General features: G+C 40.6%; 1 protein-coding gene and 1 long non-coding RNA gene across 2 annotated transcripts; both read left to right on the top strand.

Annotated features, from left to right (window-relative positions):
- The first annotated feature begins 17,156 nt into the window (after nt 1–17,156).
- LOC121811659 (E3 ubiquitin-protein ligase RNFT1-like) lies at nt 17,157–22,400 on the top strand. The gene is made up of 8 exons (XM_042212547.1): nt 17,157–17,945; nt 19,522–19,598; nt 19,719–19,887; nt 20,269–20,357; nt 20,450–20,614; nt 20,697–20,774; nt 21,601–21,704; nt 22,001–22,400. The coding sequence occupies exons 1-8, from the start codon at nt 17,414–17,416 to the stop codon at nt 22,104–22,106; spliced, it is 1,320 nt and encodes a 439-aa protein (XP_042068481.1). The 5' UTR covers nt 17,157–17,413; the 3' UTR covers nt 22,107–22,400.
- Nucleotides 22,401–57,223: 34,823 nt separating this feature from the next.
- On the top strand, nt 57,224–59,256 carry LOC121811583. Its single transcript, XR_006052723.1, has 2 exons — nt 57,224–58,404; nt 59,053–59,256. It is a non-coding gene; the product is annotated as an uncharacterized LOC121811583 (long non-coding RNA).
- Nucleotides 59,257–72,089: the final 12,833 nt, after the last annotated feature.

Genomic DNA, 72,089 nt, shown 5'->3' with positions numbered 1-72,089 from the left:
ATTTCGCTTTCGTAGTTAAATTGCTTGTTTTTCCTTACGTTGGATCTTTGTTGCTTTTGGATATTTTCTGCTTTTGAAGTACTTGTTGAAGATCCGAACGTGTTTATGCTATGAAGTTGTTTTCTGTTCAGTTTACTTCGCCGAACTCTTTTCCTTCTGCCTAGTTAGTTTAGATCTAGAGTTTCTGGTCATTTTGAGTGTCGAATCATGTGTTTCCAGTTAGTAGTTTATTTCTTCGAGTTAGCATAATCTGTTTACTTTTATTTCATAGAGGTTTGTGTCATGCAAGGTGCAGTTATGTGTTTCTTGTCTTCTTCCATGCTGATCAGTAGGCGGGATTTCAGTTTCGATGTTTGATTTTCGATTTGGAATTTTTGATTGTAGATCTGTGTTCGTGAGTTATTAATCTGTGTTTTTATGGTGCTGAATCTGGTTTGTCTTTCTGATTTTAGTTTGTGTTTGTTGAAGAAGATGATGTCCATATCCAAGTTTGGGACCACTTTTGCTTTTTACATGTCTTTTGCTTTTTGTCCTTCACCTTTAGTACACCCTGCAGATCTGTCAGCCTAGTCACCACAACTACCACTTATTCTCTGCTTTTCTGTATAGCCTTTTATAGAAACCTAGTACTTTCCGCATATTTTCTGTTACACCGCATCCACCATAATTCCACGTACACCACTACATGTCGACCACCATTCAACCTTCCTAGTCAGTAGGACACCATCTAAATTTCCCGTCTAGGTAGAGACTCAACCCAAGCGTGGTAGCTAACCAAACCATCCAGAATATCACCACAATAGTTTTAACGCACCATCTCTGTGGGATTCGACCCCTACCTTCACTATACTACCCAGTAGAAGAGGGTTGAGGAATCTTTGAAACCTGGGTCTAGGCTTAGTTAGGATCTCTATCCTGACCAGTAGGATATATCCTTGCTTAAACGACATCTACGCACCCTGCTGCATATATTGTGTATAATTTCCCTTTTTCTTTTCATTTCAGTTTATGAGCAGTAGCTCGTCTCCTGATCAGTGGAGGCCGAAAATACTCAAGCGAGGAATTATACTCGTAACCACTCGTTCTGGCCTGTCGACCACCCTGTCTGACCTAAGCACGAGTAGTGACGAAGAGAAGGGCACCATAGAGGGACCAATACCAGAAGAGAAACCACTGTTGGAAGCCAACCCAAGGGAAATGGCCAACCAGGGAGATGAAGACCCGGAGATCAGGACGCTGAACGCACATACTGAAGGAGAGCCCCCGCAAGCCATAGTCGTTACTCCAGGGCAAACCGCCTGCGATGTGAAGCCTCATGTGATCGCGATCCTACCTACATACTGTGGGAAGAGCTATGAAGGGCCGTATGAGTTTCTTCATGAGTTTGTAAAATTTGTAGGGCGCAGAGGAGACCAGCAGGAGCGACTGAGGATGATTATAGGCTGAAGGCTTTGCCATTTGTGCTCAAGGGGGAAGCTAACACCTGGTTCATGTGCGTGCCCCCCAACTCTATTGAGACTTGGGCCGATTTCAAGTCAGCATTCCTGGGCGAGTTTTTTCCGTCATCCAAGACAAGCGCGCTGAAGAGGGAAATAACTAATGTGAAGCAAGGGTATGATGAACCCTTGAGTGATTATTGGGCAAGATACATGGGTCTTTTGGAATCATGTCCCAACCATCGCATGGCGGACATTGAAGTACATCATACTTTCTACGAAGGTATGAACGCGGTAACCAAGGACCTGGCAAATTCATCGTCAGGAGGAAGCTTCACGCAATTACGGGTCAGCGAAGCGAAGAGAGTCCTAAGGAAGCTACTGAATGCAAAGAAAGAGTATGACCATTCAAGGGAAGGATACAACCGAGAGCGGGCTGCTGTTGCCTCGCATACTGATCAGGAAAATAAGCTGGAGCAGAAAATAGATTTGAAAATGGATGAGCTGAAGAAGTCACTTCTGAGTGCGATCGAGAAGAGCACTCCACCACCTTCCCCAGATGGGAATTACAAGGGTGCAGAGCAGGGAAATCAAGGACCGAACTATGATCAGCCTAATGACTTAGGGAATATGGAGCAAGTTAATGCTGCGGGATACTTCAATTCTAGTGGGCATTGGATTCAAGGTAGACAACGGGATGCACCATGGAGGGATCATCCAAACTTCCGATGGGGTGACGGAAGCCAAAATCAGAACCAAGGTCAGAACCAGTATAACCCCCATCCGAACCAAAACCCTAACCGTGGACCAGCAAACCCAGACTACCAGCCTAACTGGTCAGGAAGAAACCAACAATCCCAAAACCAAAACCCACAAAACCAGAACCCGAACCCTGTCTATGTGCCGCCCCACTAGAGAAACTTCCAAAATTTCCAAAATCAACCGAACCCAGGACCCCAACACCATCAGAACCAAAATCAATTCCAAGGCCAGCACCAGAATCAATATCCTCAAGATCAGTACACCCCTCCTGCCTAGTATAACCAATACCCGCCTAATCAAGGCCAGCAAAACTCTCAGAACTATCAACACCAAGGGTCGAGTCATTTCCAAAATTCAAACAGGCCAAGGAGATCCGTTGAGGACATGATGGGTGAAATGCTAGCGTCACAACAGAGCATCAAAGGAGAATTGCAATCCCATAATGAGGTCGTGCAGGGGATGCAAAATGCCCAGAAGGAACATAAGGCGAACATGGATATGATGAATAGACAGTTAGCTCAACTGGCCAGTTCGGTGGGTGATTTGAAGGGAAATGCGGGGAAACTCCCATCTACAGTCCAAATGCCCGAAAAGGCAAATGTGAGTAAGGTTACGTTGAGGTCAGGAACTACTTATGACGCGCCTCAACCGAAACGACCTAGTGGAGGACCCAATGGAACGAAGATAGGAGGCGATACCATTTCAGCGGAAGAATTAGGGAGACCTATGCCTCGGATGCAGGATCCATTCTTCTTGGATGATACACCAAGTGTAAGAGGTGAACCCGACACTCTACTGACCAGGAAGGAACCTCCAGAATGGAGGCCCAGACCCAGGAACTACCCAAGAAAGACCCATTCCGATTTGTTACAAAGAGGAAGAAAGAGAACCCGGTTGACTACTTGTCGATTTTTGGGAAATTGGATGTCACCATACCATTCCTCCAAGCCGTGAAGCTACCCCCTCTCGGGAAATTCATAAAGGACTTCATAGCCGGGAGAGCCCAGAAGGATGGCAAGATTATGGTAGAAGGGATAGCGTCAGCAATAGTGCAAGAGAAGTTACCACCCAAGAGAGCCGACCCAGGTATGTTCACCCTACCCATAACTGTAGGAGATGTGAAGGTCGAACACGCAATGTGTGATTTGGGGGCATCGATAAATGTCATGCCACTGTCTATCTATAACCGGTTGAAAGGAGTGAGGCTGTCAAATACTAGGGTGTTGATCCAACTGGCTGATAGGTCGTGCATAAGTCCTGAGGGAGTTTTAGAAAATGTGTTAGTAAGAGTGCATGATTTTACATACCCTGCTGATTTTTATGTGATCAAAATGAGTGAGCATGAAGCGAGGGAGTCTAGTGGAGTCTTGTTAGGAAGACCTTTTCTAAGAACGGCTAAGACAATAGTGGATATGGCTGAGGGGACTATTTGCATTGATTTTCATGGGGAGAAGTTTACCTTCGATATAAATGATGCCATGAAGAAACCCATCGATTCTGAAAATCTATGCTATGTTGATGTGATTGACCCCCTAGTCCAAGATTTTCTTGAGACCGAACTATTGCAGGAGAAACTCCAGGCTTTAGATGTTTATGAACAGCCTGACATATAAGCTGCTGCATGGTGTGATCTGATCAGTTGCCAAGGGTTGACTGATGAAGAAATAGAAGTAGCGATCAAGGAATTCTGTCAGAAATCGGAGTTCATTGGAGCCGCAGGGGCTCAGCTACCAGTCAGTATAGAAGAACCATCAGAGGGAGATTTAGAAAAAGAATGAGAGACTGAGAAAAACCCTCTACCCGAAGACACACTTCCACCCCAACTTGAGCTGAAGAAGTTGCCACCGAATTTGAAGTATGCCTTCCTCGGAGGTGAGGACTCATATCCAGTGATCATCAGTAGCAGTCTTACAAGGGAACAGGAGGCTAGGCTGCTGACTGTGCTGAGTAAGAACAAGAAGGCGATTGGATGGAGTCTTACAGATTTAGTGGGGATAAGCCCCGACGTCTGCATGCACCATATTAGGCTGGAAGAAGGAGCGAAAGCACATAGAGATGCTCAAAGGAAGGTAAACCCGAACATGCGAGAGGAAATATTGAAGGAAATCTTGAAGTTGTTGTCGCTAGGAATTATCTATTCAGTGCCGGACAGTGAGTGGGTCAGTCCGATTCACATGGTCCCAAAGAAGTCGGGCATCCAAGTAGTTCAGAATGAGAGGAATGAGTTGATCCCAACGAGGCTAGTCACGGGTTGGCGAATGTGCATCGATTATCATAAGCTGAACAATGCGACCAGGAAGTACCATTTTCCCCTGCCGTTCATCGACCAAATGTTGGAGAGATTAGGTGGGAAGAAGTTTTTCTGCTTTCTAGATGGGTACAGCGGGTATTTCCAAATTTACGTAGATCCTGAGGACCAGGACAAGACCACTTTCACTTGCCCGTTTGGAACCTATGCATACCGTCGCATGCCTTTCGGCCTATGCAACGCTCCAAGTACGTTTCAACGATGTATGATGAGCATATTTTCCTATTTGATTGAGGATTGCATAGAGATATTCATGGATGACTTCACGGTTTACGGAGACTCGTTCGACTCTTGCCTTCACCATTTGGATATAGTTTTGAAAAGGTGTCAAGCAAAGAGTTTGGTTTTGAACTTTGAGAAGTGTCATTTTATGGTCACCGAAGGGATAGTTTTAGGACACGTGGTCTCAGAAAGAAAGTATCCAAGTGGATCGAGCCAAGGTAGATGTTATATCCAAATTACCATTCCCTACTGATCAGAAGGGAATAAGGGGTTTTCTGGGGCACGCCGGATTTTATCGAAGATTTATCAAGGATTTCTCCAAGATCGCCCAGCCCCTTACCAGATTACTTCAGAATGACGTGGAGTTCATTTTTTATGAGTAATGCAAGGCTGCTTTCAACCTTCTCAAGGAAAAGCTGATATCTGCACCTATCATAAGGGCTCCTGACTGGAACCATCCTTTCGAAGTAATGTGCGACGCCAGCGATTTTGCGGTAGGAGCCGTGCTGGGTCAGAAGATCGATGGGAAGAGGTACGTAATTTTTTATGCGTCCAAGACTCTGAATCAAGCCCAGCGGAATAACGATACCACTGAAAAAGAGATGCTGGCAGTGGTGTATTCTTTCGAGAAGTTCCGGCCATATTTGCTGGGATCCAAAGTCATAGTGTATACTGACCATGCAGCGATTAAGTATCTGATTGCCAAGAAGGAATCCAAACCACGCTTGATCCGATGGGTACTCTTGTTACAAGAATTTGATTGGGAGGTGGAAGATAAGAGAGGAGTCGAGAACAAGGTGGCAGACCATTTGAGCAGAATAATGCAAGATGGAAACGGTGAAGAAGTGCATGACAAGTTTCCGGATGAACATTTGTGTGAGGTGATTTTTACCCCCAGAAAAATTGATTGGGAAGAAGTGTTTAAACTTACTGGTCAGAATGACACAACAAAAGGGAAAGAGAAGGTAGGGCAAGAGCCATGGTATGCGGACCTGGCCAACTACCTAGTGACTGGAGAGCTTCCAGAAGTACCGAGTGTTACCAAAGCACAAAGAATGAAGATCAGGAGTGAAGCAAAATACTACTTTTGGGACGACCCCTATCTGTGGAGGGTAGGGTCCGATCAAGTGATACGGAGGTGCATTCCTGACTGGGAGCAGCGGGATGTTTTAACCCACTGCCATTCGTTAGCATGTGGAGGGCACTTCGGGTCCAAGAAGACGGCAAGGAAGATTCTGGATAGCGGCTTTTACTGGCCAACTCTCAACAAAGATGCGTACGAGTTCTGCAGGAGCTGTGAGCGTTGCCAACTGACCGGTGGAATATTTGCCCGGGATGAAATGCTGCAGGTACCTATAATAGTTTGCGAGCTATTCGACATATGGGGAATGGACTTCATGGGGCCATTTCCTTCATCCTATGGGAATCTCTATATCCTAGTTGCTGTAGACTACGTCTCCAAATGGGTAGAAGCCAAGGCCACAAGCACGTGTGAAGCCAATGAGGTGGCCAAGTTCTTAAAGAGTCATATTTTCAGCCGATTCGGTGTGCCCAGGGCGATCATATCCGATCAAGGTACGCACTTCTATAACCGTACAATTGAATCCTTGATGAAAAAGTACGGTGTGCACCATAGACTATCCAGCCCTTACCATCCGCAAGCAAATGGTCAAGCGGAGATCTCTAACCGCGAGATAAAGAAAATTTTGGAGAAGACTGTGAACACTTCTAGGAAGGATTGGAGTGTAAGGTTAGAGGATGCTCTCTGGGCGTATCGAACAGCCTACAAAACCCCTATAGGCATGTCCCCTTACCGGATTGTTTTTGGGAAAATGTGCCACTTACCGGTTGGGATCGAGCATCGAGCATACTGGGCAGTACAGAAAGTGAATATGGATGCTACAGCCTGTGAAGAGGAAAGGAAGCTGCAACTGCAGGAGCTTGAGGAACTTAGATTGGAGTCATTCGACTCAGCCATGTGGTACAAAGAGCGAACTAAATTGTGGCATGATCGAAATCTGAGAACTAAGGAACTCCATGTTGGCCAGAAAGTACTACTCTTCCAGTCAAGATTGAAGCTTATGCCAGGGAAACTCAAGTCCAAATGGACAGGACCTTACATCATAACTGCACTACGATCTAATGGGGCAGTGGAAATTTCAGGGAGTTTTTCTAACTCTGAACCTTTCATAGTAAATGGACATAGGTTGAAAATATTCAGGGATAATAGCGAGGTGGGTGTAGTGGATGAAGTTCCACTACAACCACTTACTACGGTTGTCTACTGATCAGTAAGATAGGAATTTGGAGTTCCACGTGGCTAGTTTCTTTTTGAAAATAGTTTGCATATACTGGCCAAGTAGAATTCCAAATTGCCTAAGGAAGATGTAAATATTGTAAATACGTAGTTAATCTCTGCATGCAAGATAATTTCTAAAAATCCAAAAAATATTTTCTGGCCTTAATTTTAATTTGGAGTACACATTGACCAAGGGATTACTTATCTGGTGCTATTTCAAATTTTATTTAGGTGCCCGTTTGAATTACTTTCTTTTTTAGGTAAGTATAAGGGAAATTATGGAGGGGAGGAAAATTTGAATTAAAGTTGGTGCAGCTTTTGCAGGGTGGCAGCGGCTGGGAGTGGCGTGTGAGCAGAGAGAAGGGACACGCGGACCAATCAGAGGCCAGCAATCTCAACCGCCTCTCTTCTGAAGCATCGCGACCGGCAACCCCTGATAACCGGTTACAACCACCTGCAACTGCTCTCTCTCACCCAAATTAAACTCACCGTCCCAACCCTTTTCCCTCACAAACCCTCATTTTCAAATTCGCTTTCAAGAAATTCTTGTCCATCTCTCTCACGGAAACATCATTCTCAACCCTAACTCTCTCCAAGATATCAAACCCTACTTTCCACCACTAAATCGCAGATTTCCGATCATGGGGAAGAAAGCGTTCGCCAAGAAAATCAAACCGCGCCGCCAAGAACCCCAGGAGGCACAACCACAGCAAAATCCACCACCGCCAGCACCGACCGCTCAGCCACCACCTATGACTTCCATGGATGCCATGATGGCATTTCTTCGTCAACAGGACCCTACTCGGGACTGGACGGCGGCATTGGCTGGTTTCGGTCAAATGGGGAGCGTAGGAACCTCACCCAGTGAAATTCCACCTGCACCGGTCAGTCACGCAGAAGTACAATCGGAGGCGAGATCTCCCTCAGCGACCGCGCCATCGGAGACCTCGGTACCAGATTCGGTGGAGCTCGATGCTGTCGCCGCCCATTACGACTCCGACCCTGAGGAGCGTAAGAAAAGGGCAAGCCAAGAAGAGACAACCCATGAGGGGAGTGGCAAAACGGAGAGGACGCCCGAGGAGGAGCCGGTGTCTCATGAAGTGGAAAGGGAGGACATAGATCTGAACGAATCAGCCCAGAAGCGGTCGTTGATGACAGATGAGGAGTTTGATTCCATCTTGAACCAAGTAGGCCAAGCAGCGGAAGTTACTGCCTCGGAGGCTGGGGGTCTAGACCTCGCTTCGAAGGCAGTAGGCATGAGCACGGCAGAACCAGAGGTAGAAGCATCCACCCTAGTGGCACCTAAGGTAGTAAAGCCGATTCCCATCAGACGGAAACTGGTAGTGAAGACAGACTCCAAGGCAGAGCCGGCCAAACCGCAAAGGGTATCGCAGCGATGCCTGGGCAGGTGGGCAGCTAGTAAGGCGAAGCCGAACACAGAGGCAGATCCCGTGGAGATCTCGAGTGAAGAAGAAAGGACCACTCCCACAAAATCTGGGAAGGAGCCTTTACCTGTTACCAACCCAGAGGATACTGCAATGGAAACAGGAGCGGTATCTCCAACACTGAGTGGCCAAGGTGAAGAGGCTGACGGGATGGCTGAGGGTCTGGACCTCGCATCCAGGTCAGTAGGCCACAAGGAGACCAGTCCTACTATCCAGGATCCACTTTCAACACAAACCCGAAGAAGAGAAAGACATAGATGACGGAGAGGAAGTTAGATACCGTGAAGAGAGAAAACGAAAGGGGAAGGCCCCTATGAAGAAGAAGCCCAGCAACAAGAAGCCACGTACAGTAAACACTGGCATAGTCATTACTGAGTCAGTTCAGCGAGTCCAGGAACACCGGAGGGAGCGAAGTGATAGCGAATACGCTGCCAGCGAGGAATCAGCCTCCGACAGCGATATCTCTTTTGAGGATGAGGAGTACGCAGAACAACAGCTTCAGAATGATCATCGAGTGTTAGTCCACCCACCGGTGGAGAGACTGAGGTACCGGCGCTGGACAGTAGACCTTACTGATGATCAGGTGGAGGAGATGAAGCTTTTCGACTCGAAGGAGCTATAGAAAGCTTTCGATAGCAAGGATGAAGGGAGTAAGCAGGTGAAGAGCGGAAAGGTACTTCACATTCCTTCTTTAGATGAGTTAGGTGCCCGCGAGCAGTTTCTATCTTATTTGCACGCGTTAGGATTCGAATGGTTGTTGGAGAATGGGGATCCGAGTGTCCCGGTTAGATTAGCGAAGGAGTTTTTCACGACCTTTAGGTTTAAGGTCACCACTGATCTAGATGAGGAATGTATCAGTTTTAGGCTGTTTGGCGGAGAGATACGGATGAGCTTGATTGAGTGGACCGTGCGTCTGGGAATGTGCAGTTTAGAGGAGGCCATAGGGCCTGAGTGGAGAAGTAGGGAGCGGGGAATTCCCCGCAGACATGTGGAATTTGAGCCCCAGGAAGCCTGGGAGGAGCTTACTCACCCTGATGCAGGGCAATTCCAGTCCACTATTTCCCGCTCCGTTCATTTCAACAACCCAATTCTGCGTCTTGTACAACTTTACCTGGATTTCAATTTATTGGGGCAGTCGAACTCCGCGGTTAGGACATCGATGACAGAGTTATATCTTCTCTGGTGCGCCAAGCAGGGAAGGAAGTTGCATCTGGGTTTTTGGACCGCCTACCAATGCCATCTAATTGCCACCCACCCAGCAAGGAACCTCACTCTCTGCCATGTCTTGGGAGTGTTCGTCAGAAACAACATCATCATCACAGAGGCCGAAGATTTATCCGATCAGATCATGGTGGATCCTCCTGGTCTTTTTGATACACCTTTGTTCGTCCGAACGAACACCGTTTACATGAGGCAGGGCGCACCCCAATTCTACGCAATGGGAGAAGAAGATATACCGACTGGGAGATCAGCAGCAGCCAGGGAGGAATCAATGCAAGAGCAGCGTCAAGAAAGGATAGAGAAGGTTGTGGACGAGATAGCGGGGGAAAATAGACAGTTGAGATCAGAAATGACACGGTTAGCATCAGTAATGGAAGGGATCCTGAAGGAGTCTGCAGGACAGACGAGGCAGAGTCAGAAGCAAGAAGCTTTGGAGACGATTGTTACCAGGCTAGGAGAGGAAAACCAACGGTTGATAACAGAAATGGCCAGGATGGCGTCCGTGATAGACGAGATATTGATGGAGTTAACACAACGAGGCCAAGAGGAAGCTGTTGAACCAAGTGGTCATGGAGGCCGAGCTAATGAACCACGAGTATCAGAAGAGGTATTAACCGAGACAAAAGAAGCCGAGCAGAAACTAGAGGCGGAACAAGAGGAAGGAGATGCCGAAGAGTCGGCAGAATCTGGGAACAAGCAATCCGAGAATGAGGAGGAGAAACCGGTAGAACCACCTGCACCACAACCTGCCCCGCGAAGGAGCAGGAGGAACAAGTGACCACCACACCTACTGACCAGTTAGTTTTCTTTTTATTTTCAGTTTTTAGTTTTTCGTATTTTAATTGTGTTTTGTTTTTTTTTAGGTAGTATAATTTCTGTTTGTGCGCAAACCCCATTCATAACACTTAGCCTATTTTATAGTCTAAGTGTGAGAAGTTAAGGGTTTGTCTTTTTGTCGCATGTGTTTGTGTTTTCTGTTTTCTTTTTTTCGTAAGCATGTTGGCTCACACTTAGCCCATTGCATGGCCTAAGTGTGAGGAGTTTTGTATATATGTGTGTTTTGTTTGTTGGTTTCTGTTTAGGTTTTCAAACTCTCCCACTTATCCCATTCCATAGTCTAAGTGTGAGAAGTTTTAGTTTTAATATGTTGTTTTTGTCTGTTTGTCTATGTGTCCATCATACTGGCCATTACCTTTTCCACTTCACAGCCCTATCTGAGGGCAGACACTTGTGAAGTGGGAGGGGGGATGCAATGACCAGTATGATGAATGTGTATATGTGTAGTCTGTGTTTGTGCTTGTGTTAGTGTCTTGTAAGGTCTAGTTTTTTTTTCTTTTGTGTGTTGATTGGGCTTAAAACTCAACTGTCTTGAGCTGACGGTGAGGGGAATTGAGGGAAATAAGACATGCTGGAAAACAGAAACCACCCCCCTTAGTACCTCCTAGCCAGGATAGATGATGCGAGTATGAAAGAAAAGCTCATACTTAGAGCCAAACACGAAAGCCCTCTTAAAATGTGAGTTATAAGCTTTAAGTGGAACCACTTTCCACATGTTTAGAAAAGAAAAGAGCGGCTGCCACAAATTGCCTAGGGTGAAGTGACTGCGTGTAGCAACACTGAAGACAGTAGAAACCCCCCTCCCCAAAAAAAAAAACCACCTTTAGAACCTCTTTTCTAACTCTTTATACCCAGATAAATACCCCTAGCCACTGGGACTCTGTGTGTGCAAGGCATGAAGCGAATGATGCTTACTGGCTAGAAGGGTGTACAAGAAATCAGAATCCAGCTGGACAAGAAAGTTTGGAAGAAAATTGGCCAGGGAGTCATCCCAGGCCCAAAAAGAAGGTATAAGGGTGGCGAAGCCACAAAGAAAAAAGGAAGGAAAGAAAAAGAAAAAGAAAAAAAAAGAGAAAAGATGAAGGAAAATGGTCAGAAAAAAACTTGGCCACAAAAAAATTAAGAAGGCATAAGGGTGGCGAAGCCACAAGAAGCTACTGACCAGTTGGAGATCAAAACCAGAAGCGCCAGCCAAGAAAAGCAACTAACCAGAGGCCCAAATGCACACAGTTCCCCCACATCAAATAAAATAGAAGTTTTTTGAACCTTAGAGCCTTAGGAACATCCACCCAAAACACCACAAACCAATAGCCCCGTTACAAGCCTTTAAGCCCTTCAGTAGCTGCACGTGAAATCTAAGTCCGAAGCAATTGTGGTTGAGCATAATGAGAGAATGCAGTCCTAACATTCCTGGTGAGGTATGAGTGACTGAGTGAACCTAGTGTTTGGCCGAAAGTTTGGGCGATCTTGACGAGCGGATATACTGACTGGGAGAGAAAGGGGGGGCGGCAGAAGTTCAAGGCTGTCTAAGGCCGGATTGCACCTGATCCCGAGGGGAGGGATGGTTGAAAATATAGCCCAATCTTTGTGTTTAGTCTTTCTGTGTTCGTTTATGTGTTTTTCTTTTATGTGCTTGTTTTTTGTTTATTTTTCTCTTTCCGTTGTAGTCTAGGGTCTAGTTTAGGATTGATTCGGTCAGGGGAGTAACCAGGCTAGAATTCGACTTATTTCTTTTTGTTTGTTCTTCACGCTTGAGGATAAGCATGTGGTAAGTGTGAGCAGTTTGATAAGTCGTATTCTAGGCCTTGGTTACTGGTCAGTATGATGTGCAAAATTGATTATATCTGCAAAACAGTTGCTCAAAGTGTGCAGGTTAAGTGTTCTAGCCAGTAGGGAAGTTTCGGAATGTTCAGGTGAAAAAGGGCGCCAGCATGATCTTATACTGATCAGTATTCGTGCTGAAACGGCTTGAGATGGAGAAGACGGATAGCTGGGACGGATTACCCACAATTGAGGGCAAAGAAGTCAACTTGCAATGAGGAGTTACCCTAAAATCAAGGGTAAGCCTCCCTATAAAAGGAAGCCAAGAAGGAGAGAGAAAACATACACGGAGACACATTCACTCATTCACCACCATCTTTAGGTAGAGAGTTCTCTCGGTAATACCAGTCTTTCAGCCGTGTCCCGCTTCTTGCCTCGCCGCAGCCATGATCACCTGACGCCCAGATGTTCCCGGAGTACCAGTCATCCTTATTCCAGCCAGCAAGATCATAGTTTAGGAGTTCCATCGCCCGGAGTGGCAAAACACTTTTATTTCGCTTTCGTAGTTAAATTGCTTGTTTTTCCTTACGTTGGATCTTTGTTGCTTTTGGATATTTTCTGCTTTGTTGGATCTTTGTTGCTTTTGGATATTTTCTGCTTTTGAAGTACTTGTTGAAGATCCGAACGTGTTTATGCTATGAAGTTGTTTTCTGTTCAGTTTACTTCGCCGAACTCTTTTCCTTCTGCCTAGTTAGCTTAGATCTAGAGTTTTTGGTCATTTTGAGTGTCGAATCGTGTGTTTCCAGTTAGTAGTTTATTTCTTCGAGTTAGCATAATCTGTTTACTTTTATTTCATAGAGGTTTGTGTCATGCAAGGTGCAGTTATGTGTTTCTTGTCTTCTTCCATGCTGATCAGTAGGCGAGATTTCAGTTTCGATGTTTGATTTTCGATTTGGAATTTTTGATTGTAGATCTGTGTTCGTGAGTTATTAATCTGTGTTTTTATGGTGCTGAATCTGGTTTGTCTTTCTGATTTTAGTTTGTGTTTGTTGAAGAAGATGATGTCCATATCCAAGTTTGGGACCACTTTTGCTTTTTAGATGTCTTTTGCTTTTTGTCCTTCACCTTTAGTACACCCTGCAGATCTGTCAGCCTAGTCACCACAACTACCACTTATTCTCTGCTTTTCTGTTTAGCCTTTTATAGAAACCTAGTACTTTCCGCATATTTTCTGTTACACCGCATCCACCATAATTCCACGTACACCACTACATGTCGACCACCATTCACCCTTCCTAGTCAGTAGGACACCATCTAAATTTCTCGTCTAGGTAGAGACTCAACCCAAGCGTGGTAGCTAACCAAACCATCCAGAATATCACCACAATAGTTTTAACGCACCATCTCTGTGGGATTCGACCCCTACCTTCACTATACTACCCAGTAGAAGAGGGTTGAGGAATCTTTGAAACCAGGGTCTAGGCTTAGTTAGGATCTCTATCCTGACCAGTAGGATATATCCTTGCTTAAACGACACCTACGCACCCTGCTGCATCTTTCAGGCGGCTAGGCTGAGAAAGGCGAGGAACGGCGGCTGGGCAAGCTATGCAGTGCTGCGGGTGTGGAGGAAGCAAGTGGGTGGCGAATCATGGCGGTGGACGGCGACGCAAGCGAGCCGTCGAGGCAAGCGGAAGGAGGTGGTGCTGGGGTTTGTATACTAAAAGATGCTTTGAGCGTACATGCCTTTGTACAGTCAGCTTGTGCATGTATACAAGAAACGCCACATCCACTTGTTTACCTAATTATGAGAATAAATAATATAATATAATGGTTTATTATTGAAATATAATAAACAAGTCTAAGGCTTCTTACTAAGAAGGTTAAAGTAGGGGAATACGATGACTTTCTTGTATTCACCAATAGGGGACATGACCAGATGTATTCACCAGTAGGGGACTTGACCAGATCTAGGAAGAAGAAAAACGAGTTCACAACCTAGATAGGCATTGGCTACCTATTGGTATGGTTGGTTGCAGTGTTTGTGATAATTCTTTCTTACCTAAGAAGAGATTAGTAACACTGGTGTGGTAAAGAATTGAAATGATCTAATACGAAAGGTATTCTTTATTGCTATCTACTGAAAGAATATATTTTAGAAAGTTAAGTATTTTCTAGTCTATGATATTAATATCAATATTGTTTATTCAGTCAGACGCCACTTTGACTTGTCAATATGGGAGAGTTTGTACGTGACTCAAACATGATATCTTGGGTGATAGTAATTGAATAACATGAAGGTATTGGAATATTATTTCATAAAATTCGTGTGCCCAGTGTGGTATGATTAAATCCCCAAGAGGTGTTTGAAAAATGAATTTATTATTCAGAAATATGCACAGTTGGAATTTTATTCCACGAATAATAAATAAAGTTTCAAACTAGAAAAACTCTTTGGAGAATTAATTTAATTCAAGTCACATAGCAGACAAAGAGAAATATTGTAAAATAAAATAGAACCCAACTTATTCGTAATTTGGTGATTTAGATGGGAGTGCAATATTATTCTTTAGTGGAACAAAATAATATTCCATTGATAATATATTAAATCATGGGTTAGCTGATTTAATTAGATATTTATCTAATTGGTGAGCCCAACATCTAATTCACTCCATGGATCCTCACTCTAGCCCAAACCTAGTCCAAGCTTATAAATAGTGATGAGATGTGAAAACCCTAGCACACAAGACATAACACAATTCTCATACTCTAAACCCTAGCCGCCACTCACGTGGTCTCTCTCTCTCCCTCATCTCGATTTTCGAGTCTCACCAAAGGGAGGGCTAGGTTTTTATTTTTGTCTTATCTTTTTCATTTTAATCCATAGAATTGAATCGAGGTAGATTGTTTTGTGTAGTGTTCTTCCTAGATCTCGTCAAACTATTATTGATTCTTCAAGATCCGCCCACACGGATGAATAATCAAGGACTTGGGAATAGAGTGAAAGATTCGTGGTCGATAAATCAAGGATCACATGGAGGTTTAGCAAGCAACATCAATCCTTCAATGGATCGAGAGGTAACAATCAGATCTACATCAAATAACATGTTTATGTGTTTTTCTGATGTGTTTTCTATAGATCTAGATTAATTGCATGAAAATTGGATTTAATCACATAGTCACCTAAATAGATCTGTAAGGACATGTTTGATTTCCGTGTGTTCCGCTGCGGTATCCCCAACAATTGGTATCAGAGCCAATTGGTATCCCCAACAATTGATATATCTTGTTCTAATTGTTGACATTGAGAGATGCGTGATTAGAATGGTTAGGTAATCAACCACTCCGTGCATTACATGTGATCGAGAGATGCATGAGCTAGAGAGAGGGCTTGGGTCCGTTGTTTTAGGGACTCAAATCTCGAATTGTATGGAGGAGACTCCTACTCTAGAGATTGATCCACGTGTTAGATGCATCCGATAGGGGGTCTAACCAATTATCCCAACTTTCCTATCCACACATGAGACCCAATAGATGAGCATGATCCCTAGGTGACACCCGTGATCCATACTAACGGATCCATATCCCTACCTTTCTCAATTTGGGTGAAAACCATCTTTTATTTGCTTACTTAGTTAATTTACCTTTATTGTTTACTTGTTCTTAGCTCTTAGTTTAAGAAAACCAAAACCCTTTTTATTAGTCTAAATAGTGTTCAAAGTTGCTTCATAGTACTCAAACCGACTTTTAGTCTTCGTGGATCGATAATTTTAGCTTATCACGTGCTACTTACCCCACACACTTGTGGGTGACATTTTGATTGCAAAATTAGCATGAGTCACACTCATCCACAACATTTTCGAAATGTCAACTGCAAGTAGATTATGTCAACTTGGGGGTATTATCGTCAATAGTCTGCACATCAAATGTCAACAACTTATAGTTGCCATTATATGTGTATAGTTGACATGAATTGTATATGTAGTTGACATAGATTGTACACATAGTTGACATTATGTGTGTAGTTGACATGAATTGTATATGTAGTTGACATAGATTGTACACATAGTTGACATTATGTGTGTAGTTGACATGAATTGTATATGTAGTTGACATTATATGTGTGTGGTTGACATGAATTGTATATTTAGTTGACAAAAAAATTTAAAAATTTAAAAAAAAATTAAATTTTTTTTAAAAAATTAAAAATTAAAATTTAAAAAATATTTATTGAATAAAATGTACCATGAAATTACCATTCTGCCTTTTCATAATTAATTAATCTAAAAATATTTTCCATGTGGCAAATTCTGGACCACTCATTTAATAAAAATGAGTGGCTCATAATGTATCTCAATTCTCAATTAGGCTAAAAAATCTCAATTCACAACCCTATGTATATATATGGTTTTGATATATGCAAAACTATATATATATTTAAATTAGAACCTAGCTTTAATTTTGTTTCATTATGCATATTTTTATCCTACATGAATATATATATTTTTATGTTAATATTCTTTTCATAGACGTAAGAGAGCGACCCAATTAATTATGGTAGTGTATTGTTTGAGACGATACGCAGCCACACTAAACCTCATATGATATCAATGCACTGAAACAATACTATAGAATACCGTAGCATCAACTTCAATTAATTTCAATTTTTTCTAGCTCTGACAAACTCAATTTAATTCTGTTGACAAAATGGCCAAAAATCACAAACGCCAATTAAACTTTTTAGGTAACACGTTATCTCAATTCTTAATCAAAAAATAAAATAAATATCATCAATATATTTATAATAAATAAAAATATTTAGCTCAGCCATTTTAGGACCTCTTCTCCCCCAGATAATTCTTACTCCATCTTCGCCACTATTTTTAATTAATTTATTAAACTGCATATTGATTAATTTATTAAACTGCATATTGATTAATATGGTTTATATAATTGGATTTGGATGTTTGTTTGTTTCCATATACTGATTTTCTCTAAATTATTATTGCACACAGTTCTCACTCTTCTGACTTTTCTTCAATTTATTCCTCTTCTTCCTCTACAAGAATCGATCAATTCTGTTTGCTTTAAATTCAGATTTGTGCGTTTCTTTTAATTTTTCGGAATGGAAATATCAAGTTCTGAAGCTACGAATATTGATTCGGCGTCGCCAAGCAATGGAGGGGGCCAAATCCTGCAGTTCCCCTCAATCCGGTTCCTACGCTCCCCGATTTCATCCCTAATTGAATACTCCGGTTTGCTCCGGGTCCGACCCGAATACCGCTACTCTCAAGCCCTACCTCTAATACCGGACAGAATTGCTCAAAATCCGGAGCCCGTTGACGGCGGCGATGAAGCTAGTGGCAGTGGCAGTGGGAATTCTGGCAATAGCAGTAACAGTGGGGAGGTTTCGATTCGGATCATCGGGGAGCAGGATAGAGCTGCGAGTAATGGGGAGAATGTGGCGGGATTGGGTGCGGAGGAGTCCGCGGTTGGGGGTGATGATGTTAATCGGAGTGCGGCGGGTGATGTTAATAGTAATAGGGAAGGATCCTCGTACCAGAGATACGATATACAGCAGGCGGCCAGGTGGATTGAGCAGATTCTTCCGTTTTCCTTGCTATTGTTGGTTGTTTTCATCCGCCAGCACTTGCAAGGTATGAATTATTGTTTTGATCACATCTGAAAAGCTATGAATATAGTAGTGGTATATTTTATTTTTGTGATGCTTAGTGATGAAGATTTTTATGTTGAGAATATATTGATAAGGCTAAAATGTTGGTTGAATTGTTAGTAGTTGATAAGGTACATCCATAGCATTAATTCTTTGGGACATTCATAGCATTAATTCTTTTTTCTTTCTGATGTCGGCGTGTAATGTTTTCTCGTGGATGGGGATTGTTTGCTAGATGCATACACTGATTAGCTTAGTTCTTGATATCTTAGAAAGGCTACCATCAGTTGTTTGTGTGGCAGATACTTTTGTTCTAGTAATAGGCTCTATAGTGTTGTTTAACATTGATGCTGTTTATTCATTTTACGACTATCAGGAAAGTGTCTTCTTTCTTCAGTAGCAGGGGCTTGAGAGGTTAGATTTGAAACAAACTTAGAAAGGCTGCCATCAGTTGTTTGTGTGGCTGATACTTTTGTTCTAGTAATAGGCTCTATAGTGTTATTTAACATTGATGCTGTTTATTCATTTTACGACTATCAGGAAAGTGTCTTCTTTCTTCAGTAGCAGGGGCTTGAGAGGTTAGATTTGCAACAAACTAGAAACTGAATCTCCACTTGAGAATTGTCCATCACATCACATTGTGATGACACAGTTGCAGAGGAAGGACTTGCAACCATCATATAAGTTTCTAACTCATGCCATGTCCTGCTCCATTGGATAAGAAAAACAAAAGTCTCGTCACTCGTGAAACAATTTCAAGCACATGACTGCAAAAACCCATATCAACCTTTGTTCTTTCTAATCAGTCCATTGTTCTGTCTGTGTTGAAGAACTGCCCACCCTTTTTTGGTCAGGAAGCTTCTTCTTTGGTGGACTTCATTTATATGGTTATAGTAGAATAATTAGACTTTTTGGTCTTTTGGAACATCAAACCGATCTTTTTGAGCACCAGCTCAACCCCTTCAGAAAACTCGGTTCCAGATCAATCATCAAAAGGAGATTTATCACATGAGAAAGTATGGGAAAAATGCCTAAAGAAAGAAACTAGGAGAGGAATGTAGAAATGCATAAATATAGGAACATACTACTAGTTACTAAATCCTACTTGGGTTTTCTGATAATTGATGATAGGTTTTACATGTTTTGTTAGCCTCGAGGCTCTAATGATGCTTAAGACCTGTGTTTCTTGCTGATGTTAGTTCTTTGTGCTACTTCTTTATTTGCTGGTTAGTAAACGCGGGTGTATTATACGGAGGAGGTTTTAATGTGATTAACAAACTTGTAAATAAATTGGTATGTAGATTATAGATGTGTAACTTCTTTTCCTTACACAAATATGAGATGAATTTCAAGTGTACCTTTAGTTTTTGAAAATAAATGGAGACTATGATGTAGTTGATACTCACAAAAATGCAAGTTTTATACAAAGTTATAGCAATCTATAATCTACTCACTTTCAAATAAAACAAACTTGATATCCATATAGCATTTGTATCTGGTTTTGGCTTTTTAGTGCTGTCTTGTTCTTGTTGTCATCCGAATTTCCTGTTGGATTTCAGGATTTGCTGTTACTATTTATTCCACTGCCATCTTATTGAAGTCCAATGACATTCTTCGGAAGCAAACTGCTCTAAAGGTGGGATTCATGTTCCATAAGCTGAACTATAGCAGTAATATAAAGTGATGCTGATAAATACTCTCATTTTCTTAAAAGTGCAATGGAAATTAAACAAAGACCTTAAATTTGCATTTGCAGGGAGAAAGGAGGATGAGCGTCCTAGTTGGTTATTTGTTCTTCTTCATGCTTCATATCTTTGGAATATACTGGTGGCATCGTAAGGACGACCTTTTTTATCCACTACTCATGATTCCTCCAAAGGCAATCCCACCTTTCTGGCACGCTATATTTGTCATCCTGGTTAATGGTACGACTTTGTCCCCTGGTTATTGCCCACTCTGTCTTTCTCTCTTGCATGCACGTGCGCTAGTTGCTAATTTGATTACTATTTTAGAGATGGAAGCTTTTCTGAAATTTGCTTGTTCTTGAAGTCATAATGTTCTTTTGTTTTAGATTACTTAGTTATTGATTCGCTAAAGAACAGCTGTTTGTGTACCTATAATGACTTAAGGAATTTCAAGAATAGGCTGTCAAAATTGATTTGTGGTTCTATAATTTTTGCTTGCTGTCTAAGTGGTGCATGCATGGTATTTAGAATATACTGGAATATTTAAAAACTTCATTACTGACTCAAAGAATTATTGTTTTCCAATATTCCCATACTTACTTTGGATTTTGATACGATCAGACATAATGGCACGTCAGGCAGCAATGGCTGTGAAGCTGGTTCTGCTAATGTATTATAAGAATGGTAGAGGACACAATTTCCGTAGACAGGTATACAGTTTTGAAACATATAGTAATTTTTATTTTATCAACTGATGTCATGTAAATAACTTACGGCTATTAGTAATGTTTTCATGATTCAGGGGCAAATGTTAACTCTGATCGAATATGCACTGCTTCTGTATCGTGCTTTGTTACCAACCCCTGTATGGTATAGATTCTTCTTGAACAAAACATACGGGAGTCTCTTTTCATCATTAACAACCGGACTTTATTTAACTTTCAAGCTAACATCAATTGTTGAGAAAGTAAGTCAATCCCAATTCCTTTTCACTTATCTAATAATACTTGAGTCTGTAGATTGGACTTATTCCTCTCTCCCCCTATTAGGTTCAATCTTTCTTTGCATCCTTAAAGGCATTATCCCGAAAGGAAATCCATTATGGATCTGTTGCAACGTCAGAACAGGTAAAAATTACTGATGACATTTCTGCTGATAAAACAAATACTTCAATTTTCTTCATTGCCAATTCTAGAGAAAGCAGAATATAGTAAATTTTGCAGAATATTTTACGTTTGCGTACTGCCTTTTAAATTCTAAGACTAGAAAAGATAGAAACAAGATGGGAGCAATGCAGCAAGTTTTGGTGAAGCTGATTTCTATAATACTTAGTGCGGTGATCCCTTTTATTTCATTGTTATTTTGAGTGGGTGTTGACTATAACTTACCCTGTTTTCTATTGGCAAGCACTCAATTTCGTTTCTGGAGTTATATTATCTTCTGATATGTTTTTTCCAATGTTATCAAATAGCGGATATGGCGGCGCCATGGCGCTATGGCATGGCGTTCAGTGGTGGAAACGCCATAGCACCATGTCGCTGCCATAGCACCGCCATATCCGACTTTTGACAACATTGCATGTGTACTGTATTTAGGAATGGGGCATTATGCAAGAAACATGGAGGTTAGAGTTGTATTTTATACTTTATTAATTGTTTAAAGTGTTTTAAATGTTATATTTTAATTATTTTCTAATTTCTGAATTATATATAAATATATAAGTTTATTTTATTTATTTAATTATTGACCGCCATATCCGCCATACTAATACGCCATATCCCTGTGGCGGTTTTTAGGCGAACCGCCATAAGCCGCCATACGAGATTGATAACATTGGTTTTTTCACTTTGAACTTTTGGTCTAATCTCATTCGGTTCCTGTTGTGTTTGAGGAGTCAAGATACGGGAAGATGCATTTTGAATTGGCAAAACCTTATGATTTATTTTACTTTAGGTAAATGCGGCTGGAGACCTATGCGCCATATGCCAGGAGAAGATGCATGCACCCATTTTGCTACGCTGCAAGCATATTTTCTGTGAAGATTGTGTTTCAGAATGGTTTGTTTTCTTTCCCATTTTTAATTCAGCACCTTATTATGGAATGCAGTTTGCTCTCACTGATATTCTTCATTTCGCCTCAGCTGCTGACTGAAGCTGCAAATTGTCTACGTGTTTCTTAAATTTCTTTAATACATCTTCCAGTAAAAGGATACACGCTTTAAAAGTTATACAGAGTTGTCCCGAGCATACCTAATTTGTTTTCATGTTCTTCTCGTCTGCATTGGTTGATTCTTTTAACATTTTCACTCCATATTATCACGCAAGTGAACTCACAGGGTCACAACTGCTTTCAGGTTCGAACGAGAGAGAACTTGCCCTCTGTGCAGAGCACTAGTTCGACCTGCTGATCTTCAATCGTATGGGGATGGATCGACTAATCTATTCTTCCAGCTGTTTTAATGGCGTGCCTATTCCCTAACCTGCTCAGCCTCCATTCAACAGCCAAAAAAACTGCACAGGCGTTGGATGGAGACGACCAAATTTGGGCACGCAAGATATGTTTATATACATATTTAAGGTATATTATAAATAGGTTTGACAAAACGTGTGAAAAGAGTAGTATGGTGAGGGGTATTAACTATTAACCTTCCATATCCACATGATGTTTATTTTTTCTTTTTTAATTTTTTTCTTTTCCTTTTTTAACTTTTGACATTAGTCAATGATGGAAATATATTTGGTATGTTGTATCTAGGGATGTCAATGTAGCCCGTAACCCGTGGGCTGGCCCGAATAGCCCGCCAAATTTATAGGGTTAGGGTTGGAAATTTCTAGCCCGATAAAATCAAAACCCGATTAGCCCGCACCCGATTAACCCGCAACCCATTAGGGCCGGACCCGAAAACCCGATGGGCTGGCCCGAAAACCCGATAAAGTTTCTATTATTCTATTTTTTTACTCCTAATTCGACATTTTATTGATTAATTTTAACTAAAAAATAACTTTCAATTTTATATTATATATACAAATTATATATTGAATTTTTATTAATATAATAATTGATAAATAAATTAAAAACTTCAAATTCACAAGAAAAATATTTAAATTTCTAAAACATGCATTAAAATTCTACGAAATATCTGAAATATTAGTATTTGATCATGTTTATGATTGAGTTTAAGCATATATCTCAAATATATCATAATTAAATGTTTTACATTGCATGAATATTAGTAATTTTAATAATTATTTATTGGGTTGATCGCATGTTAATATTATCGGTAGCAACCCGATTAACCCGCTGGGCTAGCCCGAAACCCGAGCTTTTAGGGTTAGGGCTGAGCTTTTATAACCCGAAATAAATCACAACCCGATTAGCCCGCACCCGATTGACCCGCAACCCGAGTAGGGTTGGCCCGAAACCCGACGGGCTAGCCCGATTGACATCCCTAGTTGTATCCTTCTAAGATTGCTTCAAAATGAAAAATGTGCGAATTGACATCATTTTTACTTGCTCTTTTTTTTTTATAAATGAAAGGTAATAAACAGTAAAGACCGTGTTATGGTGGGTCTCTGACCTGTGATATTAACCACACTATCACTTATTCAACGAATACATGTTATCTTTTTCTTTTGAGTGTACTACATGAATAGTACTTTCTCTGTCCCATGGAAGATGATTCCTTCCTTGGGTGGCACGGGTTTTTATGTAGCTTTATTTTGTGTGTTAAGTGAAGATAGTAGAGTAAGAGAGCGGGAATAAAGTCAAGATAAATGTGTTTTCATTTTTTAGTAATGTGTCATTTTGATTGAGACAAACCAAAAAGGAAAGTGAGTAATTTTTAGTAGGACGGGGGGAGTACCTGATTTTTGTTTTATATCGATTTGGTACCTAAAATTCACATTTTGAGTACCTGATGCTAATTTTCACCCCAAAATATCCCTTAAAAATTGCATTTTCACATTTTTGCCATGGAGAGTATTTTTGAGCATACACAAAAAGAGGACCTAAAAGGATATATACATCTTCTCTATCTTTTTCTTCGATATTATTATTAATAATTATTACTAATATTATTGTTATTATGATGTTATAAATTAATATTTAATTTATTTTTTAATATAATTTGAATTATGAGTCATACTTAATTATAGTTATAGTTTTAATTATATGTAATTGTATTATATTATTATAATATTAAAGTAATTAATAAATAAGTATATATACTTATTTAAAATACTTATATATAATATTAAATTATAATAGTATTTATTATTATTTTATCTTATTAATAACTAATAAATATATTCTTATAAAATTTAAAATTATGAAATTTATTTATAATGATATAAAATAATTGAATATTTTTAATTAGATGTTTTAGTCCTAAAATGTTATAAAAAACTAAATTAAAAATATTTCAATTGATTTTGTTAGTTTAAACAATTGATTTAATTAGGTATTTTGTCTTTAATTTATATTATGAATATCAATTAGGTGTAATGTATAAAATACTAAAAAAAGAAATAATAGGAAACAAAAACTAAGTAGAAAACGGAAAGAAGAAAGCAAAAAACAAAAGAAATCAAATGTTTGGTACTATTTAACTGAAATTTTCAAATATACCCTCTATGACTCAAAAATCACATATTTGGTACCTAGGGTTATTTTTGTCACGAGGTCCCAAAAGCGATATAAAACAAAGATCGAGTACCATTTTTGTGGCGAAGTGAAAGATCTGTTACTATTTATGTAGTTCACTCTTTCCTCTTTGGTTAGATCAAGTGGTGGCATTTCTAACTTGGTCGACCATTAGAGCATCAGCAATGGCGGATGTCCCGGCAGACGTCGGACTGGCGTGCTGGGCGTCAGAGCCGGACGTCCGCCATTGGGTCGGGAGAGGCGGACACAGACGTCCTCGGCGGACGTGAGATATCTGGGGCCGTCCGCCGACGTCCGTCGTGACGTCCGCCATTGCGGTGCCACGACGGACGTCCCGATTTTTTATTTTTTTAAACTCTATATATACGGCTTGTTGCAAACTCTATATATACGGCTCGTTGCAAACTCTATATATACGATTTTTTAAAAAACTCTACCGCATGTATTATCGTTGCAAACTCTACAGCGAGACCCCTTGTTCGGCTAGCGGCAAACTATACAGATTCATGGCATAACATGTACTTTGTTTGAATCGTTTTTTAATTTGGGATGATTTTTTTTTGTGAACTATGTATTTTTTTAATTTAAATATGTATGATTTTTTTAAATAAAATGGTTGCAATTTTCCCGTATTCGTGTCGAAACTTTAATTCCGTAATTGTTAATTTGTGAATTTGTGAATTTTTATTATTGTTCTTGTCCGTCGGGATGTCCTTGGGGATGTCCGCTATTGTGCAATGGGATGTTCGTATGACGTGCAGTGCTGTGGGATGTCCTTATGACGTGGCAGGAGGTGTTTTTTTGTGTCCGCCGGGACATTCGTCCCCACTGTGGATGCTCTTTAGATATTATAACCAAACTGTCACTAAGTCAGCGAACATACAATATCTTTTCCTTTTTGCATAGATCAAGTTGTGCCATTTCTACCTTGGTCGACCACTAGTCAAGGAGAGAGAGACCTTCATTTATTTCTTCATTTATTTTTTAAATTGATATGGAAAAGAGAGAGATATGGTCTCCAATAAACATGGTGGTCTTAATAGATTCCCCAATACCCCTGTGTATGAGCTTTTTCGTTGTTCTATTATTCTCAATACCTTAATTTATTTCTCTGACACATTTGATCCTCCCGTGCTTTAGTTATTATTAATACTAATATCTTATTTATTAAACATTATTTTCATCTTTAAATTTATTTTCATCTTTAAAGTAGAAACTTTTGAAATGGTACAGGTTTTAATGACAATTGTTAAAATAATAACAATTAGTAAAGAGGGAAATATAGAAAGAAAAAATTATTAAAGTATAATTAGTGAAAATAAGTATCATCTCATTATAGTGAAAAAAAAGTTTCTTAAAGTAGAAATGAACAAATGTAGTAAATTGTGTTGGGCTTAGGTTTTATTGGGATGAGGATAGAATTGTAATTTAATCAAGCTATTCGTTAGAACATTCACAATAGGGGGACGTAAAAACCGTTGATCGATCAACGGCTGTTTCGTCCCCCCATTGCACGTACACCGTTGATTTGTGGCGCCTCGTCCATGCTCGACATGTCATCCGCGTCGAGTGAGATCAGCGGGCGATCGACGCCTATTACAGGTGCGACCGCCTATCTCACACATTTTTCATTTTTTATTTTTACTTTTCAACCTCTATATATCCCCATTTTAACCACATTTTATTCACTCTTCTCCATTATCTTTCTCCCATATTCCCCTCTCTATAATAAACAATGAATCCTGATGCAAGTCCCCATACACCGGCGGTCCCCCGAACACAGGCAGCTCCCTTACCTGGTGGGAGAGTCATTGACCGACACTACGTCGACGAAGTTTATAGTCCGAGCATGATAGGTACTCCCCAGGTTAGGACGATTCCAACATTGTTCCGGAGACCGAAGTTGAGGTTGATCTAACCTTTAACACCGATGAGTACGAGGTGTCGGACATGGAGTTGTATCCTCCCAATGAGAATCCCACTTCGCCACCAAGCAGAAATGAGAGAGGGAAGGGGAGTGCGACAGCTAGGGATGTCAATCGGGTTGGCCTAGCGGGTTTTGGGCCAACCCTACTCGGACTATGGTCAATCGGGTGCGTGCTAATAGCTCGGGTTTCGGGCTAGCCCAGCGGGTTAATTGGGTTGCTCTCGATAAAATTAACATGCGATCAATCCAATAAATAATGATTGAAATTAGTTATATTTATGAAATGTAAAATATTTAATTATGATAGATTTGAGATATATGCTTAAACTCAAACATAAACATGATCACATAATAATATTTGAGATTTGTGCAAAATAAAACATAAACATATTTAGAGAAATTTTAAAGCATGTTTTAGAAATTTAAATATTTTTTTAGTGAATTTGAAGTTTCTAATTTATTTATCTAATATTATATTAATAAAATTTAATTTATAATTTTTATATTTAATATAAAATTGAAATTTATTTTTTTCAGTTATCAACTATATTATAAAAATAATGATGCAAACCATAGGACACATCATGTCATGGAAGAGTTACACCGACCCATGACGAGAGCGACGACCCGAAGACGGCAAGAGGCGATAGGTACACTCCTAAGAAAGCTGTTCTTGGAGAGGAAAATCGAGGCCCAGGCGACGAGAAGTTGAAGAATGTAATCTTAGTCGAGGTGCAACCGGGAAGTTGCAGCGAAGATGTAACGCCCCACTTTTCGAACCCTAAGATGCTTGTATTTATTGCTTTGATTGTCGCAATTAAAAGGCAAATCGTTATGTGTTTGCTTCGATGACCTAATTTTGATTTGACCTAGTCAATTTCGTTGATTTTATAGTCTGGCTTAAATTAATTGATGTGGAATGAAATATATTGCGGTGAATTATATTTTTAAGGGGAGTGAGATTTAATTAGGATCATAAATAATTACCTTGCCCTTTTGTGGAGAAAATTTCGACCACTGTTGGTTATTGGAGAGGAATTCTTTTCTTGGATTTAATTATTTGTGTTGGGATAATTTTCCAAATTAAATCCAAAGCCTAATTATCTTATTTCTTCATGATAAAAATCAGCCCTATTATTTTCCTAAGGGAGATTTCGAAATTTCCTAATTTGTGGGAGAAGGAAATTATTCATTATTTATTTTGATCCCTTAATTATTTTTTTCCATGATTAAATTGGAATATCCTAGCAAATCTTGCATTGTCTTATTTTGTTAAAGATTTGGAAATTATTCCTTGTGGGAGGAATATTTTACACGCCTACTATCATATTATTTGGGAGGATTTTTATTAATTTTCCGGCTCCGTATTATTTTATTCTGCTCCGTGAAAATACCAAATTAAATCAAAGGCTAATTAATTAGCCATGATTTTCGAAAATCTCACCTTAATTCCTCCCTCCAATTCACGCCAATTCCTCCCCCAAATCTCCTCCAAATATCTTTTAATTAATCCTCCACATCTTCATGCAATTAAATGGGAGATTTTATTCTAACCTTATAAATATAACCAACCCCAAACCCTAGCCCTAAATCACACGCCCCCTCTCTCATTTCACACGCCCCCTCCCTCTTCTCCACTCTCCCACACTTGTTCTTCTACTCTACTCAATATCCTTTCGAATTTTCCAAGAGATTGTTGAAGAAGCAAGGTTTTTATTCGTTCCTACCGTTTGTTTCGTCCAAAGAAGGTAAAATCAAACTTCCATTCTTCATCCTCTCCATCCCAACTCTTCTTTTGTTTCCCTCATGCATCTATTTAAAATCTAAGGGATGTAATCGGTGGGAATTTGTGTTTGTATGTGTGTATGCGTTTTGAATGAAATCGTATGATGATCTAATGAATCTATGGTGAATGATATATGATGTTATGAAAACATGAGTGTGAGGACTCTTTTAAGCATGTTTGTGTGTTAAAACCATGAAAAGGTTGTGTTTGAATGAATGGGGATAAAACCCTAATTCAAAATTTTGAAGCATTTAACACTGGGAATTCAGACAGTAGGTTCCGATACGTATTTGACCAAACAAATGATCTTCAATTTGATCGATTCTTTTTCCTGAGTAAACTTCATGATGTCTTCTGTGTTGTGTGTGAATTTCAACTCATTTGGATAAAAATTTGATTTTTGGTGAACTTTTTAAGTTGACTGCGCATTTATGGCAGAAACTGTTTTCTCGACCAGTAGGTTACGTTTTCTATTTGACCGACCTAAAAAGGTTATTTTGGCGTGATTTTTAAACTGGAAGTTATTTGATGAGTCTACTGATTTGTGGTAAAGTTTTAGCCCCAACGGAAGTCGGGTGAAGTTTTAATAATTTTTACAAAATGGTTGCGCAGTGCTGCCAGATTTCTATCTTTACAAAAACACTATGTTGTTATAAGTGATATACATGACGTATCTATGTGATGACGTGATGTGTTATTCAAAGATGGGAAAAGGGAAACGATAGAGACATGCATAATTTAAGTCGATGGTTGTGACTGATAAGATATATATATTATCTAAAGGTAATAACTCGTGCGCGAAGCGTGATAACAAAGGGAAAGCAGTAGTCGAAATCTAAACGGTCGAGGTGGGCTTCTTTTCTACCCTATATTTTGTGGGTTTTCTTTTACTAAAATCTTTTACGTATGACTGTGGAGCTATAAGGGTGGTTTAAAGCGATTATCATGCCGTGATTTGTTTTAACGTGCCTATCTGATGTGGCTATTGCCACTGTTATATAAATCGAATTCGGGTCCTCGTAGGGCCGCTAACCCTACTTGGATTAGTGTACACCTATGGTAGACTGTGTGCTAGCGTACGGGCTAGCCGGTCTAGTGACCTGGTTTGCGGCCGCATTCCTTGTCATGTATTGGCAGATATGGTTGATGACGATGGGGAAAAATGACTGCGCAGTCGCTATTTTGAACAATGGAAGTTATTTGATGAGTCTACTGCTTTGTGGTAAATTTTTAGCCCCAACGGAAGTCGGGTGAAGTTTTAATAATTTTTACAAAATGGTTGCGCAGTGGTGCCAGATTTCTATATTTACAAAAACACTATGTTGTTATAAGTGATATACATGATGTATCTATGTGATGACGTGATGTATTATTCAAAGATGGGAAAAGGGAAACGATAGAGACATGCATAATATTAAGTCTATGGTTGTGACTGATAAGATATATATATTATCTAAAGGTAATAACTCGTGCGCGAAGCGTGATAACAAAGGGAAAGCAGTAGTCGAAATCTAAACGGTCGAGGTGGGCTTCTTTTCTACCCTACATTTTGTGGGTTTTCTTTTACTAAAATCTTTTACGTATGACTGTGGAGCTATAAGGGTGGTTTAAAGCGATTATCATGCCGTGATTTGTTTTAACGTGCCTATCTGATGTGGCTGTTGCCACTGTTATATAAATCGAATTCGGGTCCTCGTAGGGCCGCAAACCCTACTTGGATTAGTGTACACCTATGGTAGACTGTGTGCTAGCGTACGGGCTGGCCGGTCTAGTGACCTGGTTTGCGGCCGCATTCCTTGTCATGTATTGGCAGATATGGTTGATGACGATGGGAAAAATGACTGCGCAGTCGCTATTTTGAACAATGGAAAATATTTTGGTGCCTCGGGCCTTTATAAAGCTCAAACCCTGATGGTTACCTACGTATGGCATGATAATATGTACTCTTATTTAAAATGTTTTCGGCATGAGCCACTAAGTATTTTCAAAAGTACTCAGCCCTGCATATGTTTTCTCTATGTGCAGGTTGAGCAGCGACGAGCGGTTGGTGGTGTTGAGCAGGAATTAATAATAAACTATGGTCGTTTTGAAACTCCGAGTGTCGTCGTGTCTTCACACATGACGTCACTCTCCTCTTGGATGCTTCCGCTGTGATGTTTGCTTTACATACTTTTTATTTAAATTCTAAAACTGTTTCATTTGGGATTTTTGCAAACTCGTTACTTATTTTGAATAAATGCTAAACCCTTAGTCATTCACTTGTTGAACATAAATACTTTTGGTTGTTTTATTTATTAAACTTAAATTCTTGGTTAAATTCTTGTTGAAAACCCTAGTCTTCTATGCCTGTCCATTAAGCCCCTTTAAGTTGCGATCGCCCGCTTTTATTAACCCTAGGGGCGGTCGTGACAGTTTGGTATCAGAGCCTCAGTTCTTTCCGCTCTGGACCCAAGAGTCTTTTTGAGTCAAAATCTGTGCATGTGTAATTTGGCTAAATGATAAACATCGGAAGCTCAACACCACAACTTGTCCCTGCCCAACCACGAGGAATGAGGTAACAAGTATGTTGATGGAATTTTGATATGAACTGTGAAATGTTGGGAATATCGATGGGAATATTACTCTTGCATGAATGAAAGTACTTCTATGGGGATTTGAGATTATATATCATGTTAAAAATTTTGATTGGAATATGGGTTGATGAATTGATATGAGGTGAAATTGATATTTGCACTTATGCCGAGATGACAAATGTTGTTATGAAAATAAACTTGTATATGTTACTCGAATATGCGTTAAACCTATGAGTTGGATGAAATTTTATGATGATGCTTATGCGATTACATTGTGAAACAATATCTATGATGGTGAACTTGAGCATGCTACTATACCTAGTTATAAATAGGTGCAATGAATGCAAAACTTTGCGATAATAATAAACGTAGAGATGTGAAATGCTTAGTGCAAGGCAAGTAGCCTATGGGGAAGTCGACATGCTACGACTCGACGAAACGCGAAAACACACGAACCAATAACCTTGGAATATTCAAAACTTTGACATGATGCTACTTACATACCTAAATCTTTTGCTATACATAGTCATCTTCATAGGCATCATGTTCTCAGCATCTCTTTTTGAAACTTAAACCCCATTGCTTCCTTCTATCGTTGGACTGATGCTGAGTTTTCTTTGTTTTTCCCTTTAGATGGTCCATCAGTATTATGCCCCGATGCGAAATCGTTACTCCAGCAATAGGGACCACCCAGTTGAGCGCTACCAAGACTACGAGTGGGATGGGAAGCTTTTCCTTATGTCCTATGTCACCGGATTTTATGATAAGTGGATGAACGCCTATGCGTATGGAGGAGCCACCCATCACGAGGGGATCCAAAAGCTCATCCACGCTTTACCACCGCCTTGGGACGAGTGGACCGCTCATGCATCTCGGTTTTTCATATGGTATAGCCCGCCTAACTACACCGCACGGGGTGATTTGGTTGGCCTTATAGAGGTGCTACTTCCGGCTATGACAGCTGCTTTTGACGGACCGCCACGTGCTCCACCTCCACATATCTATCCGCCTATTCAAGCCCGCATGCGAAGGAATCGCTGCGACAGGGAGCCACATGTCTCCCGTGTTCCTAAGAGAATGAGACTCGGGATGCGTGTTTCAGCCCCTCTAAGGATCGACAAAGAGGTCGATGGGATGCTCGGGATAGTACCTCCACCCGTAGGTGTCGAGGAAGAAAGTGAGGAAGAGGATCCAGAGGAGGATCCCGAGGAGGAGGAGGACCCAAATAGAGAGAGCGTTGGAGAGACCAGGGAGAAGGAAGATGAGGATGGAAAAGATTAAACATAATAATTCTGGAATATTTTATTTCGATATCCCACGTTTTTTATACTTTACCTTTTTGCTTGACTCTAGTTTTTCTCTTTCCACGTGGTTTTACCCTTTTGTTTTGATGATGATGGAACTAAGACCTCTTGGAGGCAACGTTTGATAATTCTATGGAAATTTTTGTCTTTTGCTATTCTATTGTGAAATAACTTGATATCATTTGTTATTGTTCAAACTGTGCGATTACCTTTTGCTATACTACATTGTAATCGTCCTTTTCCTAATTGCACAATTATTTGTGACATACTATCTTTGCTACTCGATGGTACAATTGTTTCTTGCCATAATTTGAAACCATCCTAACCATCTCATTATACAACTGTCTTTTGTTGTTCTATTGCACAATCATATCCTACTATCGTTGTCTTTTACCATTCTATTGGAAGCCTATGATTGCCACTCTATTGTACAAATTGTCTCCTATCCTTTACTACCTTGTTGAGCAATCACTCATTTGCTACCTTGCGACGCAATTGCCTCTTGCTACACCATTCGGTGATTACTCTCTTGCTATCATTTTATGCAGTTATATTCAATACAGTGTCTTGCAAAAGCTCCTTATTATTCTATGATGCAATTTCCCTTTGATTTCCACCTTTCAACTATACCACACAACTGTTCTTGGGATTTCGAATAAATACAATAATAATTCTTGTGATAAATCAGAATGCCGCCAAGACGTAACATAAGACGTGGGAATCCCGAACCTACCCCTCAGGCGATGGAGGAGAGTGTGACGCAACCCATCCCTCCACCACCACCTTCTCCACCTCCGGTTGACCGTGAGATCGTGAAGTTGTTCTTAGGTCAGAAACCTCCCGTCTTTGATGGAATGGGAGAGCCGGCCAAGGTCGAATCATGGATACGCTCATTGGAGCGCATTTTCGCAATCTTGGGGTGCAATGACAAAGAACGGTTGCGTTGTGTGACCTACCAACTAACCGAGTCTGTTGACTTCTGGTGGGACACCAGGATGAAGACAATGCCCCGAGAGCAAGCAGCAGGGATGACTTGGGAGGGTTTCAAGACAGAGGTATATAATAAGTATGTGCCCAAGAGCTATCGGAAAGCAAAGGCGGCAGAATTCTACAATCTAACCCAGGGACGCATGACTGTGACCGAGTATGACCATGCACTCAACAACATGACCCGGTACGCACCTAAACAAGTTGATACCGACGAGAAGCTGGCCGAGAAGTTCCGTGAGGGTCTACGACCTGAGATAAGGATGTCGTTGGCTAGTCGTGGGAGACTTCCCTACGCGGAAGCACTAGCCCTTGCGCTAGACATTGAGGCAGCTATGCCCAAGGAGAGGGTGAAGGAAAACACTACCTTGGCACTACCTCCACCACACCACTCCCGAGAGAAGAGAAAGTGGGAGGGGAATGAGACCCCGTACGACAACAGGAGGTACCAGCCCACCCAGAACCGACCACCGTATGGTGGAGGGCGAAACTCATCTAACCAGAGAGGCGACTTCCGACCCAAGCCACCCCAATGCAACGTGTGCTCTAAGTACCACTTTGGAGAGTGTAGAATCCAGAGCACCCCTAAGTGCTTTAACTGTGGAGGAAACGGTCACTTCTCTAGAGAATGCCCGAGCAAGGGGGTAGCGATGAGTTCAAGACAAAACACTCAAGGACCCCGCATGCAGCCAAGGGCGCCACAAATAGAGTCAAGGGGAAATCACGATCAACCTCCGCGACAGCAACAACCCTACCGCCCAAGACTTCCTCCTCAGGCTAGAGCATATGCCTTGAGTCGGAAACAACCCAAGATCGAACAAGGGAACCAGGAGAACGGAAACCTGGCAGGTATGGGTAAAATCCTCAACACTTCTATCATTGTGTTGTTTGATACGGGCGCATCGCATTCCTTCATATCTGACTTATGTGTGGATACTTTGAGCTTGCCTGTTAACAAATCTGAACATAAGATGATAGTGTCTTCACCAGTGGGTGGGACAATAGAAATCTCACGAACATGCCCGAACGTAGAAATTATGATGGGAAGCCTTAAGATAGTCGCTCATGATCTGCAAGTTATGGCGATTGGGGACTTTGACGTAATTTTAGGAATGGATTGGTTGACCTCGAATTTTGCAACGATTCGTTGTAAGGAGAGACAGATATCTCTACAAGCCCCGGGCAAGGAACCCACCTTATGCTATGGAATCTCGATGAACCGGCGAACCTCTGTCATTTCCGCGCTCCAAGCTAGTACGATGATGAGGAAAGGACGTTCTGCTTATCTTGTCTATCTACAAGGAGAGGAGAAAGGAGAAAGGAAAATGGAAGACGTAGCCGTCGTACGGGAATTTTCGGACGTTTTCCAGAAGCCTTGCCTGGACCACCGCCAGATCGACAATTGGAGTTCACCATCGATCTAGCACCAGGGTCGGCACCTGTGTCTAAGGCACCATACAGAATGGCGCCTAAGGAGTTAGAAGAACTCAAGATACAGCTCCTAGAGCTTATTGACCTGGGTTTTATTAGACCCAGTGTTTCACCATGGGGCGCGCCTGTGCTTTTTGTAAAGAAGAAGGACGGATCAATGAGAATGTGTATCGATTATCGGGAGATGAACAAGATGACTCTCAAGAACAAATATTCACTGCCAAGGATAGATGACCTATTCGATCAACTTTGAGGAGCCGATGTATTCTCGAAGATGGACTTAAGGTCCGGATATCATCAGTTGAGAGTCCGACGAGAAGATATACCAAAGACGGCCTTTCGAACGAGATATGGTCACTATGAATTTGTCGTAATGCCGTTCGGTTTGACGAATGCACCTGCGGTATTCATGGACTTGATGAACCGAGTGTTTCATCCCTACTTGGATAAGTTTGTCTTGGTGTTCATTGATGACGTGCTAGTTTACTCGAAGAATGAGAAGGAGCACGAGGAACATCTGCGAATCACCTTGGAGACCTTGAGGAGCGAGAAGTTGTACGCCAAATTCAGCAAGTGTGAGTTTTGGCTTAAGGAAGTAAATTTCCTTGGTCACATCGTGTCGAAAGAAGGAATTCGAGTAGATCCCGCTAAGGTTGAGGCGGTGCAACAGTGGAAAACACCTTCAACACCAATCGAGATTCGGAGTTTCCTAGGTTTGGTGGGGTATTACCGAAGGTTTATAGAAGGGTTCTCCAAGATAGCGAGGCCCATGACACAACAACTCAAGAAGGGAGTGAAAGTCAATTGGACTCACGAGTGCGAGGCTAGTTTTCAACTCTTGAAGGAAAAGCTAACTAGTGCACCAATCTTAGCTGTACCAGAACCTGGAGTGAACTACATGGTATACACGGACGCTTCGAAGGTGGGACTTGGATGTGTGTTGATGCAAAATAACAAGGTGATTGCTTATGCATCCCGACAATTGAGACCGCACGAGTTGAACTATCCAACCCACGATTTGGAGTTAGCAGCAGTGGTACACGCCTTAAAGATTTGGAGACATCATCTCTACGGAGTTCGATGTGAGATCTTTACGGACCACAAAAGCCTGAAATATTTCTTCGAGCAAAAGAATTTAAACATGCGACAACGAAGGTGGCTCGAATTGGTGAAGGACTACGATTGTGGCATCAACTACCACCCTGGCAAGGCAAATGTAGTGGCAGATGCCTTGAGCCGGAAGAGTCATTCCCAATTGGCCACTTTGCTCACCAAAGAAGAAAACCTGGTCCGCGAGTTTGGTAAGATGCGTTTGGAAGTGGTGAGAGCACCGGAAACAGTGGAAGCGCGAATTGCCACTTTAGTTGTTGAACCTGATCTAAGGACAAGAGTTGTTAAAGCACAACGAATGGATGCGAAACTAGAGGAAGTTCGTATAGAAGTGCGAACCGGCGAATCTGGAAACTTTAGTGAAGAAGGTGACAACGCACTCACCTTTAAAGGAAGGCTATGCATACCGGACAACGAAGAGCTCAAAAACGAAGTGATGAGCGAGGCACATGAGACCCCTTACACCGCCCACCCAGGAAGTACGAAGATGTATCAAGACTTGAAGAAGTCCTTCTGGTGGAATGGTATGAAGAGGGATATAGCGGCATTTGTGGAGCGCTGCTTAGCCTGCCAAGAGGTGAAGGCTCTACATCAACGACCTTACGGGAAGTTGCAACCACTAGAAATCCTCGAGTGGAAATGGGAGCACATTGCCATGGATTTTGTGTCAGCACTGCCAAAAATGTAAAGAGGGAATACTGCCATATGGGTAGTTATAGACCGACTCACCAAGAGTGCACACTTCATACCGATACCCATAAACTATGGATCAAACAAGCTAGCTCAAGTGTATATAAAAGAAATAGTGCGACTGCATGGAGTCCCCGTGACGATCACGTCTGACCGTGACCCGAAATTCACATCGAGATTCTGGATCAGCCTACAACGTGAGCTAGGCACTCGACTGAACTTCAGCACCGCTTTTCACCCGCAGACGGACGAACAATCCAAAAGAATGATCCAAACCCTCGAGGATATGTTAAGAGCCGTGGTGTTGGACCGAGGAGGGAGTTGGGAGTCCGCACTCCCATTGATCGAATTCGCCTACAACAACAGTTTCCAGGCAACGATAAACATGGCACCGTACGAAGCCTTGTACGGGAGAAAGTGAAGATCCCCGCTCTACTGGGACGAAGTTGGTGAGAGAAGAGTACTCGGGCCCGACGCAGTCGAAGAAATGGTTGGAATCGTTCGACAAATTCGTGCAAGGATAAAAGAAGCTCAAGACAGACAGAAGTCATACTTGGATGCACGACGAACCGACTTGCAATTTCAAGCGGGCGACAAGGTTTTTCTCAAAGTATCCCCGTCGAAAGGGATAACGCGTTTTGGTGTCAAGGGAAAGTTGAAACCGCGATTTATTGGACCTTATGAAATCCTCGAAGGAGTGGGTCCTGTTGCTTACCGTTTGGCGCTACCCCCGAGCCTCGGGAACGTGCACAACGTCTTTCATGTGTTGCAGTTGCGGAAATACGTGTTTGACCCAAAGCACGTGATTCACTACCAAGAAGTCGCGTTGAACCCAGACTTGAGCTACGAGGAGAGACCCCAAACGATTCTAGACCGAAGGGTCGAGAACGTGAGGAATAGACCAGTTGCGTACGTGAAAGTGAGAAACCACGGGCACGAAGAAGCCATGTGGGAGCTTGAGGACAAGATGATGGATCTATACCCAGAACTCTTCTCATGAGAATACCAAATTTCTGGACGAAATTTTTTTTAAGAGTGGTAGGATGTAACGCCCCACTTTTCGAACCCTAAGATGATTGTATTTATTGCTTTGATTGTCGTAATTAAAAGGCGAATCGTTATGTGTTTGCTTCGATGACCTAATATTGATTTGACCTAGTCAATTTCGTTGATTTTATGGCGTGGCTTAAATTAATTGATGTGGAATGAAATATATTGCGGTGAATTATATTTTTAAGGGGATTGAGATTTAATTAGGATCATAAATAATTACCTTGCCCTTTTGTGGAGAAAATTTCGACCACTGTTGGTTATTGGAGAGGAATTCTTTTCTTGGATTTAATTATTTGTGTTGGGATAATTTTCCAAATTAAATCCAAAGCCTAATTATCTTATTTCTTCATGATAAAAATCGGCCCTATTATTTTCCTAAGTAATTATTTGTGTTGAGATTTCGAAATTTCCTAATTTGTGGGAGAAGGAAATTATTCATTATTTATTTTGATCCCTTAATTATTTTTTTCCATGATTAAATTGGAATATCCTAGCAAATCTTGCCTTGTCTTATTTTGTTAAAGATTTGGAAATTATTCCTTGTGGGAGGAATATTTTACACGCCTACTATCATATTATTTGGGAGGATTTTTATTATTTTTCCTGCTCCGTATTATTTTATTCTGCTCCGTGAAAATACCAAATTAAATCAAAGGCTAATTAATTAGCCATGATTTTCAAAAATCTCACCTTAATTCCTCTCTCCAATTCACGCCAATTCCTCCCCCAAATATCCTCCAAATATCTTTTAATTAATCCTCCACATCTTCATGCAATTAAATGGGAGATTTTATTCTAACCTTATAAATATAACCAACCCCAAACCCTAGCCCTAAATCACACGCCCCCTCTCTCATTTCACACGCCCCTCCCTCTTCTCCACTCTCCCACACTTGTTCTTCTACTCTACTCAATATCCTTTCGAATTTTCCAAGAGATTGTTGAAGAAGCAAGGTTTTTATTCGTTCCTACCGTTTGTTTCGTCCAAAGAAGGTAAAATCAAACCTCCATTCTTCATCCTCTCCATCCCAACTCTTCTTTTGTTTCCCTCATGCATCTAGTGAGTGTAGGGATTTAAAATCTAAGGTATGTAATCGGTGGGAATTTGTGTTTGTATGTGTGTATGCGTTTTGAATGAAATCGTATGATGATCTAATGAATCTATGGTGAATGATATATGATGTTATGAAAACATGAGTGTGAGGACTCTTTTAAGCATGTTTGTGTGTTAAAACCATGAAAAGGTTGTGTTTGAATGAATGGGGATAAAACCCTAATTCAAAATTTTGAAGCATTTAACACTGGGAATTCAGACAGTAGGTTCCGATACGTATTTGACCAAACAAATGATCTTAAATTTGATCGATTCTTTTTCCTGAGTAAACTTCATGATGTCTTCTGTGTTGTGTGTAAATTTCAACTCATTTGGATAAAAATTTGATTTTTGGTGAATTTTTAAAGTTGACTGCGCATTTCTGGCAGAAACTGTTTTCTCGACCAGTAGGTTACGTTTTCTATTTGACCGACCTAAAAAGGTTATTTTGGCGTGATTTTTAAACTGGAAGTTATTTGATGAGTCTACTGATTTGTGGTAAAGTTTTAGCCCCAACGGAAGTCGGGTGAAGTTTTAATAATTTTTACAAAATAGTTGCGCAGTGCTGCCAGATTTCTATCTTTACAAAAACACTATGTTGTTATAAGTGATATACATGATGTATCTATGTGATGACGTGATGTGTTATTCAAAGATGGGAAAAGGGAAATGATAGAGACATGCATAATATTAAGTCGATGGTTGTGACTGATAAGATATATATATTATCTAAAGGTAATAACTCGTGCGCGAAGCGTGATAACAAAGGGAAAGCAGTATTCGAAATCTAAACGGTCGAGGTGGGCTTCTTTTCTACCCTACATTTTGTGGGTTTTCTTTTACTAAAATCTTTTACGTATGACTGTGGAGCTATAAGGGTGGTTTAAAGTGATTATCATGCCGTGATTTGTTTTAATGTGTCTATCTGATGTGGCTATTGCCACTGTTATATAAATCGAATTCGGGTCCTCGTAGGGCCGCTAACCCTACTTGGATTAGTGTACACCTATGGTAGACTGTGTGCTAGCGTACGGGCTAGCCGGTCTAGTGACCTGGTTTGCGGCCGCATTCCTTGTCATGTATTGGCAGATATGGTTGATGACGATGGGGAAAAATGACTGCGCAGTCGCTATTTTGAACAATGGAAAATATTTTGGTGCCTCGGGCCTTTATAAAGCTCAAACCCCGATGGTTACCTACGTATGGCATGATAATATGTACTCTTATTTAAAATGTTTTCGGCATGAGCCACTGAGTATTTTCAAAAGTACTCAGCCCTACATATGTTTTCTCTATGTGCAGGTTGAGCAGCGACGAGCGGTTGGTGGTGTTGAGCAGGAATTAATAATAAACTATGGTCGTTTTGAAACTCCGAGTGTCGCCGTGTCTTCACACATGACGTCACTCTCCTCTTGGATGCTTCCGCTTTGATGTTTGCTTTACATACTTTTTATTTAAATTCTAAAACTGTTTAATTTGGGATTTTTGCAAACTCGTTACTTATTTTGAATAAATGCTAAACCCTTAGTCATTCACTTGTTGAACATAAATACTTTTGGTTGTTTTATTTATTAAACTTAAATTCTTGGTCAAACTCTTGTTGAAAACCCTAGTCTTCTATGCCTGTCCATTAAGCCCCTTTAAGTCGCGATCGCCCGCTTTTATTAACCCTAGGGGCGGTCGTGACAGAAGGAAGAGCCGAACAGAGCTGGCGGATCGCCAGCTTTATTCCCTGACGAACCTGGTGACTCACCAGGCATGTCGAGGAATTCGACGGATCCGGTGGATCGCCAGCTTGGTGCTTTGACGAAGTTGGCGACCCGCCAAGAGGCTACGACATTTCTGGCGACATCTCCAGAGACTCGCTAACTTCGCGCTTTGGCAAACTTGGTGACTCGGCAGCTCCTCACGGTAATTTGAATTACAAAGCTAGCGGCTCGCCAACTTCGCACACCTGCTAACCTGGCGATTCACTAGCCGTGACGGGCTTTTTTGAAAAGACTTGTGTTTTACCTTTTTTGAACCCTCTTTTTTACCCTAGTATAAATACTCCATTAGGGTTCTTGTGTTGGGAAGCTTTGAACTCATTTGTAAACAAACAAAGACCCTATATTGAGCATCCTTCTTCTTCATTGAAGATTTATCTAAATCCCTTGTGGTTGCACTTAATCTATTGTCGGGCTTAGATTATTGTTAAGGTATGCTTACTAGTTCTTGTGTTGCTAGTTGGTGGAGCCATTAGATTGTTTGTTTGTGGAAGTAGCCTTTGGGTTTCTTTCTTGAGCTTGAATCTAAATCCTAACACTTTTCATTTTCTTCCTTTTCCATCTTTTTCTTTGTTTCATTTCTTGTTGGTTTATTTGGGTTGTTGGTTTTTTTTGCAAGAACAAGTCCGGGGTAAATATATGTGTCTTGAATCCTTAAGATACACATTAATTAATCAATGTAGTGTCGAATTAGGAGTCAAACAAATAGAACAATAGAAATTTTATCGAATTTTCGGGTCTAACCCTAACGGGTTGCGGGTTAATCGGGTGTTGACTAATCGGGTTGTAATTTTATCGGGCTAGAAATTTTTAGCCCTAACCCTATAAATTTGGTGGGCTATTCCGGCCAGCCCACGGATTGCGGGCTACATTGACATCCCTAGCGACAGCGGCCGAGACATCTGAGGCCGCATTTGAGGAAAAGACGAGGAGGCAGAATTACTCCCCCCGGGGAGACGATGGCTTTAGAGGGGTGTTGGTCGATGTCTCTGAGGACCCAATCTACTCCAACAACCAGAAGGCGAAAAGGTTTTGGGGGCATATCGCGGATAAGTACGAGGCAGTGAAGCCTACTTTGGCAAAGTCCCATAACGATGACCAACTCCGCAAGCACCGGGACCAAATGAAGAAGGAGTCAAATTTCAGACCCTCTACCAAAACACCCAGAGGATGTTTGGCAGCGGCCACAGTCAAGACGTCCACTACTTGGCCCCATGAAGGAGTACTTGAGCAATGATATACATCCCCCGTTCAAGCACTGGTTATTTTGAAGGATGTTGCCAAATTCCAAACGAGGTTGGATCTGAACGCGCCGAGGAGGATGCGACTCAACATCTCCGACAGCTACAGCGGCGGCAGAGGTGATCCGATTGACTTGACATCTTCTGTGGAGGAGAGTAAGTGTCCGATTAGCGTTAAAGCGGCCAAGTGGAAGGGGAAGACCAAGACGACTAGATCACAAGCTGATTCGTCTCGGGCCAAAGATGAGGCCCTCACTATGGCTGCTACAGCGTCGCCAAAACGTTGTTCGACACCATCAAGATTCTCACCCTGGCAGAGGACAAGAGCTCGAAATCCCAGCTCACGCAACTCCTCGAACGGACCAAGAGAAAGTTGGGAATGGATTCCGATCATTGAATGAGACAACCGCCTCCAGTATCATTTTTGTATGTTTTTTTCTATGTTTTTTTTTTTAGTCTATTTTAAATTATGTTTTGTTCTTGCCTTTAATTTATTTTATTTGATATTTTACTTTAATTGATGAACACAAAAAATAAAAAGAAATACAAATAGTGCTGACGTGGAAAATAGTAGGGGGCTATTGCAAGTATTTGGGTTAGAGGATAAAGTGCTAAGGTAGCAGAAGGAAAATGAAGATGAGCAGATTTATAAGACGAGATTGTAGTTCCCTACCGTGAATGCTCTAACCATTAGAATTTGGCTAGATAAAGGGTTGTGAAAAGTTGAACACGAATCAAACTTAAATTCGACTATATTCAACTCGTTATTGTGAACAAATATATCAGGGGATCTAGTTAGAATATAAAATTACTAACTTAATTTAACTTGTATTCTACTCCTATATATCATAATTGGTAAATGAGTCTAGAATCTCTAGACTCTAGTTATTTTTATTGTTATAAATAATAAAGTATATTATAATTATGAAAGCATCATAAAGTTTTAGAAATAAAATAACTATTATTAAATAAAGTCCAATATAAAAGGTTCGCTTGATTATTTGAGAGCTGGTGGATTTGAAATGTAATTGGGCATTTTATTTGCACTAAAAAATAAAATTGTTTGATTACTTCGTTGGGTGAGGGTTGGGTTTTGTGGCAGGGCGGATTGGCCCTTTTCATCTATTTCCAGCTAAATGTATACTTCCTCAGACCCATTTTTAAGTCCCATTTTAAGGGATATAACTTTTTCTTTTAGGATTTCTTACTGTTTAAAAACAGAATCAGCATCTTTCTACTTTTTATTTTTCTCTATTTTACTCATAAAATAATACTACATAAAATCTCATGATAAATAAGAAATGTTTCACTTAAAATAAAATGGACGGAGTATTTAAATATAATTAAATTCTAAGTGATTGCCTATGAATTTAATTTAGCTTAAACCAATAACATATGGTACCACTATCGATGTTAATATTAATATATTAACTTAATGCCATATTTAAATATAATTAAATTCTAAGTGATTACCTATGAATTTAATTTAGCTTAAACCAATAACATATGGTACCACTGTCGATGTTAATATTAATCTATTAACTTAATGCCAAATTACAAATAATTTGAACTACCTTGTTATAATTATTTCTGCGTGTTTAAAGTATTCAATATATGTTAATCAATTAAATTTGCCGTTGGTTTGATTTAACTTATTTATTTAATCAAAATATTTAGTCTAAGACCGTTATTTATTGTGCTAGAATAAATTTCAACTTACAAGAGTTTACGTATAATAAAACCTTTGTCTTAAGTGAATATTAATTTATATATGAGGAACTGGGTAAAATATCGTCTGGTGATGACACGGTCACCATTTACCCTACAATGCAGGATACCATAGGCTTGACATTGCAACATGTCATCATAGTGAGTTATTTTCCTATCTATTCTCTGTTCAGTGTCATTTTGTCATTATGGCATGTTTCATAGTGGTAGTGTCATTTCTTTTTTTTAGTAAAAGTCAACATATTTCTTCTCATTTATCTTACTCTCTCTTACTTTATTCTCTCTTCATTTCTCTACCTTTTTCATTTCCTATTTTATTCTTCTTTTACTTAACACAATTTTTTAAAATCTCATACTGAAAAGGAATGCATCCACTACTATGGAACGGAGAGAGTATGTTTGAAACATTGATGTCAATCACATTGGAGTCATGTTTTGGGTTGCTTATTTTCATTGAATTACTCTTAGTGTCTGTTTATCTGATGTCTCTTGAACTCGGTGTTTAGGAGCTAGCATAAATTGGAAACCCTATGAACTAGAAGTGTGTGAGATTATAGTTCATTGTGTGGATCGTTAACATGTTTATAATTTAAAGCCTGCTATGCGTCTTGTAAAGGTGATAGCTTATTAAAGCGTTTAGACATGCCCACGGTTCGTAAACTGGCGGTTCCGGTTTCAAGAAATGTGGAACCAGAACCGAACCGTGAGGCTATTTCCCGGTTCGGGTTTCGGTTCGATTCCGGTTCGGTTTGGCGGTTTTTGGCGGTTTTTTTTTGCTATGTAATTTAGAATTTTGGACTTGTACAATAAATTAGAACAAGACAATGGATAATTTAAATTGAAATAAGACGAATAAGGTAAAAATCATATCAATTTTATTGAATTTGAGTTGTAACGGACAACGATACATTACAATTTACAATACATATACAACCATGTGATATAATTTACAAGTGTCGTCAGAACATAAATAAAAAAACATGAAATGGGGGAAAAAGGAAAAAATTGAAAAGGGCTTGAGCTCAACTTAAACTTTCAAAGTTAAACTTTTCAAATTTAAATTGAGTTGCCTACGTATCCATAATTTTATTGAGAAATCAAAGCCCACATAGTTCTCTTACCTTGCTTACCTTTTTGGTCTGTCGTGCTCGACATTCACCCCCCCCGGTCATTGATATTGTTGAGCGCCCTTGCTTCCGTTCTCGTCATCGGTGGAAAAGTCTTCACCACCACTCTCTACACGGAAGTTGAAATCCGACTCTTGTGCCTTCATGTCCGCCTTTTCCCAATCATCAAGTAACACAGTGGCTTCCATATTTTTTGTGGAGAGATTGCTCCTTTTGTCGTCTAGGACACAACCGCTGACACTAAAATCTTGCTCAACGGCGACGGTGGAAGCGGGAACGGTGAAAATCTCCTTAGCCATTATCGAGAGTATCGGAAACTCTTTGTCATGTGTTCCCCACCAATCAAGGACGTCAATTTGTTGAGTAGGAGGACCTGCATCTTGAAAAATAGAGCGTGATTCCAAATATATATTTAACTCACTAGTAGCTCTAGTACTAATGGTTGTAGCACCGTATAGATCTTGCAATTGTGATACTACGTCTGGATCAATCATGACATTGCTATAGTTCCCGCCACCAAAATCAAATGTAGAAGGACTAGGAGGAGCACGTACCTGGTGAGTGGTGTTATACCACATTTCATATTCCGCGTAGAGAGCACGAAGTGCACTATCTAACCTTAGTTTGATTTCATCAACATTCGGAAGACTTAGTTCGAAGCCTTCTCCTCTTGTCAAGCCCATTTCGCGGAGTTGAGAAAAATCCAAATCGTGCAAACAACCATAGTACATGTCTAAAATTTTATGAATACCATGCAACTTCCACTTTGGATCCAAGCATTTTGCAATCAAAAACACATTTGGAATATGTGCAAAATATTTCAACCATTTTTCAACCATATAAAATAAAATAGCCTTCAACTCTATGAATTGAGTATTTTTCACACATGTCTTAAAACCAATTGCCACATACATGCAATGCTCCAAAACGCGCACAAAAGTAGGATAATAAACACCGGAAACTCAATAGTGGCATTTTTAAAAGCTTGGAATAATCGAAACAAATCCATGTTGTGGTCCCAACAAGAGGGTATCAAAAGCAAATCAGAAGGAACATGCGGGCAAGTTCTAAAAAAATCACATAAATATTCAATGTGGTTCAAGGTCGACTCCAATATATCGTACGTCGAGTTCCAAAGAGTTGAAACATCCAAACGAAAATTGGTGTACCTGCACTTCTTGCTATGACAATATTTCTTCCAAGCTCTACCAATAGGAGCTTTGTTATGAATCAACTTAACAGCAGTTCTAATAGGATCAACATACTTTTGCCACAAATCGATCGCATCTTGAACACACAAATTCAAAATATGAGCAATACATCGCACATGAAAATATTTACCATCAATAACAGGAGAACATGCACTGATGAGTTCATCTATACTAGCAGTGTTAGCGCTTGCATTATCAAAACCAACCGAAAAAATTTTATTGATCAATTGAAATTCATTCAGAACTTGAATGATCAATTGAGCAATTGCTTGTGCAGTGTGTGGGGCGGGAAATTCCCGAAATGTAATCAAACGTTTGTTCAAAGTCCAACTGTAATCAACAATGCGCAGTGATGCCCATATATGAATTTTTGCAAAAATAATCAATCCACACATCAGAGCAAATCAAAACTTTATAACCCAGGTTAACAATAAACGTACCTAATTGCGCCTTCTTTTCCAAGCATTGTCTAACAACAACTCGAGTCATAGAAGTTTGACTCAATTTTCTTGCAGCAGCATTATAAACTTGTCGCATACTTGACTCAAATGCATCGTTATCAAAAGCATTGAACGGAAAATGTTTCATCACAACAAATCTGGACATCACATTAAGAGCATTTTTGTGATCATATTTTAAAAGAGTAGTACTACACATACCTGATGTTTGGGATGAACCCGTCCCACTCCCGGTCCCGACTCCATGTTGAAAGTTGAGTTGAGTTTGGGTTGGAGCGATACCAAACTCGACCGGATGCGCTTTCTCCATGTGACGGGTAAATGTACCATATCCTCCACCATTTCGCAATGTGTACACGTTTTCGCAATAGTTGCAATACACATTATAAATGTCTGAATCGGTACTATCTCGTACCTTCTTGAAATGTTCCACCATGATGTTTGAGGTTAAAGACATTTCATTGGTTTAGGAGGTTGTTGAGGAGGGTGTCCACGACCACGACCACGACCACGACGACTCCTTGGTGGTGGTGGGGGTGGCACTTCTTGTTGTTGTTCCTCTTCCGCCTCTTTCTCCTCCTTCTCCTCGTCATCATCATCGTCATCATCAAGATTCACCGGGGTTGGAATTTGTTGAGAATAGGCACCTGGACCGGGAGCACCACTACCACTACCAACATAAGCATCGCCACCACCATATCCACATCCGCCTTGGGATTGAGAGCGAGAGAGAGCAATAGCATTGGTCATATCTTGCTCTTTTCGATTCTACAAAATAATATTTGTAGTTTAAATATCAAATAGAATTATGAACAATAATGTAATGTAATTCATAATTAATAATATTAGTAGATAATAATTATTAACCTGCCACATATCCATGTTCCTTTGAGAAATCTCATCAATAACGGATTTTCGACTTGGCCTCTTGGACTTTCCATTTCCCTTATCAACACGACCTTCTCAGGATGAAGACATCTTGATAGTAACAAATTATATAGTAGAAATATGGAATTATATATTTTTTTTTTGTTTTAGCAATTGAGAAAGACAACTTATAGAACTGCGGAACAAGTATAACAATGCGTAATATAAGAGTAGCACTTGAATAATTCAAATGTAAGCACAATAGCACAAATGAGAAATGGGAGACAAAGAGAGAAAATTGGGAGATTGAATAGAGAAACTCTTGTTAATACAAGAATGGGGTGAATGTAAGTGAGGATAGAAGGGGGTATTTATAGATAAAAATGGGGGGAAATGGATCAATTTGAATTCAAAATCAGAATTTTAAAAAAATTGAAAATCGGACAAAACCGGTGGTTTTGGGGTAAACCCGCCTGCAAAACCGCCTGACTACCTGCATGAAACATCCAATCGGCACTGCAACGTGTCAGCCTTGTATTCCGCATCGGAACTGGGAAACCGCCGGTTTTAGCGGTTAACCGTCGGTTCCGATAAAAAACCGTCTGAAAAAGCTGCCAACGGCTGACGCCTTGAATACCTCGCCGGAACCATGAAACTGCCGGTTAACCGGAGGTTCGAAACCGTCCGGAACCGGCAGTTCGGTGACAGTTTCGGTTCGTAAAATCTTGAACCGGAACCGGCCCGCGGTTCCAAATATGGCGTTGTTAACCAGATTTAGAAGTCGTTCTAAAGCCTACTGTGCAACTTGTAGGGGTGAGAGATTAGTGAATAGAGCCTCAGAGACGTGATCATCTTATTCTGTATGAATAATTCATAGCAGAGTGTAAAATAACAACAGATCCATATAATACATAATCTAAGTCTTGGAATAGGAAACACAAGTTTCGTATCCCGACCCAAATTAGAAGTACTTCTTTCCTCTTCTTGTTAACCCGTTTCTTGCTCTTTTAATCTGTTCAGCTTGAGTCCTATTCTTCAAAACAAAGGAATTAACTGTTTTCTTGTCGTTTTATAGTTTTTACAGTTATTCTCTGCCATGGTTTGATACCTATTATACTACATTGCACATATGTTCTTTTGCATATAGTGGTATTTTTAAGGTTTTATTACTTGATTTTGTGAAACTAAACTGTATTATTTGTACAATAAAAATCACAACAAATATTAATTATATTTTTGCAAAAACTCATGTAAGATACACTTTAGTGATGACTCGATCACCATACTCTACGATGCAGGATACTTGGACTCTTTTGTTCAATTAAATTTAGAACAAAATAATATATTCTGAAAATATTTATTCTCTTTAAATTTGAAAAATAAGATTATATACATATAAGCAGCAAGCTTTTAGTATCAACCCAAGTCTCTCCTAAGTCCTACCATCAACTTTAGTATGTTGGAATGCAATTGGTGGCACCACTAGACCATCAACTAGGCACAACGGCCCTTCCCTCTCCATCAATGCACGGTATCGGACCGCACTTATCCCATTTACGGCCAATAGACAACATTTTCTGCTTATCAAAATATTTAAAAATCAAAATAATTTTAAGAATCTACACTCCTTTCTTTTCTTGCGCATACCCAATATTTAGCTGAAAGTTTTTGTTCTTTTTCTCTAAAATATCATTATTATTTCTTGCTTAAACAATCTACGAAATTGATCAAATTTGATCATTCACTAGTTGATAAAAAAGGTCAAGTATTTGTAAGAATAAAAACTCAAGTGTTCGGAGTAAGGTTTTAACTAGATAATAAGATTGTGGTTTTTTGGTCACAGGAAATGCGTGTTTTCATTTTGAGGTGTAAATTTTTTGAGAGAAGTTTCACTGATTCTTTGGTTAGAGAGTCCATATTCTCTAGATTTACAAGAAAGGCCTATATAGATAATCTAGAAAAGCAATTTCGACTTCACTTGATGGGAAGGTGGAGAGAGCATCGGTGCCGGAAAACCCGCTGGCCCTATGCAACGGTGATCGGCGCACTATTGTAGTGGGGTGGTGGGGGCATCCTAATTGCGGACGAAGGGAGCGGATAGGAGTCCCGTTTTGCCATTTTAGTCCGTCTGTAAATAGGAGTCCTGGTTCACTTTTTTACTATAAATTGTAATAGGGTTTCTCATTCAACTAACTCATTTCACTCACATTTCATTCATAAATAATATATACAAGTAGAACTCATATTCCACTAACTTTTTTCAACCCATTTTTCTTAATATTTCTTAAAACTCGTGCCGTCAAGAAATGAGACTCCTACTAGCGGACGGATGAAGTATTTTTTTCTAAATCAAAAATTAAAATAACAAAATACGAAAAATAGTGAAATAAGTTGTGCCGAGCTTAAGACCATCCACAACGGGACTCGCCGGCGTCTCGCGTCTCGTCTCAGCGAGACGAGACCCCGGCGAGACGCGTTGCAGCCTCCATCTCGTCCCGTCTCGTCGCGCGTCTCGTCGCGCGACTCGTCTCGCCGAGCCAGGAGACGAGCTGGCTCGCCACGCGCCTCGGCGACGTGGCGCAGCCCGGCGTCGTGCGTGACGCCCACTCGCCGGCCCGCGAGTGGGCGTCGTCACGTGCTGACGCAATAAATATTTTTTTTTTTAAAAAAATCGAATTTAAATAAAAAAAAAAAATTTTGTAACGGTATTATTACCGTTTTTTTGTTTTTTTTTTTATATTTTTTTTGTTTTTTATTAAATTTTTTACTCTATAAATACTCCTAAACCCATCCTCATTTACACACAACTACACATCTATTCTTCATATCATCTAAATTTTCTCTCAAATTTTCGCTGAAATTTTCATAACCCAACTCAAGATGTCCGGCGACGGCGAGGGCAACTATGGCGGCTCCGGCTCCGGCGGGTGGGATCTCAACTCATTCGGCGATTGGGAGAACATGATCAACACATTGGGCGGTGGAGGTTCGTCAACGCCGGGGACCCAGGGTTCGGCGACGCCGGGGGGGTACCAACCACCCAATTTTGACCTTGATGCATATGTTCGTCCCAACGTCCCGCGGTTTTCGCAGGGATTATCCCAGATCCGGGAGGATTTTCCAGTTGATCCCACGGCGGGAGTAGGCCGAGGCGGTGGAGGTGGCCGAGGCGGTGGAGGTGGCCGAGGCAGTGTACAACCCCAGACGGGCGAGGACGAGGAGGAAGAAGAGGAAGAGGATCTTGGCCGACATCCGTACAACAACCTCGAAACGATGGCGGTGTACAACGCCTGGATCACGGTCTCGTACGATCCCATCGTCGGGAATCAACAAACCCGGAAGTGTTTCTGGGAAAAGGTTGTCGAGGTCTACCACCAAATAAAGCCGAACCGCTCCCGCAAGCGCACAGTAAAATGATCCGCTGTCACTTTGACCGAGTCGACCGACAGGTCAAAAAATTCTGCGGCATCTACTCGGCGGAAGAGGCGCGCTACCAAAGCGGCGCCACGGCCACCGACATTTTGACGTCCGCTTTGCGCGCCTACTACCAGGACGAGGGACATCAATTCAGATTTGTTGATGTTTGGCGCGCCGTCAAGGACGAGGAACGATGGGCCGGCGGTTTCCGCTCCAGCTCGGGCTCAAACTCGAAGCGCACGAAGCATACGGCGAGTGGCCAATACTCGTCTAGTGCTGGTGCGTCTGGTGGTGACACTGCTGAAGGCATCAGCCAACATGATGCTGAATCCCAGGAGTTTGCGGGTACGGTCGGCGATGCAGGAGGATCCGCGAGTACGCGCCGTCGGCCGCAAGGGACGAAGGCGGCGAAAGCGGCTAGAGCAAGGAAGGGCCGAGGCGAATCAAGCCAGCCGGCCTCAGGATCGGGCTCGCGAGGAGGCTCGGACACACTTATGGTGGCGTACATGACCGCCACAATGGCGGACACTTCCCGCTTCTCGCACTCCCAATACGCGGCCTGGTGGAACGGAATTGTGCATATGGCAGCACAACTTGGCCTTCCGACTCCCCCTCAACCTCGACCGCCTCCGGAGGATGATTAGCCCTTCCGATTAATTTTTTTTATTTTGTGTGTTTTTTTATTTTGTGTGTTTTTTTATTTTGTGTGTTTTTTTTTATTTTGTGTGTTTTTTTATTTTGTGTGTTTTTTAATTTTGTTTTAATTTTAATAAAGTGTGTTTGTTTAAATTGAATTGGGTTTTAAAAAAATTATAAATTAAATTGAATGAATAGTAATTAAGAGACGGTATAGAGACGGTTAAGAGACGGAGCGTTGCAGCCTCCGTCTCTTAGTTAAGAGATGGAGGAAAAAAGGACAGTGGGGCCCTCAAATAGTGCTCAAATAGTAGTTAAGAGACGGTTTAAGAGACGGTATAGAGACAGCGTTGTGGATGGCCTAAGGTGTTGTGGCTGAATTTAAAAAGTTGGCGTGATAGGTGAAAAATAGGTCGTGACAATTCTTTTGCCTAGTATTGTAGATGACCTAATAATGGTTTGCTTATTGAAGGAGAAATGTTTTAACTACTAAATTATAATCCATTCGTTTAATTGTAGAAACATTTCTTTCGGACACGAGATTTATTAAAGTTGCGTTTGAATTAATTGAGAGAAAATAAAGTACTCATCTTGTTTCATGTTAATTGAATCATTTTTCTATTTTGGGAAGTTCCAAAATAATCGAGACATTTCTATTTTTTGTAAAAAATAACCCTCTCACTTACTTTATTCTCTCTTCGTCTCTCTTATTTTATTCATTATCCACTTAACACACTATTCTTAATCTTCGTACCGAAAAGAAGCACTTCTATTAGCAAGGAATGGAGGGAGTAGAAAATATGAAGTGAAAAGAAAGTACTCACTCCGTTCCATAGTAGTAGAGACATTTCTTTTCGGTACGAATATTAAGAAAAATGTGTGTAATGTATTAAATAAAAAAATAATAAAGTAGGAGAGATGAAAAGGTAGATAGAATAAAGTAAGAGAGAGGGAAAAGTAACCGAGAATAAATGTGTTGACTTTTACTAAAAAGGGAAATGAGCGTACCAAAATGGCAAAATGACTCCATTATTATGGAACAAGTAAGAGAGTAAAAGGGTTGCTTTTTGCTAAAAATATTAATTCAACTAAAGTAAGAGAATAAAAAAATATTGTTCCAACTAAAATGGGACGAATGGAGTATAAGAGCATCTCCAATGGTAATAGGCCAACCATAGGCTAGCCACAAACTCCTCCTGCCACATCATCAGTACTAAAAACTCCTCCTGCCACATCATCAGGACAAGCTTGGACAAGCAATAGGCTAGCCACAATAAACAAAATTATAAAAAATAAATAATTACCAATAACACAAAATACGGAATTAAATTTACGACACAAATACAGGAAAATTCAATAATAATATTTAAATTTAAAAAATACATTAATTAAAAAAAAATTACATTAATTAAAAAAATCTAACGACGTGCAGTCCTCCACGCCCACAACTCTTCAATTAAATCCTTTTGGAGTCGAATATGAGCATCCACTTGGCGCATGTCGGCATGTGCCTTGAGGCGGCCGACTTCATTGTGAGGTACCCCCTTCGTACCTTGGGGGCGGCCACGCCTTGGCTTGGTCCGACTTCATTAGCATCATCATTGGCCCAACTAGTCAGTTGTACACCTTCATCTTCGACAATCATGTTGTGCAGGATAATACAGGCGTACATTATATCAGCAATGCAGTCGACATGCCACAAACGCGTTGGACCCCTAATTGTCGCCCATCGATACTGGAGCACACCAAATGCGCGCTCCACGTCCTTGCGCGCCGACTCCTGCCGTTCCGCAAAGTAGGTCTTCCTCTCATATGATGCGCATCTGATCGTCTTCACAAAGACGGACCACCTAGGGTATATCCCATCCGCCAAGTAGTAGCCCATATCATGCTGGTTCCCGTTGGCGATAAAACTGATGGTCGGACCGACACCCTGGCACTGCTCGTTGAAAAGGGGCGACGAGTTGAGGACGTTGAGGTCGTTGTTCGACCCGGCTACCCCAAAATATGCATGCCAAATCCACAGCCGGTAATCAGCTACGGCCTCGAGGATCATCGTGGGATTCTTTCCCTTGTAGCCGGTCATGTAGAACCCTTTCCAGGCAGCGGGGCAGTTCTTCCACTCTCAATGCATACAATCTATGCTGCCCAAAATCCCGGGGAACCCATGCTTCTCCCCGTGCATCTGCATCAGATCCTGGCACTCTTGGGCTTCGAAGATACTGATCACGGAATATTTCAATGACACCCTGACAGAAATACTACACACAATCCAGGGCAGTAGTCTCACCGATGTGGAGGTACTCGTCCCACATGTCTTCCGCGCCTCCGTAGGCCAACTGCCTGATTGTCGCAGTGCACTTTTGTATAGGTGTGTGGCCTGGTCTGCCAGCCGCATCGTACTTGAACCGGAAACTCAAATATCGACGCTCCAAAGCATCAACGATATGCATAAACACTGCCATACGCATCCTAAAACGCCGCCTGAAAAGAGGCGCCCCAAACCGCAGCTCCTCCGCAAAGTAGTCTTCATATAGCCGCTGATGTGCAGCTGCGTGATCCCGATCAATCACTGCTCGTCGGTGGACAACGGGTGGAGGTCGAGGTACCGCCGGCTGCAAGACCCTTTGTATGAACCGGTTTATCTCGCGGGACGTATAGGCCTCCAACTCTTCGTTCATTTGCTGTTCGTACTCCTCAGCATCACCACCATTACCACCACTACTACCACCCGCGTTACTCATTTCACGTTGTTGCTCTTGTACAGAGATTAAGATGGAGAGAAAACTCGTTAAAACAAGTGGTGTGAATGAAAATGACGTGCAAAACGCGTATATATAGTGTTTCGAAAAAAAAAATTTGAGCTGGCCGATCGGAAGCCTGCAATGGCAGTCAGCCGACCGGCGAGCGGATCGGCCAGCGCTCAAAAATCGGCGTCGGGTCGCCGATTTTTTGCCAAAATGGCGCTCGCCGGTTCCAATGGTTCGGCGAGCAGACCGGCCAGCGTCGGGAATCGGCTAGCCTGTCCGCTCGCCGCCATTGGAGATGCTCTAAAGAAAGCATAATTGTTTTCTTGAACTTAATTACGTACAACCGAGGTAGTGATAATTTGACGTCATGTCAGATTTAAGTTTGGAGAAAATATAAATTTGTTACAAATTTATGTATGTTTTTTAAGTACTACTCTCTCAATCCTAAGATGACACAGTTTCCTTATTGATTTTGTCTCAATCAAGATGAAACATTTTTATTTTTGTTAACTTTCTTTTCCTAATTAATACATTCAATTACTTTTTTCTCACTCCAATTAAATATTGAACTACATTTCTCACTTCATTTAATACTTACACCCACTCTTTCTCTCTCCAATTAAACACATTAACCAACAACTTCTAAATTCTTGTGTTGACTAAGAAATGTGTCATTTTAGCCGGGACCGGAGGGAGTATATAATAAGAGCATCTCCAATGGTAATAGGCCAGCCATAGGCTAGCCACAAACTCCTCCTGCCACATCATCAGCACTAAAAACTCCTCCTGCCACATCATCAGGACAAGCAACTGGACAATCAATAGGCTAGCAGTAGGCTAGCCACAATAAACAAAATTAAAAACAAATAATTAACAATCACACAAAATACGGAATTAAATTTACGACACAGATACGTGAAAATTCAATAATAATAGTAAAATTTAAAAAAAATACATTAATTAAAAAAATTACATTAATTTTAAAAAAACACCTCTTCCACACACGAGCTCCCGCCTCCGCCTCACTCCTCGTGGCCGTCGCCGCTGTTGTCGCCTTCTATCCGGGACCCCCAAATCTGCGGCATCTGAGCCCGCGTCTGAGCCCCCCAACTGTCCCGAGGCGGCATCCAAATCGACCCGCATACTCTCGAGCATTGAGTGAAGAAAAGTACATTAATTAAAAATAAAAGTGTTGGCCGATCGCTCGCCGATCGCCCGCCTACAATGGCGGCCAGCCGATCGGCAAGCGCATCGGCCGGTGCTCAAAAATCGGCGTTCGCTCGCAGAAATTCTCGCCGTTTTTCCGCTTGCCACCTACAATGGTTCGGCTAGCAGACCGGCCAGCGCCGGGAATCGGCTAGCCGGTCCGCTAGCCTCCATTGGAGATGCTCTAAGGAAATGGTTCATTTGAAAGCTAATTTGCAGCAATATCAATGGCAATAGGTAAAGGTGGGAATAAGGAATTTGTTGTGGGTTTTACATCTATGCAATTTTCAGATCGCTGCAATTTTGAGATTTCTTCAATTTCAGGAGAACCAAGAAACTGAAATATGTTTGGTGGAATTTCAATTTAGAGAAAAGATTCATGTAGAGGGAACTGCAAACACATATTGATGTAGAATTAGATCTGCTGGAAAAAAAAAAATTTGTCGCTCAAATTGAGCGCTCAACATAACATTTATCATAAAAACTATCCTAGAATGAGAACTTATCGGCGCTGAATGCACACGTTATATTGGTTATTAATTGATATCAAAGTAGCATTTTGAATTACCAACTGATAAATTTTTAAAATTTTATTTTAAAATAGTTATTAATTGAAGCACTCTTTATATATTTATTTATAATTTTTAAAACTTGTGTGCAAAATCAAAATCCTTATCATTATGGTTGTTAGAGACAGATAAGATAGAAAAAATCGAGTATTTAATAGCCAATAATGATCCTTATCATTGATTTGATAAATTAATAATGCTATATCTTATTTCTAGTTAGAAATAGATAAGATAGAAGAGAAAAAATAGTAATTTAATTAGTGAAATAGTTGCATTTAACATATGGATTTGATGATTTGGCAGGAAAGAAGCCTGCGATGATGATGGATATATTGGTGCGGGGCCTCACATGTGGTGAGAAATTGGGAATCATAACAAAAGTACAAGACCATTTAATGGTCAAACTTGTGTTAAATGTTTTTGTCTATTTACTGCCTCTCAAAATCAATCCAGGTAGCTTGGTTTTTTACTGTTCATCTTCCCTTTTTGAGACATTTTTCACTGCACATTCTGCACTAAATGGAACTTTCACCTATCACCCTTCTCTATATAAATGCAACCCTCAACCATAAATGATAATTTCCATCGCTTTCTCATCTCTGATTCTCATGACAAAAGCGACTCTTCATCTCCTCTCTCACTCACTATTCTTCTCTGACCCCCCCATGTTTTTCTACCTCTCACTTTTCCCATTTTCTTTTGCTTTTTTCTTCCCCATTAATCTCTCCTAATTGAGGATTTTTAGGGTTTCATAAGGTCTTTTCAATGTTAAAACCCCCTTTGGATAATTCATATTATTTTATGTGACGCCCTTTCTAGATTTTTTTTTACTTTTTCTCAAATATTATTTCCTTTTCTAGATAGTGGGTTTCATCATGTGTTTCTGATCTCCTTACAAAGAACAGCCATTAAAGCTAGGGTTTTTTTGCAAAAGTAGCTTGGATGGGTCAAAAGCTGGATTTCATCATGTTTCAATTGAAATAAGAGCCACCAATTTAATAGCATTGTGAGGTTTGCTTCAATAGCTATACATTTATTTCCCTCTTTTATGTTTTTTCTATGCCTGCATTTAAATTTGAGTAATGCTATGCAGCTATATTGTGGCCAGCCATACAATGACATTTTTATAAATAATTATAAAAGTCAATGCAATAAATTAATAATAATAGTTAGTGTTAAGATAATTTTACTTAATTACTCTTTTCTCAATTTTTTACTTCAAATTTAAATTTACAACATTCTCTCTCCATAATATTTGAATTAATTTTATATAAAATAATTTTATAGTAATGTTTACATTTATTTTATTTATACTATTATTTATAAGTTAAATATTAATGCTAAATATAATATAGTTTAAATTATTTCATTTGTAAGTGAAGCTAAATACCAATTATATAATTCTAATATCATGAATATATTTATATTCTAATTTAAAAGTAGTTATATAATATAAATTAAATAATAATATAACATAATTAAAAGAAAAAAAGAAACATGACACAAAAGAAACTTACACATACACAATATAATATTTCTAAGATTATTTATTATTAGTTGTACTCTAGTCCTTATTTATGCACAATGATAAATTAGTCTTGAAAATTTGATACTTTAAAATGAACTAATTTCAAGTAAAATATCATTAAATGCATAAATTTTTATTAATATTTTATGTTTATGACTGGCCGCATTATGGCCATTTAGCATCACTCTTTAAATTTTAAGCACAGTAGAATTTCAAAAACATTTCCTGGATAAACAACCAAATATTTTTATGTTTCTTTACTTTGAGATTTACTATATCCTCATTGATTACTGTATCACTTATATTTAAAGTTGTGTACTTTTTTTTTCCGTTTCTGTTGTGGCGGTTTAGTTATTATAGATTTAGTGGTAGCTACAGTAATCTTCCTGATATTTATTATAGCACTAGTTAGTACTTTCAATCCACTTACAAAATACTTTCTCTCTCTCTCCCTCCCTTTTCTTTTCTTCTCTGCTAATAAATATCTATGGTAATGTGTTTTGATCCACATCTTGAATTTGGATTCAGATTCACTTTGCAGTGTGAAGTCATAAGGTATTCTTCTTGTTCATATTGTATCAATCATTTTCATTCAGCTAATGCTGGAGTTACAAGAATAATTGATCTAAAACTATATATTTTTTAACCTTTTAATATGTCTATGTTATGCTAGAAAATCAGATTTAAATAATATGCCTGTTTGTTTGAGAAAATAGGAACTTCATTGAGATCAGAATAGCATGAGATTGAGAAATGTGTTAGTAGTTAGCATTGAGGGATGGTCTAAAAGAGCTTCTTTCAGCCCACTCATGGCTGAGATTTGGGGTTGAACTAGCTGCCGACTCATTCGTTTAACCATTCCGTAGAATGCAAGGACCTTGTGCTACTGTGGTTGAGTGAATGATGCGGGAGATAGTTTCACGTCCCTCTCCGTCTATGCTTGGACTGAAGGGAGCTCCTCTTGCTGTTCCCTTCATCGCCTTGTTTCAATGTCATATCTAGTGTTTAATAACTTGAAGTCATGTTGCCTTCGTTGTTTGCTGCGTTCGTTAAAATTTTGTTGTTGTTGCTGCTGTTAATTTGTAGATAAAATGGTTGTAAATTTCTGTGAATTGATTGGAATCTCTGTTTGATTCCCTCTCTGGTTCCTGCATTGGCTAATTCTACTTCAGAAAATGGGATTTCATACTTCATACTATTGAATTGCTTCCTTACAACCATAGATTCATCATTGACTAATTTCGAGATTGTATGTTACTCTTTGCCAAAACGAAATCCACCCAAGTAGTATCAACAATGCTAGACGGTGCGAGTGGAGTCCTTCATGGTGTTGCCTTTTTCAGCTCATATTAGTTCCCCTTTTCGCCAAGCCCGTTTTCTATTTACAACTTCCTAGGTTTTCTTTTACAGATTCACTTTATTCTCGGTATAGCCAGGATACCGTTTACCATCGGTTTTACATCAGAAGATGATGAGTTTCTACCACCATGGTGTTGATTGTTAAGTCTATTTTAGAAGTTTTTAGTACTACATGTTATGGTGCAGTGTATAAGTGCGAATCCGGCCCACCATGGCTTTAGAGGTTCCGGCCCACCATGGCTTTAGAGGTTCGTTGTGGACTATCTACGATGGCTCAGGTTAGTCTAAAGCTAGAATCATGGAATCCACTTCTTAACTTTTGAATCTTATGTGTTGATCTATATATTAAGTATATCCCAAATGATATCTTCTTTTCTAGTCCACTTGATTTGTTATCTCATGCATGGATGTACATAAAGTCGATTGTTCTTAAAATATCATGATTTAATCTAGGTGACAGCTTACATATATAAATGTTGAAAGGTTTGATTAACTTAATATATGGCTCTGCAACTTTTTAAATTCCATATTTGCTGCTGATCTTTTCTTGGTTGTTGTAAGAAGACAAAAGCAAGAAGCACCTATATAGATGTTGCCAAAAATGGATGGAAAAATATTCTTGTTAACGCCCTGTTTTAGGAAATGGAAAGTATTTCTTTATTGGAATGATTAGTGTTTCTAATCTAAACCCTGTGATATTAGTATTTGATAGTACATCAATCATATTTAATCCCTTTTCTTGATCGAATCAAATAGATTCCATTTGTAGGGTGGTCCCTGGTTACTTCATGTGTATTGGTTTTCCTCATTCTACTTTTCTTCTAAACATAGGTGCTGAATTATTGGTCTAGTTTTCTTTTCTAACTATTTTATTGTGGAAACATGTGGTGAATTGGCTTTCTCTGTGATTGCTCGGATCGATGAAGCCTATTTCGAATCAAAGTTATCGAATTCTAGAAACAGGAGGAGGGTGGTGGTGGTGGTGGTGTGGTGTGTTGCATTATTAGGGCTTATTGTGTGAAGAGATAAGATAGATAATCACATAATGGAGGATCTTGGTGGTCCTGGTTGAAGAAATGTGGTGATGGTACAGGTTTTTATTTGAATGCAACTCAAAGTTTGGAGCAGTATATGTCGGCTCTGCATGTTCTACTGCTTCTTTAATGTATGTAAATTCTGTACCATCCCATTTTTTTGCTGTGAAATTTCATTTGATAAATCAAGTTTGGTACACACGAGTCATAGATCAAATAAAATTATACTACTATCAGAACATTAGGTAATGGAAATTTAGTAGCATATGTTTATTGGGGAGGGGGGGGAAGGGGGGACCAGATGTGGGGAAGGTGAATTTTTGCATTATGCTTGGGCTAGATATATATGATATGCCCACTTGGCCTTTGATTACTTGATCCATAAGTATGTCATTAGATGGATTAACAAAATTTAAGCCCTATGTTTACATTTCTAAGACCATCTCCAATCATACGTCAAAAATGACTTTTAGACTTGGTATGGAAATTTTCTTCAACCATACACTAAATCCAAACTTATTTTTGGGTTTTTCTATGGAACAACATTAAATATGGTGTCACAGCAAAAAAATTGTCACGCCCGCATTTTCTAAGGATAGAAAACACGGTTGATCGCGACTAGGGGAGGATTAAAGAAGTGGGGAAGAAAGGGGAAAACAACACAACCCGACCAAAGCTCGAAACAAATGGGAATAGCTCGAATAAAATCAGAGTATCTCAACAATCAACAACTCAAAAATGAATATTATCTCAACGATACAAGAACTCAAAAGAAGGAGAACTACTTAGCGGAAGCATTTGAGAGAAGGAATATGCCACGTGTGAAGACATGACACATTCTACACACTTAACTTTCTTCAACGGTCTTGCTCAACACCCACCGCACCCGTCACGCTCAATCTGCACATTTTTAAAGAGAAATGCAGGGCTGAGTACTTGATGCACTCAGTGGACTCATGCCGAAAACATTTTACAAAAAGTATTTATCATGCCACCATTGAGTGACCTTGGGGTTTTAACTTTAGAAATCGCCCAAGACACTAAAATCTTTTCCATTGTAAAATTCGGTTGATCAACCATTTTCCCATAGCTATCTCCCATATCTGATCCATTGATGACAAGGAATGTGGCCACATTCCAAGTCACTAGACCGGCCGACCCAAAAGACGGCTCACGATCTCCATAGGTGTACACTAGCCTGAATAGGGACTCACTCCCTAGACAGACCCGAATTCGATTATCCATTGATGGCAAAAGCCACATCAGATAGGTTCCATAGAATAAAACAAAACACGGCATGACAAATATTCATATCATTTTTACATAAAAATATACTTAGGGCATTGCCCTTATATAAAAAGAAAGCCCACCTCGTTCGTTTAATTTTCTGAATTTAAACTCCTTACTTGGACATCAATTTTGTTCGTGGAGAAAATCCTTCCTTAAGTCCATGCTTCCCTTCTTCCAATTATTCCCGAGTCTGCCTGAGCTTCTTCTCTCATCAACCCATCATTCAAAACAATACCTTGGCCCATTATTTATCAAAAATCCGCCATATTAAAACACCATATTCCATCTATTTTTAAAAAGGCCAACAAGAAATAAAAGGACGTAACACTCGAAATTCTTCCATCTCTATTCTAAATTCTTTCCAGTTAAAATTCCCAAATCAGACTCCAATGCATTCCCCCTTTTCTCACAAATAGGCAGCATCGCCTATCTCACGACCCTCCGTCGATACTGCGCTGCCACTGTCTCCAGCCAGCGCCGCCTTGCTCCACCCGAAATCATGCCGCTGCGAGACTTCATCGCCCAGTTCATCAACATCCAACCACCGCCGTCATTCTCGCGGTGATTACCTGCTGCCCAGCGCTGCTCGTTGATGCTGCTGTCCGTTGGTTGCGAGGCTGCTGTCCGGAGTAGGAGTCGTCGCCGTCGTGTTTTTGCGGTATTACCCGCCGCGCTGCAGTCGCAGAGATCGCCGCTGCTGTATGGACACTACTTCTCCACCGGGACAGCCTGCCGCGCTGCTGCTGCTCATTGCTGTTCGCTGTCTCTCCGTGACACTTCGCCGCCACTGCCGTCTCCTAGCTTGCCACAAAAGCTCGTCCTCTCCAGCCAGCGCCACTCTACCCCAAGCGGTCCCGATCAGCCGCTGCGGAGTCGTTTTCCGCCGTCGCATCCAAGCCGTGGCACAACTCAAAGGACTCGTTGTACCCCCCATGCTCGTCTCTGTCTCCCTCTCCGTCTCACCCAGATTTTGAATGAAAGTGATGGTTGAAAAAAACTGTGTGTATCACGTGTGAACGTGGGATGATGATATATATAGATGGTTGCTAGGGTTTTGCTAAAACTGACTTGGTTCCTCTCCAAAAATTTGGGCTTAAAAAAAAATAGTTTCAAAAGAATTGGGCTTGGAAAAAAAAATATAAATTGGGGTACACAAAGAATAATTGTTATAGGCCCAAAAGTGAAATACTTCTCTCGAAAAAAAATAAATAAAGGCAAAAAATTTTCAGATGTGTAAACGACGTCCTTTCAAGAACAAATAAAAAGGGTAGAAAAAAGTCGGGGTGTTACAATCTACCCATCTTAACAAAAATTTCGTCCTGGAATTTGTTTACGTCCTTCGAATGGTTCGCACCTAGCTTGCTCCAAAGTTTCACGCAATTCCAAGAAAAGTTTCATGGTCCATCGTACTCCATTCGCACTCTCGATCTCCTTGCCTCGTCGTGACTTGACAAATTAGGGGTTTACCCCAATCTTTCAGATTCTCGTTCGTTTTCGTCACTCGGGAAAGTGATTGATTATTTCAAATTAAAAATTACGGTTCGCATGTATTCAATCTTGCCTACAACATAAACACTCTATGTTCGCAACACTCTTCATCATCTCACATCTCAACATCAAACCATTCATACTTCAGGATAACCAAGTACAACACACAACATTTTAACATCACAAAGCAAAACACTTTCACACTTCACATTTACATTCATCAAATTTTGACACAAAAGCTTTCTTCAAACTCTCGCCCTTTTCCTCAAAAATTTCCAATCTTACTTTCAATTTTAAAGTAAAAGTTTTGACTCAAAACTAAAACGTACTTTCACATCAACTTTCATCCTTCATGTAAAACACTCCATAGAATAACGCATCATACTTTGCAGATCATAACATAATATCATCACACTTACATAGCTCAATTTTTCCAAACGAAAAAGTTAAAACTATTTTTCTCGAAACTCAAAAAATTTCGAAAAATTCATAAGCATAGTATTTTCTATTGATCAAATCTTTTCATAAAAGACAAGCCATCCCATTGCAAGACATACATCTTTCTATCACCATAGATTTTCAACTTCTCGCAAAACACACATATATATATTTTTTTTATAACCACAACTCCTCTATCCCGTTGTAAAACATACTTTGTTTTCATAACCATAGCTCCTCTATCCCATTGTAAAACATACTTTGTTTTAATAACCATAGCTCTTCTATCCCATTGTAAAACACTCTTTTTTTTTCTCTTCTATCCCATTGTAAAACATACTTTGTTTTCCTAACCATAGCTTCTCATCTCCTTTCATGAAAACTTTCTCATAACAATTTTTCATAAAAATAAATTACCTCTTTCTTGATTGAGCGCGGCGAAGCTGGATGTTGAGCCTTCAATGCATAATTATCATCATTATTATTATCATTATTATTTTAGTCTAGCGAAACAAGACTAGATTAAGACAGAAAAAGACTCTCGGGTCCAGAGCGGAAGGAAAAATTGCTCTGATACCACTTTGTCACGCCTGCATTTTCTAAGGATAGAAAACACAGTTGATCGCGACTAGGGGAGGATTAAAGAAGCGGGGAAGAAAGAGGAAAACAACACAACCCGACCAAAGCTCGAAACAAATGGGAATAAAATCAGAGTATCTCAACAATCAACAACTCAAAAATGAATACTATCTCAACGATACAAGAACTCAAAATAAGGATAACTACTTAGCGGAAGCATTTGAGAGAAGGAATATGTCACTTGTGAAGACATGACACATTCTACACACTTAACTTTCTTCAACGGTCTTGCTCAACACCCACCGCACCCGTCACGCTCAACCTGTACATTTTTAAAAAGAAATGCAGGGCTGAGTACTTGATGCACTCAGTGGACTCATGCAGAAAACATTTTATAAAAAGTATTTATCATGCCACCATTGAGTGACCTTGGGGTTTTAACTTTAGAAATCGCCCAAGACACTAAAATCTTTTCCATTGTAAAATTCGGTTGATCAACCATTTTCCCATAGCTATCTCCCATATCTGATCCATGGATGACAAGGAATGTGGCCACATTCCAAGTCACTAGACCGACCGACCCAAAAGACGGCTCACGATCTCCATAGGTGTACACTAGCCTGAATAGGGACTCACTCCCTATACAGACCCGAATTCGATTATCCATTGATGGCAAAAGCCACATCAGATAGGTTCCATAGAATAAAACAAAACACGGCATGACAAATATTCATATCATTTTCACATAAAAATAATCTTACGGCATTGCCCTTATTTAAAAAGAAAGCCCACCTCGTTCGTTTAATTTTCTGAATTTGAACTCCTTACTTGGACATCAATTTTGTTCGTGGAGAAAATCCTTCCTTAAGTCCATACTTCCCTTCTTCCAATTATTCCCGAGTCTGCCTGAGCTTCTTCTCTCATCAACCCATCATTCAAAACAATACCTTGGCCCATTATTTATCAAAAATCCGCCTCATTAAAACACCATATTCCATCTATTTTTAAAAAGGCCAACAAGAAATAAAAGGACGTAACACTCGAAATTCTTCCATCTCTATTCTAAATTTCTTTCCATTTAAAATTCCCAAATCAGACTCCAATGCATTCCCCCTTTTCTCACAAATAGGCAGCATCGCCTATCTCACGGCCCTCCGTCGATACTGCGCTGCCACTGTCTCCAGCCAGCGCCGCCTTGCTCCACCCGAAATCATGCCGCTGCGAGACTTCATCGCCCAGTTCATCAACATCCAACCACCGCCGTCATTCTCGCGGTGATTACCTGCTGCCAGGCGCTGCTCGTTGATGCTGCTGTCCGTTGGTTGCGAGGCTGCTGTCCGGAGTAGGAGTCGTCGCCGTCGTGTTTTTGCGGTATTACCCGCCGCGCTGCAGTCGCAGAGATCGCCGCTGCTGTATGGACACTGCTTCTCCACCGGGACAGCCTGCCGCGCTGCTGCTGCTCATTGTTATTCGCTGTCTCTCCGTGACACTTCGCCGCCACTGCCGTCTCCTAGCTTGCCACAAAAGCTCGTCCTCTCCAGCCAGCGCCACTCTACCCCAAGCGGTCCCGATCAGCCGCTGCGGAGTCGTTTTCCGCCGTCGCATCTAAGCCGTGGCACAACTCAAAGGACTCGCTGTACCCCCCATGCTCGTCTCTGGCTCCCTCTCCGTCTCGCCCAGATTTTGAATGAAAGTGATGGTTGAAAAAACTGTGTGTATCACGTGTGAACGTGGGATGATGATATATATAGATGGTTGCTAGGGTTTTGCTAAAACTGACTTGGTTCCTCTCCAAAAATTTGGGCTTAAAAAAAATAGTTTCAAAAGAATTGGGCTTGGAAAAAAAAATATAAATTGGGGTACACAAAGAATAATTGTTATAGGCCCAAAAGTGAAATACTTCTCTCAAAAAAAAATAAATAAAGGCAAAAAATTTTCAGATGTGTAAACGACGTCCTTTCGAGAACAAATAAAAAGGGTAGAAAAAGTCGGGGTGTTACAATCTACCCATCTTAACAAAAATTTCATCCCGAAATTTACTTACGTCCTTCGAATGGTTCACACCTAGCTTGCTCCAAAGTTTCACGCAATTCCAAGAAAAGTTTCATGGTCCATCGTTCTCCATTCGCACTCTCGATCTCCTTGCCTCGTCGTGACTTGACAAATTAGGGGTTCACCCCAATCTTTCAGATTCTCGTTCGTTTTCGTCACTCGGGAAAGTGATTGATTATTTCAAATTAAAAATTATGGTTCGTGCGTATTCAATCTTGCCTACAACATAAACACTCTATGTCCGCAACACTCTTCATCATCTCACATCTCAACATCAAACCATTCATACTTCAGGATAACCAAGTACAACACAAACATTTTAACATCACAAAGCAAAACACTTTCACACTTCACATTTACATTCATCAAATTTTGACACAAAAGCTTTCTTCAAACTCTCGCCATTTTCCTCAAAAATTTCCAATCTTACTTTCAATTTTAAAGTAAAAGTTTTGACTCAAAACTAAAACGTACTTTCACATCAACTTTCATCCTTCATGTAAAACACTCCATAGAATAACGCATCATACTTTGCACATCATAACATAATATCATCACACTTACATAGCTCAATTTTTCCAAACGAAAAAAGTTAAAACTATTTTTCTCGAAACTCAAAAAATTTCGAAAAATTCATAAGCATAGTATTTTCTATTGATCAAATCTTTTCATAAAAGACAAGCCATCCCATTGCAAGACATACATCTTTCTATCACCATAGATTTTCAACTTCTCACAAAACACACATATATATATATATATATATTTTATAACCACAACTCCTCTATCCCGTTGTAAAACATACTTTGTTTTCATAACCATAGCTCCTCTATCCCATTGTAAAACATACTTTGTTTTAATAACCATAGCTCTTCTATCCCATTGTAAAACACTCTTTTTTTTCTCTTCTATCCCATTGTAAAACATACTTTGTTTTCCTAACCATAGCTTCTCATCTCCTTTCATGAAAACTTTCTCATAACAATTTTTCATAAAAATAAATTACCTCTTTCTTGATTAAGCGCGGCGAAGCTGGATGTTGAGCCTTCAATGCATAATTATCATCATTATTATTATCATTATTATTTTAGTCTAGCGAAACAAGACTAGACTAAGACAGAAAAAGACTCTCGGGTCCAGAGCGGAAGGAAAAATTGCTCTGATACCACTTTGTCACGCCCGCATTTTCTAAGGATAGAAAACACGGTTGATCGCGACTAGGGGAGGATTAAAGAAGCGGGGAAAAAAGGGGAAAACAACACAACCCGACCAAAGCTCGAAACAAATGGGAATAGCTCGAATAAAATCAGTGTATCTCAACAATCAACAACTCAAAAATGAATACTATCTCAACGATACAAGAACTCAAAAGAAGGACAACTACTTAGCGGAAGCATTTGAGAGAAGGAATATGCCACGTGTGAAGACATGACATATTCTACACACTTAACTTTCTTCAACGGTCTTGCTCAACACCCACCGCACCCGTCACGCTCAACCTGCACATTTTTAAAAAGAAATGCAGGGCTGAGTACTTGATGCACTCAGTGGACTCATGCCGAAAACATTTTATAAAAAGTATTTATCATGCCACCATTGAGTGACCTTGGGGTTTTAACTTTAGAAATCGCCCAAGACACTAAAATCTTTTCCATTGTAAAATTCTGTTGATCAACCATTTTCCCATAGCTATCTCCCATATCTGATCCATTGATGACAAGGAATGTGGCCACATTCCAAGTCACTAGACCGGCCGACCCAAAAGACGACTCACGATCTCCATAGGTGTACACTAGCCTGAATAGGGACTCACTCCCTAGACAGACCCGAATTCGATTATCCATTGATGGCAAAAGCCACATCAGATAGGTTCCATAGAATAAAACAAAACACGGCATGACAAATATTCATATCATTTTCACATAAAAATATACTTAGGGCATTGCCCTTACTTAAAAAGAAAGCCCACCTCGTTCGTTTAATTTTCTGAATTTGAACTCCTTACTTGGACATCAATTTTGTTCGTGGAGAAAATCCTTACTTAAGTCCATGCTTCCCTTCTTCCAATTATTCCCGAGTCTGCTTGAGCTTCTTCTCTCATCAACCCATCATTCAAAACAATACCTTGGCCCATTATTTATCAAAAATCCGCCTCATTAAAACACCATATTCCATCTATTTTTAAAAAGGCCAACAAGAAATAAAAGGACGTAACACTCGAAATTCTTCCATCTCTATTCTAAATTTCTTTCCATTTAAAATTCCCAAATCAGACTCCAATGCATTCCCCCTTTTCTCACAAATAGGCAGCATCGCCTATCTCACGGCCCTCCGTCGATACTGCGCTGCCACTGTCTCCAGCCAGCGCCGCCTTGCTCCACCCGAAATCATGCCGCTGCGAGACTTCATCGCCCAGTTCATCAACATCCAACCACCGCCGTCATTCTCGCGGTGATTACCTGCTGCCCGGCGCTGCTCGTTGATGCTGCTGTCCGTTGGTTGCGAGGCTGCTATCCGGAGTAGGAGTCGTCGCCGTCGTGTTTTTGCGGTATTACCCGCCGCGCTGCAGTTGCAGAGATCGCCGCTGCTGTATGGACACTGCTTCTCCACCGGGACAGCCTGCCGCGCTGCTGCTGCTCATTGCTGTTCGCTGTCTCTCCGTGACACTTCGCCGCCACTGCCGTCTCCTAGCTTGCCACAAAAGCTCGTCCTCTCCAGCCAGCGCCACTCTACCCCAAGCGGTCCCGATCAGCCGCTGCAGAGTCGTTTTCCGCCGTCGCATCCAAGCCGTGGCACAACTCAAAGGACTCGCTGTACCCCCCATGCTCGTCTCTGTCTCCCTCTCCGTCTCGCCCAGATTTTGAATGAAAGTGATGGTTGAAAAAAACTGTGTGTATCACGTGTGAACGTGGGATGATGATATATATAGATTGTTGCTAGGGTTTTGCTAAAACTGACTTGGTTCCTCTCCAAAAATTTGGGCTTCAAAAAAATTAGTTTCAAAAGAATTGGGCTTGGAAAAAAAAATATAAATTGGGGTACACAAAGAATAATTGTTATAGGCCAAAAAGTGAAATACTTCTCTCGAAAAAAAAATAAATAAAGGCAAAAAATTTTCAGATGTGTAAACGACGTCCTTTCGAGAACAAATAAAAAGGGTAGAAAAAGTCGGGGTGTTACAAAAATTGTGGGACATAAACTAAAAAATGGTGTAAAATTTGAATTTGATGTAAATGGTTGGAGTAAAACTACTTTTTGTGATGACATATACTTAGAAATGTGTCATTTGGAGGGAACATCATAAAAAAGGAAGATGGTTAACTACTTAATGTCAAACATACCAAAATTGAAGAACATAATTAGAGGAAGAAGATGTGTAATTGATATGAAATTAATATGTAATACATTGTCCTAGAATAGGTTGATCTCCTACCTAAAATACAGTGTATTCTCCCATACATAAGGAGGAAGAACCGAGACCATACATGCACATTGAAATAATAGAATCATCTTCTCCACAAAAGCTTTCTCTATGAGTTATAATTGCCTAACTCTTGATTACCATCTATAAGAAGGTATCAGAGCAGGTTTTATAGGGCTTGAGACTCAGAAAATTATCATCATAGTCTCGAGTACCTTTTCCGACCCTTTGAAACCTGCAAAAACCAACTAAAAATGTCAGATTCAGGATCTGATACTCCACCAAAATACAATTCAGCCATAACCCTCTCAGCCGAACAATTCGCTGAGTTCATGAGACTAAGCATGTCTCAGAAACACCAAAACCCACCACCTTCATCCGTTGAATCACTAGGTGAGGTGCGCCTAGCAGAGAAGCTCAACGGAGACAACTACCCGTTGTGGGCTAAACTGATGAGCCAAGGGATTCGTGGGAAGGGTCTGGCATCTCACATAAATGGAGTTACAGATCCCCCCCCCTCCGACGGACCCCAACTATGATCGATGGCACCAGCGAGATGATTGCTGCTTCAACTAGATCATAAATAATATTGACGCCAGCCTCATCAATGAGGTATCCCAATACGAAATGGCATATGACTTGTGGGACAGTCTAGCCACGACATACGGAAGCGGAGCTGATCAATTTCAGATTTCGGACCTGCATAGACAAGCGTATACCATCAAACAAGGAGAATCATCACTGGAGAGTCTATGGCAGAGGCTTCAAGATCTCTAGATATCAATTGATACCAGGGATCCCAATCCAATGGACACTCCGTCGAGCATCGAAAAGTACAACCAGAACACGCAACGGCACCGATTGTACCAGTTCGTGTGGGCACTAGACGACCTCAAATACAACAAGATCAAGAGAGAAATTCTAAACATGGATCCAATTCCAACAGCAAGAAAGACATATGGATTAGTCAGAAGAGAATCAGTAAACGAGAAATTGCTCAACCCAGAAGCCAAAGAATCATCTGGAATTGGAGCAGGTCTCGCGGTTATCGATCGAAATTGAGCACCCGCATCCCAATTATCACAACACCACCAGTACCAGTCGAGAAACCCTAACTATCAGAGGGAAGAGGATAAGAGCAAGCTATTATGCAGTCATTGCGGGGGAAAGAAACACACCAAAGAAACCTGTTTTCACATCCATGGGTTCCCGGAATGGTGGGAAGAGATGAAGAAGGCAAGGCAAGCCCGGAATGCAGGGCGGACCGGCGGAGGCAGAGGGGAGAGAGCCACAGCAGGTATTGCGCATGACCGCGCCTCCTACGCCGAGAATCTGACGGGTGGCAGCGGCGGCAGTAGCATCACCGGCAACAATGGCGAAATCAGAACCGAGGAGAAGCCCTCAATTGCATCCGCATCCATAGCAAGAACATGGTCAGAAGGTAATCAATCGAAAATTGGAGAGCTAGTCGGCGACTTCGCTGGCGGTATCGGCGAGAAAGAAGCCGGAGGAGTGGCTAGGGTTCCCACAGGCAAAGGGGGCGAGGCGGCTAGGGTTTCTCAATCCGATCCTAAATATGGCCCACTTTCAGAAATCCTCAAAAACACCCCCACAAAACAAAAAACCTGAAATCAACCTCTCCCAGAAACCTATCTCCAATTTTCCCCCCATAATTCCCCGAAATCCCAGATTAACCCCCGACCGAAAAAAAATCTTCAATCTCAACCCCAAAATTGTCTGAATCTGCAGTTATACCCCCATTGAAAAAGAAAACTACTAAACTCACCCTAAAAGTCCACACCTCTTAAAAATGACCCCCCAATTGCAAAAACCTTGCGCATTGCACCACAATCCTCCAAAATAATAGCAACCGTACCTTGTAAATACTCCTTCGTAGCACTAGCATGTTCCTCCACATCCATATCTGGCCTAAAAGATACCCACTGGATTTTTTACCGTGGGGCTATTGATACGATCTCATTTGAAGCCTCAGACTTTGTCTCCATTGCAAATTCCAAAAAATCCTATGTCCAAACTGCCAGTGGGGACCTAGCAAAAGTTATGGGGGCATGCACAATAAAAATTTCGCCGACTCTATGCCTCTCTAATTGTCTTTTTGTCCCGTCTTTATCCCACAAACTATTATCTATCAGTCACGTGACTAGAGATTTGAACTGCAAATTACTAATGCAACCTCGATTTTGCATGTTACAGGATATCAAGACGAGGATGATAGTTGAGTGTGGCACTGAGCGAAGCGGCCTGTACTATGTGGACGAGATAGCCCTACAGAGTGCTGCAATGATGCTGACTCCCGGACCGACAGACAGACAGGCTTGGCTTTGGCATCGTCGGTTAGGGCACCCATCTTTGGGATATTTTCGTCTTCTTTTTCCTAAACTAGCTAGATCATTGAACTCTTTTCATTGTGAAACTTGTGTGTTGGCCAAAAACCATAGACATTCGTTCAAATTAAACAATACGAGAGTAAAATCTCCTTTTGCTTTAGTTCATTCTGATGTGTGGGGTCCTGCACCTATCACTAGGGGGCAAGGTTTTCGCTATTTTGTGCTTTTTATTGATGACTATTCCCGCATGACCTGGATCTATTTTGTGAAACATAAAAATGATGTGTTTAATAAGTTTGTAGATTTTTATAACCTTATTCCAACCCAGTATAAGTGCACTATCCAGACACTTAGGTCAGACAATGGAGGAATTTGTCAACAATAAGATGCAAGAGTTCTTTAGGGTAAAGGGACTAGTCCATCAAACCTCGTGCACTTACAATCCGGAGCAAAATGGGGTGGCTGAAAGGAAAAACCGTTACATCCTAGAAATTACCCGAGCTCTCCTAATTGACTCCAAAATACCAAAATCTTTCTGGCTAGAGGCTGTAGCTACCGCTGTCTACCTCATAAACTGTTTACCTACCGGCATACTAAACTTCAAAACTCCCTTAGATATTTTTTCCCAGCACTTCGACATCCCATCATTCCTATCCCTTGAACCTAAAGTTTTCGGCTGCTCGGTCTTTGTCCATATCCCTAAACACGAATGTTCCAAATTTGATCCCTGCGCCCTCAAATGTGTCTTTCTTGGCTATGGAAAAAATCAAAAAGGATATCGATGCTATGACCCGAAAACCCGTAAGATACACACGACCATGAATTGTGATTTTGTGGAAGGGGAATACTTCTATGCCCAATCTAGCGGTCAGGGGGAGACACAATCTTTAGACAGCAGTCCAAACAATGACCTTCTAGATTGGCTACCAGATATTCAACACCACAACTTAGGGGGAGAACCAACTGGGGAACCACAGACAGGGGGAAAGCCACTGTCGAGTCCTGTCACAGACGTTGGTCCACCTGAGGAAGCTAGCAACACCGCCGGGTAGTCAAATCCCGTAATACAGAACGACGAGCAAGGTGAAACTAACTAACCGTGGAACTCGCCTTCGATTCCTGAGGTAACTAATTCAGTTCGTGATAATATACCTTCGGATAGTACTGACCTTGATAGGGACAATAACGAGGAATGTGGAACTAGTGGAAGGAATGAAGACCTATACGAGTTGCCCCCAAGGAGAACAAGAGGAGTACCTCCTCGGCGATACTCACCAGACTGGAAAGGGAGAAAGGAGAAATACGCAGTATCC

This window comes from Salvia splendens, chromosome 7, assembly GCF_004379255.2.
Source record: "Salvia splendens isolate huo1 chromosome 7, SspV2, whole genome shotgun sequence".
NCBI classification, from domain to species: domain Eukaryota; kingdom Viridiplantae; phylum Streptophyta; class Magnoliopsida; order Lamiales; family Lamiaceae; genus Salvia; species Salvia splendens.
The sequence above is the reverse complement of the archived record's forward strand: the minus strand, read 5'-3'. Positions and strand labels throughout refer to the sequence as shown.

Coding starts and splice junctions, on each gene's coding strand:
- LOC121811659 (XM_042212547.1), top strand. CDS start 17,414: ATGGAAATATCAAGTTCTGAAGCTACGAATATTGATTCGGCGTCGCCA. Junction 17,946..19,521: donor CATCCGCCAGCACTTGCAAG/GTATGAATTATT, acceptor GTTGGATTTCAG/GATTTGCTGTTACTATTTAT. Junction 21,705..22,000: donor GAAGATTGTGTTTCAGAATG/GTTTGTTTTCTT, acceptor AACTGCTTTCAG/GTTCGAACGAGAGAGAACTT.